Source organism: Astatotilapia calliptera, chromosome 11 (genome assembly GCF_900246225.1).
Source record: "Astatotilapia calliptera chromosome 11, fAstCal1.2, whole genome shotgun sequence".
NCBI lineage: Eukaryota > Metazoa > Chordata > Actinopteri > Cichliformes > Cichlidae > Astatotilapia > Astatotilapia calliptera.
In genome coordinates this window covers 22,739,644-22,806,338 of record NC_039312.1, presented here as the reverse complement: position 1 = coordinate 22,806,338, position 66,695 = coordinate 22,739,644, and the positions used below count along the sequence as shown (strand labels likewise).

Sequence of the window (66,695 nt, the reverse complement as noted above, 5' to 3'; positions counted from 1 at the left end):
ACATGTTGAAGCCAGGGTGGGAGCTGTCCTTGATAATGTTTGCTGCTTTGGTGAGGCAGCGGGAGGAATAAATGTCCATCAGGGAGGGGAGAGGGCAGCCGATGATCTTTTGTGCTGTCTTGACCACACTCTGAAGCCTCACTCTATCTGCTTTGGTGCAGCTGCCGTACCATACCGTGATGCAGTAGGTTAGCAGGCTCTCAATGGACGAGCAGTAGAAGGTCAGCAGCAGGTTGGAGTTCAGCTTGTACTTCCTGAGGACTCTCAGGAAGTGCAGCCGCTGTTGGGCCTTCTTGATGACCGCTGAGATGTTTCCTGTCCAGGAGATGTCAGCAGAGATAAGGACACCAAGGAACCGGAAAGTGTGGACCCTCTCCACACACTCCCCGTTGATGTAGAGGGGGCCAAGTCGGTGCTGTGTCTCCTGAAGTCAACAACGAGCTCTTTGGTTTTCTTAGTGTTCAGTGCCAGGTTGTTTTCTGAACACCATGCTGCCAGCTTCAGGACTTCCTCTCTGTACTCTGCCTCTGTACTCTAATGTTTATATTTTTATTATTAAAACAGAATTTATTTAACTTCTTTCTTTTTTTTAACATATTACGTTTGGTGACAACTTGGTAGGTCAGTATCAGCCCCATTTTTTAAATCTCTGTGGGTAAAAGCCCTGACTGTAGAAAACAGATGATACACGGTGGTGTAAGTGTGCCCCCATGTGGCCAAATAAAGAAACAACATTTAGAGATGCTCCCTGAACAAGAACATCAAAAAGTCATTTTAACTAGCCTTATAATTTATATTGGAGTTTACTTAGTTAAACATTAAAAATGCCCCTTTTTGTTTATTTCAACAGTCTCAAGTGCAGACAAGTGTTACGGAAATCTGAAATAAATCAATCTACACAAACAAGCTGTCTTTCTGAGATTTTAAGTCAAACAACTATACCGAGTGCAGGAGATGTTCACGTGGCATTTGACAAAAAGTAATAACAAGCATGGAATAATTTATAGGAATACGTTATCTCCCCACCACGGTCACAGAATACAATCAGGACATAACATGCAAAAGATAACTTGTACAGATGAGTGTATCTTGTAATAGAGAATTATATTTAGACAAAAACATGATACCATGGAGCCTTTCATTCAGTTTTTCAACACAGAGATGAATGTCAGGAGTGATTTGTAACAGCAGCAAGATTGAAAGGGAAAGTTTACGTGTTGGTGGTGAGACCTGCTATGGTGTGTGTTTTTTGTATAGTACCACTAACAAAAAAAATACAGGAGGCAGAAGTGGATGTGGCCAACTGAAAGAACAATATAATGTTGTATTGTATTTTCTTTACTTTACTTTACTCCTTTATTTTAAACTACTTTGACTATTTACTGAGCTCATTCTTTCAATTCTTATTTTGTGTTTTTTTTTTTTCTTTTTGGGGGGAACATTTTATTTTGCTGGATCGAGCTTCATATTTATTCTGCTTATTGGAGCATTGGAGTCATTTAAAAAACAACAACAACAACAACATTAAAATGTACTCCATAAATAACATTAGAAATCCATGAAAAATAAACTATGTAAGTATAATACAAATGAGTTTGAAGGGGACTTGACTACCCACCAATCACAACGCTTCTATACTAAGCCGTTATTAGGAGGTGGGGCTTGGCAGATTGGCTATTCATCCAGAAAATGTGATATTTTCTGTTTTACCTTTGCCTGTAACGCAAATTGAAAGCAGTACTCTAGAATCTAAATTTGTAATATCAGCTTTAAAGCCCCTGTTTTTCTACAGTTATTGGGGGGTTTCTCTTTATGAGACACCTTCTAGAAAATATCTAAGCGCAAAGATTTCTGACATGAACCCGGACCCCATCGGTACTAGCACACTAGGCACAGGCACTTTTGTCATGGTGTCATCCTGTAACTTTCAAAACCGATGTCAGAATAATAAACATACATGTAAAATACACAGCAGTATAATATGTCTTCATATACATCCAGAGATATTCACACAAATCTCTTAAAGCCATCCGTTGGGGCTGTAATCAGTAGATTAAAGCTCCTAAGACAACCAGAACCTCATTTGTCTGTACGCATGCCTAGAGGGAACAAATTCAGGTAGAAAAACATGAATAAACAACCGATTTCTGCACTCGAATCTGTGCAGAATCCCCCGATATACGCTGAGCAGAATTATTTTAATCATTATTAATTAAAATTTATTCTCTACCAACATAATTAGTTAATTAATTATGTTGGTGAACATGTGACCCACCTGCCAAACTTTAATACAAAAGCAGTAAATTTAGTTGAGCTTAATGAGTAATATCACAAGCTAACCACCTCCTAATATAGTTTTAAGTCTCTTTTTATATAACTTAATACATTTTCTTAGATATGTAGCTGTACCACGAGGGGGCTTCAGCCAACACTGGACTAGAGTGCTGTTAACACCAGTGGATGAGAGGACAAATAGGACCATTTGCTCAGATTTTACGCACTGCCACGTCATTTATTTTCCATTTATTGCATTGTTGCTAAAGCAAGTTTCAGCATTAACAAAATATATACGCATCGATAAATCAATCATTACAGCCAAATAAGTGAGTAAGACTGAACCTTTTGTTCCAGGCCAGTTTGAAATCCATGTTTTATTTATATAAGCCTGGAAAAAATGAAGGCTGGATTTTTTGTTTCCGAGCCAGACAGAGTGTGTTTCATGTTGATGAGCCTGCTATGAAGTCAGAGACTGTGTTTCATGTTGCCAAGTTGGCCCAAATGAATTTGAATTTTGTGTTTTCCAACTTGCCGATTCAGACACTGATCCTTGTTTTTAACTTGTGAAATCAGAGTTGTTTTGTTGCTCCTTTAACATAAAGTGAGGCTTATTTAGTGCCTCACTCTGAACCTGCTCATAGTGTACCACAGTCTCAACTTCTTCACAATGTGAATCTGAATCTGCTCCTTATGTGCCTCAAAGTGAAACTCCTCATTATGTGCCTCAAACTGAAATGGCTCACTGTGTCCCTCAGAGTGAAACTCCTTCCAAAATAGCTGTGCTAGAGACTGGTTAGCTTCCCTAAACTAACCTCTTCAAAGACCGCTCGAAGCAACAGTCTGGAGGCTGTTCCTTTGCAGTTGACTAGTTTGATCTTCTAGCTCCCTCCATGGCCCAAGTTGGTAATAGTGGAGATGGCTAAGCACGCTGCATCGGTCCCAGTAGGGTGAAGGTGGCCAGGGCCCAGCTTATCCATAGTTTTCACGTGACATCTAAGCTACTGGGACACGCCTTCTCGGAGGTCAAAAACAGTACTGCAGTCCTTTGCCATCCAGCCATCATTTCAACATCTTCGAGTTATACTTAACCAAAATGCCAGATAGTTGCCGTTCTATTGGATGCACGAATCTACATTTATTTACAACTGCCAGAAAATGTGTAGAGTATGGCACCAACATGTGAGCACACCTCTCCTAACCCTGCCTTACAAACCAGTTGCTACCAATCCCTGCTTCTCCATAGCAATGCTGTCAGTGGCAGCTCATTTAAACTGTAGGGATGATTTACCTGACATCGTAAAAAAAAAAACTCTGTCAGCTACTACTATGACACAACAATAATGTGACAAATTAACAGTATAGGAACTTTTCTGGGCCTACGCTGTAAACTTACAGGTTGAGAAAACAGAAGATTTATACTTGGTAGTTTGCTTACGCTTGCTATGTTGCACTCATCTTTGCTTTCATGACGAACCTCCCACACGGTGGTATTATTGTCCATACTGTCCATACTTTTAAAGGTTTCATCCTGGCAGCAGTATACGTTGAGGGATTCTCTAGAGGACACATGTAGATATGCCACTGAACAGGAGCTCTGGGAAAGACGTAATCACTTTCAGGGATTTAAATAAAGCTGCCGGGATCACAAGACCCCAAAATTCGTACTTTTTCTTTATAGCTCCATTTTTCCTCCATGGATGATCTTGGCTCAAGACAGGTGAAACAAACAACACTCATCCTGCAGTACTACCGAGTGTCCACTGTTGGCCTTTATGTCTCAGTCCCTAAAAGTGTATTTCTTCCTACTTAGCCTTTTTTTTAGTGAATTACTAGTGAATTACTTGAAATTGTTAAACAGACATTAAAGCTACTTTCGTTGCACTTCTGCATCCTGAGTTCTGCATTTGGGTCAGCAACCTGACTGTCACACAGCACTACATGATACTAACTGGAAATCATTGCAAAACAATGTCACAAGAACACATGGAACAAAAAATCATTTCCACCATGCAATTACCGAAACATCTTTTGTCTTTTATATAAGAGATATATTATTTCATGACCTGCCAAGGGACTACAGATGCAAATTAGCTTAAGCCAACTCTGGTACAATGCATTGAATGGCTACATTTATGTTAATATCGTAGACGGTCCCTTTTCACATAAAATATAATATCCATCCATCCATCCATCCCTTCACTTCTGCTTATCCTTATCTTAGAGTAGTAGGTAATATTCATGTATAATTTTTTTTAATTATAGGCAAGAGTTAAAAAGAGTTCCATATTATAGCATCAGGAGTTTGTTCATTACTTTTATATTTAACTGGCTTCATTGCTGGCATGTGTGTTTTCATATTGTCATCAAACAGAAAGAAGTTGTATACAAATGGTTTCAATAAGCAAAGGGAATACCAGCAATCTGTTTCAACACTTGGAGTATAATAATCACCGAAGGATGGCTAGTATCAGCAGATTTCTTTCCACAAGCTGCAGATGTTTGATTTGAGTTTTAAACCGGATGCTTTTCCTAACCTAAACCTAAAGAATGAAGTTGGGGTTTTTTGTTGATTTGAGAATAAAGTCTAAATTAATTTTTGGATGTTGAGTCCAAATAACATCAACCAGGATCCAATATGTTGAGAAAAATTGGAAATGTTAAGATTAAAGTTGTTGTTTCAAGTTAGATTACTGCCAATTAGTACACAGCTGCCCCACCCTCCACAAAATATTTGTATAGATGAGTCAGTGTCATGGGACTTCAGAATTGGTTTTGGTGGCGAGGGATTTTTTTTTCTCTTCCTGCACATAAACATAGTTTTATATGTATGAGAACTTCTGTCTGTTCAGGAGGTCAAAAAAACCCCAACAAACTGGGAAGAAAAGGCCACAGTTGTGCAAAGTTGGCAATGAACAGATGCAATGTCGATTATTACACATGTGCACATTACAGTGGAGGTATGCTGTATCAGAAAAATCAGGTTGCAACTGATGATATTTCACAAGAATACATAAGAACGAATACTAAGATACTAAGATTTTCAGGTGATTGTCAAATTTCGAAAAACTAAAATGTGTTTTCATCAATGATTTTAAAAGACAAACTCTTCAATGAACTTTGATGGGTGAAAACCAGAAAAATGTATGATTAAAATTTAACAAAGTTAAAATCCTCAATCCAAAGCTCTACGTGTACGTACATGCAGATGTCTGGTGGGACAGAGGGATAGGGTGAGATAGAGTTGGATGATTTGTTGTGTCGACATCTAAAGGAAGCAGCTGAAACAAAATGAAGAAAACAATGAAAAATTATTTTTAGCTCACCTTCATGCACGTGCAGCAGGTAAGGCTTCACAATACAGACTTCAAGCACAGACAATGATGCAAAACACACAAAGCAACTCAGTGATTTCTGAAGGGCAGAGGATTATTCTGCAGCAATCAAATGAATCACCTGAACTTAACTCAGCAGAGAGTGCTGAAGACAAAACTGGATCCACAAAAAACAGCCTGGCAGAGCATCTTAAAGGAGGAAACCCAACTTTGCTTTTTGCTGATGATGGCGATAATTTGTCCGATTACATGTGAGCCTTTTAAAAATTTTTGTTAAATGCCTTGAATTAAAGCTGAACCACTTTCAGCACATAAACATGGTGGGTGATAAATATGAGGACTTTGAAATGATTGTGTCTGCTCAGAAGAAAGAAAAAATTAAGAACACACACAAACTTGGACAATTTACCATAATTGTGCAAGGTGACAGATGCAATATCACTGGTTGCACATTTGTGCAAAAAGGAGATGTGTTGTTTCAGAAGAACAGGTTGCAACTGATGATATTTCACAAGAAAACACAAGAATGCATACTGAGAGACGCCCTTGAACTAATGAAGTTGATCTTTTCAACATTTCTGACTTTTTTCCCCCAAAAATCAGACTTTGAGGTCAAAGTCACTGGCATCAGATTTGTTTGAGGTTTTTTAGTAAATGTACCTACAGTATGAATTTGAAGTTCCACATCTCTCAAGTTATCATGTTCAAGAGATTTTCAGAAAACCTGATCTCTTACCTTGATCTTGAGGTTTAGGTGACTGAGATTCAAATTCTTCCAGTACTTTTAGTAAATGCACTTATGATATGAATTAGAAAATCCTAGCTGAAATCTTTCTCAATTTACTGTATTCACAAGATTTTCAGAAAATTTGACCAAGGTCAGGGGTCAAACTCATCCGAGATTTGGTTTCAGTTTGAAAATCACCTCATTCTCAAGTTATTGAAGTCACGAACTTTGGTGTCCATGCTGTCTGCCCGCCTGCCTGGCAGGGTAGCAACAATGCCTCGTTAGCCTTTAACAGCTGAGTGATAAAAATTGTTTTTTATTTCTCATTTTGACTATAACGTTGAAATAACTACTGCCAATTAGTGCACGACCTGCTGCACCCTCTACAAAATACCTTGTGTAGATGAGTCTGAGACATTTTGCTTCAGAATCGTTTTTAGTACCAAGGGATTCATTTTTCTCTTTCTGTACATAAACTGCTGTGTGAGAAATACGAGGCCTGTGAAGGATCTATTAAGAAAGAAAGAAAAAACACACAATCCCAGAAGAGTTGGCTGCAATGGTGCAACGTGAAATTGCCGGCAGTGAATGGATGCAATGTTGATGGTTACATTACTGTGTAGTAAAAATGGAGGTGTGTTGTATAAAAAAATGAGGTTGCAGCTAATGGTATTTTACAAGAATGTACAGAGAAACACATACCGAGAAACCCCCGAGGACTGAGACAGTTCACCCTTTTCTCAACACTTTATTCTCAAAATGAATGAAACACTTCAATGTTTCTTTTTTAACATGGTCCTAATACTCTGAAACCAGGGTAAGAAGGGCAAGAAAAAAAAACCCCATTAACGATCAAGTTAAAATGTTCAACTAATCATCAAAGTGATCTGAGGTCATGTCGCCCAGCTCTACCAAATGCACAGATTCACTCATTTCATGACAAAGCACTGATATAATCTATGTAACTTTTAAAGAAAAGTCAGAGCATTAAATCAAATCACAAATCAAATCAAATCACTTTTTATTGTCACATCACATGTGCAGGCACACTGGCACAGCACATGCGAGTGAAATTCTTGTGTGCGAGCCCCACAAGCAACAGAGATGTGCAAACACAACAACACAAACGAGCAAAATACAAGAATGGCTAATCTGAAACTAATAAATATATGTACAATATATAATAGTGTATGCATTTCTGGATGTGTATACTAAATATTTTCCTACGTGTGTGTGTGTGTGTGTGTGTGTGTGTGTGTATACACATTTTTACAAATTAAATAGTAAAAAAATAAAATAAAATAATAATAATAATAATAATAAAATATATAAAATATACAGAGTTGAATATGTGCAAATATGTGCATTATGTCATGTAGATGTATTTGTATGGTTTTCAGTGGCTGAAACATATTAATAAGACAAAAGCTGCTGGATGACAATCTTATTGGACACTGGACGCTGAGCTGCTGTGCAGGAGAAAAAGAATAAGACCACGGAGAAGATCCATGGAAGTAGTGAAGGAGGGTTGGTCAGGCAGAAGAGGATGATGGAGGCAGGGAGAGATGGAGGCAGATGATTCACTTTGGTGACCCCTAAAAAAAGCAGCTGAAAGAAAACAAAGAGGATTATCATCAAGAAAGATGAAGAAAACAATAAAAAAGAATTTGTGTGTGTAGGTTCTCAGTCATCCAGGTCGTGGGAATCTAAGGAGCTTGGAAAGAAAACCGAGTGGACTTCTTTAAGTGTCTTGAAGATGTTTCACCTAGCATTCGAGAAGCTTCTTCAATTCTAAAACCAAATGCTGGAGATTCCCAGGTATTTAAACTCAAGTTCCCAAAAAGTTTATTCTGTTCATCTAAACGTAGTGTTTTCAGCGAGGTTGACTAACCATGACCTCTCTGCCCAATATTAGTCATGTTGGTTTTAGTCGTTATGCAAATGTTATGTTATGTTATGAAAACACTAAATCCAGGTGAACAGGATCAGCTCTTTGGGATTTCCTTACCTGGATGATTCAGCATGCATCAAGACCTAGAGGGAGTTGTCCCTTCAGACGGTTGTTGACCAATTATTGAACATGTGCCAGTCCACAGAGACTCCTGCCTGACCTCATGTGTCAACCAACCCATTAACAGTGCGAACAAGAAGGGGCTCAGAGCAAGGTCAGTGATGTAAGCCCACCCTCACCTTGAAGTCATCTGTCACTCTTGCCTCACCTCTCCTGACTTCCTCAAAGAGTGCCACACTTCCTCTCATGGTACCCATTCGTATGCCGTCTCACAATGAAACTCTGAATTTATTAGAAATAAAAGTGAAAATAAATGGAAAATGCTCTCTCATTTGCTATAAAAGACCATTTACCACACGACACATGAGCACATCATAACACAACTCATCTCTTCCTCTAAATAAGGTACAACTACATTTATGGGCATGCCAGGATGAACCAATGGCACTGAGAAAGAGGAGGGGTTAAATCTCTCGCATTAATAAATACCCCGAGCTGCTCTCTTACCCTAGAAGAGAAGGACCCCTGTTGGCTTTGTAGTGTTTTAATCCTCAGAAAAAAATCCACAAAGACCTGCAAACATGACCAGAAAATTCTTTGTTTGTGGAAACTGGAAGATGAACGGCAGCAAGAAAAGCATCGGGGAGCTCATCCAGACCCTGAACACTGCAAAGCTGGACCCCAATGTCGGTATGTGTCTTCTTTTTTTTTCTTTTTTTTTTCCATTCAACCCTTTATTTCATTTTTAAATGAAAATCACAGAAAACGTATTTGTCTTCTGATATTATTTCTCCATTTGAAGGTTCACCATTTAGACACTTGTTGCACTATTTTCAGTTAATTTAAGCTTTTCTCCTTGTATTCATGTCACAACTCCATGGTCAAAATTACTCTTTAGTTCAACGGGGAAAAAAATCACAGACACATTTAATGCCAGGAGCATCTGCAAAAGTTCAGGAGTACTTTGAGGTCATTTTAAACCTCATTAAAAATGTGAGGAAAGATGAGGAAAGCTCTGGAGAATTTTTCATCAGTCCAGCCAGCAGCTGTCTGCTGAGGAAACGCAAAGTACACTGAAGTCAGGCTGGTTGTTAAGGTGTTGCTCTTTCATGAGCAGACCACAAGTTTTTAAACAACAATGAATGAATCAGTTATTGAAACCAACAACTGATTCATTCGTTTTGCTCTTCAGAGTTCACTAAAAGTTTTTGTGCTATAAATATACTCACCTTTTAAAACTGGGTTATTTTTTCAAAGAAAAGTGTGTACTATCTTATCATTAACACAATACAAGGAAACAAAGATAAACTACTTATGGTTATTTATCAGATATTTGAAACAATTGATATCAAAGGCTACAAGGCTTTACGTGGAAATGATTTATTAAGCGTTAGTCCATGGGCGTTTCTCACGATGCATTCTTGTGAAATATCATTAGCTGCAACTTGAGTCAATGGCACAACACACCTCCACAAACATGTAACGGTCGATATTTCATCAATCCATTGTCAGCTGTTTCACCTTGCACAATTGTGGCCAGCTCTTCCCAGTGAGTGTATATTCGGAAGTTTTCAATCTGTACATACAGTTTTCTGCAGCATCTTGTAGGAAAACTTCCTTTAAGAAAAGCCGCTGAGAGGCTAAGTTGGGCTTTTTACTGTGACTCATTCAACAAAGTGGATTCTTCCTTAGATGGATGATGATTTTATTCAAACAAACAGGAAAGAAACCAAACATTTCATTCCAATCAGTCAGTGATGCATGAGTGATGAGAATAGGATCAACAGAAAATATCTGAGGACTACTCATCCTCTCTCTTTCCATGCCACCTGAGGCGTGACCAGGTAATTAAGGTGAAGCAATTACTGTTTGTTGAAGTTGCCCATAGTGACAAATGTGAGTCAAAACAATAACCAGAAATACATACTTTAGCTGCTACATACCTATAACAAGTTGTGTTTATGTGCTAAAAATAAGAAAAAATCCCTGTTTATTAAAACCAGTTCTGTGGTTCGATGTCACTAAGTCATCTACACGAGACATTTTGTGTAGCCTGAATTTAAAAGCTTTGCTTTAAATGAAAAAGTGTTTGTGTAAAAGCAGAAAAGGAAAAGCACTCACTTTTAATATTGTCGTGTGAAAAGCCGAAGACCAGAAATGAACTTTTTCAATAATACCACATCAAAGGTGGAAACTAATAACAATTTATAATGATAATGATGGAACAGCAAACTTCTAAACAAACATCTAAAAGCAAAGACTCCTGATCCAGTATGAAACCAGCCGCTGACAGTTTTGTTATGGTGTTATCACGTAACATCTAAAATAACATATCTGATTTTTTTCTATGTGAGATTGAAACCTGTCTGTGATCATCGTCAGTGTTTAGTTGCTCCAATGAAATGCAAATGGGATCCCTGTATCACAGCCTTTACTGAAACTTCTCACACTCACAAACTCACTTAAATTTGACTATTAACTGACTTGAATGAAATCTAAGATATGACAGTAGCGCGTGAAAAAAATCTTCCCAGACATTATCATCCATATTCATTATTCATGCCCTTGTTGACAGGTTTATGATCAAGGTCAACCATAGGGTCAGAAATAATGGCTATTATGCCAGTGTTGCAGTAAGAAGCAATTACTTGACATATATGACATAAAAACATGTTTCACTGCCAAAATAAAACTTAACCTGTATACATAGGTCAACACAAATGGGTCTATAGGTCAAATGCTTAACATAACAATTCCCACTTTACTTATAAAAGCACTTTCATTATATTCCAATGTTATAAGCCATTAAAAAACAACAATACATCCCAAAGCAAATGCACAGGCTTCAGTCCCTCTTCACTGTGTACAAGCCTATACTAATGGAGGGAAACTGATAAGAAGAGAAGTCAAGGTCTGGTATGGAGAAGGCACTTCCATGTCACAGGGATGCATGGTATATACTGACTGGTCAGTATTTAAAGACTTAAATGATTTAACTGAAGCAGTATACCCATGTTAAAAAATACTCCAATAAAAGTTGAAGTACAGAAGCAACTTTTTTAGTCAAGTAAAAGTGAAAAGGTACAGGCTCTGAAATGTACTCAAGTAGATTCAGTAGATTTCCTTAGTATGCACGCAGTGATCAGCTGACCTACAGGTCTTTGTGGATTTACACAACTGAATTCAACAAGATGTAAGCATACAAACTACCCAGCATTTTCATGCAACATTTGAATAACAGAGTGAGCATAGCTTAGTTTGTTTTGCAGGAATATCAACTATGTGATTAAAATTACGACATCGCATGAAAGCTTTAATTCTGCACTTTATCAAGTGCAACTGAACAATCCTTACCTTCTTCCTCTCCTATTCATCCGTCTTCCTAAATCTTTCTCCATCTCTGAGTGAAGTTAGCTCTCTCTCTTTTCTCTCCCTGTGAAATACAGCAGCTGGTCGTTTAGCAACACTGTGGGACGAACTGCACACAAACAGTTATTGCAGACCAACGTCAAGAGTGACGTCGTTTAGTTTAGTTTTTCTTCGGCTGCCTTTTCCTAATCAGATGTCAAGAGATGCAGCTTTATGTTGAGCCATCACAACCACATTACTAATGACCACTGTTTCTCTGAAGAACCAAAAGGAAGTGTCAAACTCCAGCTAGTTCACGGTCGTAAATATTGTAATATTTAGTTTTAATATTTACTGTGTTTGTGCCCTGATAAATAAATGGACTACATATCTGTAACCTAAGTATTGTGTTTTCTCTCTCTCTCTCTTTAAATAGAGGTGGTGTGTGCTGCTCCAGCCATCTATCTGGAACTAACAAGGTCCAAACTGGATCCCAAGTTCAGCGTGGCTGCTCAGAACTGCTACATAGTTCCCAGTGGTGGCTTCACTGGAGAGATCAGGTACACAGTGCACTTTATTCTGCTTAAGGGTTATTTGGTATCATGGTGCTAGCTATGGGTGCTAAAAGTCTGTATCCAAATTCTGGATCTTAGGAAAAGCAGAGCATCACAGCATGATGTTTCCTTTTATACATTTTAGCTCCATTTACACAAATATAATAACGGTAAATAAACTGGTTCTTATATAGTGCTCTTCTACGCTACCTGAGCACTAAAAGCACTTTATTCACCCACTCATGCAGCACTTTTTCTATGTGAGTGCTTTCTATCGAACATTCACACACATTCTGATTCATCAGAGAGAAACTTGGGCTTAATATCAGGGGTATTAGCAGATTGAAACACCAACCTTTCAATTAGTAGATGACCTGCTCTACCTACAGCCAACCAAGGTATGGGTTAGGACTTAAATACCTTGTGACTCACAATTCAACACTGTATGCATTTATATATGACCACGATGGTGACGGCTAACATGTTCAAATCCACTTCCAAGTGGGACTTTATCATGTTTTGCTCAATCTCTTATCCTTGAAACTCAACCTTGTGAAAATCACTATCCTCACAAAGTTAGGACAACCATCCATCACAGTCAAATACAACTAATGACTGGGTCATAATACTGTTTATCAATGAAAAAAAGAAAATAATCAGTTTATCTTCATGGGAATGCTTCTGGTCTTCCAGCCCTGCAATGATCAAGGACTGTGGTATGGACTGGGTGGTCCTGGGACACTCTACAAGGCGCCACATCTTTGGAGAGAGTAATGAGGTAACTACAGATAAATTTATCCTGTTCATTTAGTTTTTCACCTGCAAATGTAAAGAACTGAATTCCTCAAAACAAGTAAAACACACAAAACATGTTTCATTGCCTCCTGTGCTGTTAGTTCATTGGCCAGAAGGTAGCTCACGCTCAGGAGAACGATCTCGGTGTGATCGTCTGCATCGGAGAGACGCGGGAAGAGAAGGAGAAAGGCATCACAGATCAGGTCATCTTTGCTCAGATGAAAGCCATCGCAGGTATGCAGCTCCTCACACTGTCACTGGGTTTTTATGTGCACATGAGAGCTGGAATGTTGAATTGTTATAGGCAAGTTTTATCAATTTGGTTCACAATAAAATTCAAAATAAAATGTATTTTTATTGCCACCAAATCACAACAACGGTTGCCTAAAGGCACTTTATACTGTAATGTCAAGACCCTACAATAATATAAAGATCGCATGTCTCTTTAACAGACAACGTAAAGGACTGGAACAAGGTCGTGCTGGCCTATGAGGCTGGGTGGGCCATTGGCACTGGGAACGCTGCCTCTCCTCAACACGTAAATATTACAAATCACTGAATATTTAACATATTGTGTTTACCGTTTCTAACATAATGTCTCCTGTGTGATATATCAGGTGCAGCAGATTCATGCCAAAGTGAGGGAGTGGCTGAAGAACAACGTGTCTGAGGCGGTAGCCAACTCTGTAAGGATCATCTACGGAGGTCAGTGCTGTGCTGGGTAGCTGTTTTGCTTTGAGTCCCACGTTGATCTCTTCTCACACATCGCTTCTTCTTCTCAGGTTCAGTGAGAGGTGATACCTGCAGAGAACTTGCCGCCCAGAAGGACATTGATGGTTTCATTGTGGGCAAAGGCTCCCTGAAGCCAGAGTTCATTGACATCATCAACGCTAAGGCATAAAATGTGGACAACTGCAGTGTGATTGGATTAGAGTCCAACTCCATTCAGACGGTTCAGTTCTGCATCCCTCTCTCTCAGCACTTAGTCCTCTTTCCCTTTTTCATTTAAAGTATTTGTGATGATGACATTCCCTCCTTTTCCTTTATTATTTAAAAACATTTTTTATTTGATTATATATTTTGTCACAAAGACATGGGATAGGGGTGGAAAGCTGTAAGGAAACATAATAAATATAAATGATTTAAATACTATTTCAGTGTCTTGTCTCATTTTTAAATCCTTTCATAACAGTATTCATTTTAGTCTCAGACTGGTTCAGACTAGTTGCCTTGTACCTGACCATTTTCAGAGGAATGCTTTTTTTTATTTTTGAAGTTGAAGCTCAGATATAAAAACAGCAGCTAAGTCAAGGAAGGAACCAGTGTTACTGCTAATTTTATCAGCAGTCACATTGTCAATAAACACTACAGAGATATACATATATACACACATATATATATATACATATATGTGTGTATATATATATATATATATATATATACACATATATGTGTGTATATATATATATATATATATATGTGGAGAAGGATCGTTGAGTGCGAGAGGAACTGACCTGAAAAATGGGATCATGGCCAAGCTTGAAACCTGGATCCCCCGTAGCCGGTTACCAAGATTACGTGAAGTACCCTCAGAAGGTCTGCTAGATGATGTTAATGCAGCACTACAGGCAATACCTACAACCACGATTACCGACACTAACAAGCTGATCTACAATACGGCAGCAGTGATCAGTGAGATGCTTGGCTACAAGTTGAACAGCCACAAGGGGCAGTACCCTCCATGGAGAAGGAGGCTAGAGGGCAAGATCAAAGTAGCACGGAGGGAGGTTAGCCAACTAACGGAGTTGCAGAAAGGTGCGACAAATAAGGTGCCTAAGAAATACAGCAAGCTGTCCATACCTGAGGCCTTGGAAACTGCCAAGCAAAGACTCACAGCCTTGGCCAGCCGCTTGAGGAGGTACACCAGAGAGATAGAAGGCAGGAGAATAAACCAGCTGTTCTCCACAGAACCAGCAAAGGTGTACTCTCAGTGGCAAGGGAACAATAATAAGAGAACAGCACCACCAAGGCTGGAGACGGAGCAATACTGGAAGAGCATATGGGAGAAGGATGCAACCCATAACGGCAATGCTCAGTGGCTAGTGGATCTGAGGGCAGACCACAGCGACCTCCCTGAACAGGGTCCAGTAACCATCATAGTGGCAGATATCCAAGAAAGGGTCTCCAGTATGAAGAGTTGGACAGCACCAGGGCCCGACATGGTTCACGCCTACTGGCTGAAGAAGCTGACTGCACTCCACGAGCGTCTGGCAGCACAAATGAACCAGCTGCTAGTTAACGAGAGACACCCGGAATGGCTAACTGAAGGCCGGACGGTCCTGATCCCCAAGGACCCCAAGAAGGGACCGGTCCCTTCCAACTACCGACCAATAACCTGCCTCAGTACTACATGGAAGCTCCTGTCAGGCATCATATCGGCTAAGATGAACAGGCACATGGGTCAATACATGAGCGGGACACAGAAAGGAATTGGCAAGAATACCAGAGGCGCAAAACACCAGCTACTGGTAGACAGAACAGTCAGCCGAGACTGCAAGACCAGACTGACCAACCTGTGCACTGCCTGGATTGATTACAAGAAGGCCTATGACTCAATGCCCCACAGCTGGATACTGGAATGCCTAGAATTGTACAAGATCAATGGGACCCTAAGAGCCTTCATCAGGAACTCAATGGGGATGTGGCGTACAACACTAGAGGCCAACTCCAAGCCCATAGCACAAGTCACCATCAAGTGCGGGATCTACCAAGGAGATGCTCTGTCCCCACTGCTGTTCTGCATAGGCCTGAACCCCCTCAGTGAGATCATTAACAAGACTGGCTACGGATACCGACTACGGAACGGAGCAGTTGTCAGCCACCTCCTGTACATGGATGACATCAAGCTGTATGCCAAGAGTGAACGAGACATCGATTCACTGATCCACACTACCAGGCTATACAGCAATGACATTGGAATGTCGTTCGGACTGGAGAAGTGTAGTCGGATGGTAACAAAGAGAGGGAAGGTAGTCAGAACTGAGGGGATTGAACTACCAGAAGGCAACATTGCAGACATAGAGGACAGTTACAAGTACCTGGGGATCCCGCAGGCAAATGGGAACCATGAAGAGGCCGCTAGAAAGGCTGCAACCACCAAGTACCTGCAGAGGGTCAGGCAAGTCCTGAGGAGTCAGCTGAATGGTAAGAACAAGATCCGGGCCATCAACACGTACGCCCTGCCCGTGATCAGGCACCCTGCTGGGGTGATAGGCTGGCCAAAGGAGGAGATAGAAGCCACTGACATAAAGACAAGAAAGCTCCTGACCATGCATGGAGGGTTTCACCCCAAGTCCAGCACCCTGAGGCTGTACGCTAAGCGGAAGGAAGGGGGCCGGGGACTGGTGAGTGTCAGCACCACAGTCCAGGATGAGACAAGGAACATCCAAGAATACATTGGGAACATGGCCCCAACTGACCGAGTGCTCAGTGAATACCTCAGGCAGCAGAAACCCAAGAAAGAGGAGGGAGACGAGGAACCATCATGGAAGGACAGGCCCCTGCACGGTATGTACCACCGGCAGATAGAGGAGGTGGCTGATATCCAGAAATCCTACCAGTGGCTGGACAAAGCTGGACTGAAAGACAGCACAGAGGCACTAATCATGGCAGCACAAGAACAAGCTCTGAGTACAAGATCCATAGAGGCTGGGGTCTATCACACCAGGAAAGACCCCAGGTGCAGGCTGTGTAAAGATGCCCCAGAGACAATCCAGCACATAACAGCAGGGTGCAAGATGCTAGCAGGCAAGGCATACATGGAACGCCATAACCAAGTGGCCGGCATAGTGTACAGGAACATCTGTGCCGAGTATAACCTAGAAGTCCCGAGGTCAAAATGGGAGATGCCCCCAAGGGTGGTGGAGAATGACCGAGCTAAGATCCTGTGGGACTTCCAGATACAGACGGACAAAATGGTGGTGGCTAACCAACCGGACATAGTGGTGGTAGACAAACAGAAGAAGACGGCCGTAGTGATCGATGTAGCGGTTCCGAATGACAGCAATATCAGGAAGAAGGAACACGAGAAGCTGGAGAAATACCAAGGGCTCAGAGAAGAGCTCGAGAGGATGTGGAGGGTGAAGGTAACGGTGGTCCCCGTGGTAATCGGAGCACTAGGTGCCGTGACTCCCAAGCTAGGCGAGTGGCTCCAGCAGATCCCGGGAATAACATCGGAGATCTCTGTCCAGAAGAGCGCAGTCCTGGGAACAGCTAAGATACTGCGCAGGACCCTCAAGCTCCCAGGCCTCTGGTAGAGGACCCGAGCTTGAAGGATAAACCGCCCGCAGGGGCGTGCTGGGTGTTTTTTTTTTTTTATATATATATATATATATATATATATATATATATATATATATATATATATATATATATATATATACACATATATACACACACACTCATATATATCTCCTTAGGTGTTTATCATATAATCCAATGACTTGTACATGTGAAATGCAACAAAAGGAATAAGGCTAATCATAGTTTATCAGCACTCATGAGTGTTAGATAAGGTAAACATGCAGATTAGATGTTAAATGGGAACTATAGCACAGTTTGCAAAGATTTTACAGTGTACAAAACATGTAGGTGTGGAAGGAAATGAGTGCAGTTTATCGGTGAACAGGAAATCAGACTACTGCATGCACTGCAGTGAACCTGAATATGCAAAATGTATTGCTACAGTGTCAGGCTTGTTGCACTTTGGAATACAGACCTCGCTCAAACCGTGTTGGTTAACAAAAATATTAATAAAATAACACTTTTTATAAGTAAATGTGGATTCATCGGTAGGAAAGGGAATTATTAAGGAACTGAAGATTGCTTTTACTGTGGAAGGTCTTCTTGGAGACACGGTGTTCCAAACATATGGCCATATGGCACTCCAGTGCAGTAAGTGGTGGTGGTGGTGCACATAAACCAAGAAGAAGAAGAAGAAGGGGGCAGTTAAAGGTTAGGATGCCAACACTATACTGACACTAGTGATGGCCCGCTTGAAGCTGACGCTCCGGAGCGTGTGTCGAAAAAAAACAACACACTGGTTCAGAAGCACTGTGTCGAGGCTTGCTTCGTTTGGCAAAAGTCACGTGACCAGTGACGTCCGAAGCTTCATTACGCACGTAACTGCTTCGGTACCTGATTCAAACGGATATAAGGAAGTGAATCATCCACGGGATTCGTGGAGTGTGTTGATGGTGACAGATAGCGACGAGGTTATCATTCCACTGACAGATATGGAGCCAGCGAGGAAGAGAGGACGTTCTGGCGTGTGGGAATATTTTGAGTTGATTTTGCTCAATTCATTTTATCTGCCGAAGTGAAAAACTTGAAATGTCCAAAATCATGTTTTCATAATGTAAATATCATTACAGCATATGACTTTAGGAACACTTCCATGTGAATTAAAGCTAATGAAGACTACAAAAATGTATTTGACACTATACGTACATTACATTGCTACACAGTTTAGAAAATCATTTTGTTTATTGTTTTTAGGTGATAGTCTGCAGGACCCAGGAATACCTGCATATCTACCAACTTGCAGTGTGGTTCCTGCACTCCACAGCCTCTTCTGTTCCATGCAAGTGGATTTTCTCCAGGGCAGGAGAAACTATTTCTAAGAAAAGAAACAGACTCAGCCAGCGCACAGTAACACTAATCCTCTTTTTAAATGTAAATAACAAAAGGGCTACCTTACATTGATCATGTTTTTACTTTGCAAGTTCTTGATTAGGGGTGGGTTTTGATTATCGCTTTTCTGATTACAATCCATGCTAAATTGAATAAAGTGATATTGATTCATTAAAATCCCGTGTCGATTTGTAAATTAACGTTATTATGCCTGAAACGCCAGCATCTCAGGTTAAACCTCACAACATGTCGTCAAACACCATACAGCTAAAACAGTAACTGGGAGCAGGTTTACGGATTCTGCATACAAACGTGAACACAGAGCGCGGACCCGACACGTCAGAATCAGATTTTGGTGTGTCGTCGGGTCCGCGCTGTGTTTGCCTCTTTTTTTTTCGCTGGCTTCTGCAGCTGCAGGTTTCATAACTCTCTGTTTACATCTCTAATTAAGTCTCACATGTGTCAGCTTTCTTTTAATAGATACGAAATTATGGATATATACTGATACATGACCAGAATTGTAATATTTCTGACTGAGGCAAAACTTTCCAGATTCCAATCAAATTGAATCGGATCCTGTATCGAATCAAAATGATTCTACAAATCAGCTTCCTAAGCATTTTCCCTTTCCAGTTCACAATCAATCCCACCCCTAAGTCAAAAATATGTATAGGACAATTGGCCTAATCTAATATTTTGTATGAACCTGTCCAGCTGTCCAGTGATTAAACGACAAGTAGATGGAGGCAGGACTTCACAGCAGGGGCATACTCCATAATGTGCTGTGCATTCTCATATGTATATTATATATATTGCTCACTTATTGTATTTACCAACATCAAGGAGTTATGAGCAAAGAAAGGCCACACCATAGTGCATGTTTAAATAGGGAAAGTTTATTGATCAAAATGTATTACGCAAATACGCATTACATTTTTTTCAGCCCCCCCAATCGAGAAAACAAAACCAATTACATGTTCAAAGCAACGGAACGGTGGCCCAATATCAGAGAGAACTCCACTCTTGAGTGAGCACTGATAATTGAGCAGTCCGTTTTATTTTGCAGATTCAAGCTGCTCTTCAAAATTTTCACCACCAGATGTCACCGGAGAGGACTGTGTTGAAAAGCTTCGAGTAATGAACCGTTTTTCAATACAAGCTCCAGTGCTTCGGAAAGCTTCATTTGGCCATCACTAACTGACACAGTGACAAAATCATATTATTGTGTAACAGTTTTCCTGTTTCTTGATTCGATTTTCTTGATATAAGTTTAATTAAGATTTTAAAGCTGCCAAGCAGCCAGAAAAGAAAAAGACCACAAAGAAGATTCACGGATGTAAAGAGGGAGGACATACAGGAACAGCTTTGCTTTACACAGAGAAGGGGGGGGGGGGGGCTTCTCTTTATGAGAAACCTTCTAGACAACTTTCTAAGAGCTAAGAATCCTGTTCTCAACCTACCCATTGTAATCACTACAACACCAGGCACAGACACTGTTGTTATGGTGGTATAAAGCGCCACTGACTTCCACCAATCAAGAAGTAGTCACGCAGGGGGTGGGACTTGTATCACTATGGCCAATCAAACGACAGGCACAGATCACTTGTACACAAAAGTGATTTTCAACTTGCTGGCCAGAAGGACATTGATGGTTTCATTGTGGGAAAAGGCTCCCCGAAGCCAGTGTTTATCAGCATAATCAACGCCAAGGCCAATGCGAGCGGTTTAGAGTTCGAGTCCATTCAGATGGTCCAGTTCTTCATCCCCAGCTCTCAACACTTAGTCCTCTTCCCCTTTTTCATTCAAAATATTTGTGTGAAGATGTCATTCCCTTCTTCTCCTTTATTATTATTTTTATTTTATTTTTTTTACTTGGTTATATTTTGTCCCAAAGAAAAGGGACAGGAGTGGAAAGCTGTAAGGAAACAAAATAAATTTAAAATGGTTTAGAGACTATTTCTGTGTCTTGTCTCATTTTTATAACCTTTTATAAGAGTTGTAATTTCATTACTACTGTAATTTTAGTCTCACACTAAAATGTAACTAGAATAGTTGCTTCAGGACCTTGGACCTGATCATTTTCAGAGGAATTCTTTTTGGTTTTTGAAGCCTCTTTAACACTGGCCTACAACATTAAACAGTGACATTAAACAGATCACGTAGTTTTACGAGAGCAGTCAGATAAGAGTTAGGCTCACATTAGCTATAGATTTTATTCCTGCAGGGCTACTGAAGAATACGCATGTTCACTTTAAGTTTTCAGTGAAGCGTGTTATTTTATCGATATTTTTTGCTGGACAACGCTGTTTGAGCGTAAATAAGTGTAATCCGAAATGAAATTAAAGTGAAAGAGAAACTAGTTATGGGACTCAGTAATAACTCTACAGACAACTTTAAGCTGCTTTTTATGAAAGATCAGATGTCAATTTAGCTTTCTTTAAACACGTAAGAGGGCCTCTCTTTATGAGAAACCTGCTAGACAAATATCAAAGAGCAAAGATTCCTGTCATTGAGTTGAAATCTATTGGTACTAGGACGCCAGGCACAGACACTGTTGTTATGGTGGTATAAAGCGCCAGTGACTTTCACCAATCACGAAGTCTTCTCGAAGTGGGTGGGACTTGTGTCACTATGGCCAATCAAAAGGCGGGCGGTTACTACTCACAGGCACAGATCACTCGTACACAAAGGAGATTTTAAACAGTGACATTAAACAGTCTTAAAAATCACGTAGTTTTACAAGAGAAGTCAGATAAGAGTTCAAGAGCTAAGAGGCTCACAATATAGATTTTATTCCACCAGAGCTACCGAAGAACGCATATGTTTACCTTATGTTGCATATTTTTGTGTGTTATTTTATTAATACTATTTGCTGGACAACGCTGCTTGAGCCCGTCTGTATCTTTTAAGTATAACACAAATTGAAGTATGAGAGTAAAATAGGCTCTAGATGAGGTACGAGTTCTTCTACTTAGCCATGAATAGACTTACAGAGCTTCTTTTACACACGTGAGTGAGGGCTTCTCTTTATGAGAAACCTACTAGACAAATATCTAAGAGCAAAGATTCCTGATACGACATCGAGACCTATCGGTACTAGAACACCAGGCACAGACACTGTTGTTACGGTGTGATTCTGTAGGTGCAAAATACGATGTCAGAAATAATGGAAATATTTAAAAATATTCATTTATAATATATTTAAATACATGTACAGCCAATGTATCAACTGAAACCCTTTGAAAGTTATACTTTAAAAGTATAAAAAGGGCATTTTTAGCGCAGTGCATGCCGGATATGCAAATACTTTAAAACTGCCCCGAGTGTTCACCAATCACAACGTTTTTTGAACAAGCCGTCAATGAGTGGGTGGGCGGGATTGGTGTCGTCACAGCCAATCAAATGGTTGACCGTCATGACTGAGTAACAGAAGCGAGATACTTATGATTGGAAAAAATAAGGTACCGTAGGTCTGATCATTTAGAGGATTCAGGTGAAATAAAGGCTAATACTATTCATATCAATGCTGAAATTTGATCGAAACAAGACTACTTAAATGTAATAACTGCCTCTTTCGGATGCTCCCTTTAGATGTCGCTAAAGCGTACCATCTGCATTCATCTCACCGTATTTCGACCACCCACCCTACATCACACTAACCTTGTGCATGTCCTCATTCACTACATCCATGAACTTCCTCTGTTGTTAACGAGTATCTTAAACGAGTAGATAAACAGAAAATCCCTACATGTTTTTTTGCAACTGTTTATTTATATTTTTGTTAGCTGTAGTTGTGTTACATATTGGTAAGGTGCATCGTTTCCCGATATTCCTGCACAGCCCTAAATACATATACTTAAGAAGAGCTAACATTAAAACTATTTAAGGAATAAAAACGAACACACTCTGGAAACTAACTCAGAAAAACATGAAAAAATAAATAAGAAAAAATAACATCTTTTCTTTAATTAGAAGGAGTGAAAATAACACAAGGCTGTCGATTGCTTCACTTCATATCTGTTGTCCTCACTAACGGGTTCATCCAGGGAAAAGCTACTTTTCCCGCACGGCACTTGAACGCAGCATGACATTCTCCTCTTCCTCTTCCTCAAAATGAGGCAGAAACGCGTTTTACGGGCGTACCAGCGTGAACCAATGGCGCTGAGGGGGAGGAGGGGTTAGACCTTCACGCTAATAAATACCCCGAGCTGCTCATTAACGTCCGCTCTCTTACCCCAGACTAGAAGGACCCCCAGTGGACTTTCAGTACCGTTTCACTCTTTGGCTAACGTCCCCCCAAAATCGCAAACATGACCAGAAAATTCTTCGTTGGTGGAAACTGGAAGATGAACGGCGACAAGAAAAGCCTCGGGGAGCTCATCCAGACCATGAACGGAGGCAAGGTGGACTCAAATGTCGGTATGTGGCTTCTTCTGACACCATCACCCTTCTTGAATGGGGTTCAGTATTTTTGGCCACTTGTCTCCATATTTTCAGTTATTTTAAGCCTATCTCTGTGTATTCGTATCACAGCTGAATGATCCTCCGCGGTCAAAATGTCAGTTTCATTCAAAATATAAAAAAAAAATCAATGACAGCGTTGGCGCCGGAGGTTCTGTCTGTTTCAGGCCGTGTTTAATAAAGTCGGGATTAGCGTGAGGTCGTTTTAAACCGAGCTAAATCGTGACCAGCGGCTGGCAGACGTGCCGGAGCTCAGGCGAGGGAAGCTCGGATGGCTTTTTCCATTCATGTCGTGGTGGGTGTGCGTTTGCAGCGGCACGTAGACCATCAGAGCAGATCTGCCTCTGCTGTGGATGTGCGGGGTGCATTCAAGTCAGGCTGGTCGTTAATGGGGTTGCTCTTTCGTCAGCATATTGAGCCGAGTTATTCAGCAGCTTAAGCTTTAAACAGCGCAAAAGTCAAAAACAAGTAAAAAAACGGATGCACTCATTTTATTTCAGCTCTATACTCGTGTGAGTGTGTAGTCAGTTTTTTCCCAACTTGCCCTGAATGCAGCAGAAGACATTGCCCTGTTGCTGTCTGCTTCCTGCAGATGAACCAGACAGAGGCAGCAGCTGCTGTTTCATTAAGACACTGAGCTCTGCTTATATTTCCCTTATTTAAGTGTATGACACTCTGAAGACAGCCTGTGTCTGCTGTCACAGGCCCGTTTATCTCCTCCTGTGTGTTTGTTATGCAACTGCAATGCTGTGTGCACTCACAGGCCTGAGTGCTCAGGACTGAAGTCTGCTCAGACTATCCTTGGACCTTGCTCCCTTTAATGAATCCACCCCATTTTTAGAGCTGAAGTGAAAATGAAGACGAGTTTTTTTTCCCCGTGCTTTTGCCTCTAAAGTCAGAGTTCACCTGTTTCATCCTCAGACCGACCTGTTGGATATTGGATATATTGGATAAACTCTGGATCTTCTGTTTGACCCTTTGAACTGGGGTGCATGGGTTGTCTCTGACCTCTGCTGAATGCAGCCATGGCAGGTGACCTTTTGGAGGCTGAACTCAGACCTTTACTGCAGGGAGACCTGACTGACCTTTGCCAAACTAATAATAACGGGCAGTGTTTAATATAGACTCCATAACCCCAAAGATATAGTTACAATGTGAATGTCAGTGTCTTAACTTTACTGTACTCTTCTTGACTGCTGCAGACTGTACCTCATATTGAACCAGTGCTTCCTGTGGTTTTTATTTTATTTATTTTTTTAGTTCCCAGTCATTCACTTTGAATTTTGCTCACTGGCCCATTAAGCTCTCAGATTATTGATTTTTAAAGATGGATTCAGTTCAGCCTCTTAGTTGCAGTAGTGCTGTGTGGAAAAAAATGTGTTCTTGTGTTTGGCATGGCTCAGATTAGCTGAACTGTAGACGCGCATATATAAAAACACGTCAAACTAATCACTGAGGATGCTTTGATAGTCTAATTACCACTGTTGCTTTTTTCTGTGCCTTTTCCTCATCACAAAAGGCCCATTAATAGCCACTGCCTCTCTGAGGTACCACAAGGAGGTTTCAAACTCTGCTTGATGGATGTCAGGTGGTCATAAATATTCTAATATTGGGTTTTAAGAGTAACTGGATTAACTAAGTGTAACCTAAGTGTTTTTCTTTTTCCTCCTTTAACAGAGGTGGTGTGCGGCGCTCCATCGATCTACTTGGACTTTGTCAGGTCCAAACTGGACTCCAAGTTCGGTGTGGCCGCTCAGAACTGCTACAAAGTTCCCAAGGGCGCCTTCACTGGGGAGATCAGGTATTTAATTCAGGTTATTTTTCCTAATTCCTGATTTCACACTCTCAAAATACAGTTAGGAATCTTACAAGGAGTTCTAGTGTCCCTACCTTAAAATTTAAAGCACTTTAAGCCAACTGTTGCTGTGCTTTGTTGCTATATAAATAAATTAATCCAGGGGTGATTTTAGGGGAATCCCAGAGTGTTGCCAAAGTGACCCCCCCCCCACCTCTTTTTCACTCTTAACTGGGTTGATTCATTTAACAGTAGAGCACGTGTCAAGGTGAGGACAATCAAATCAATCTAGAATAATGTTCTGAGAGTTACCTCCTACAAATTAACATCAAAGTTTCTTATCCACACTTCCTACAGGGTTGCTGTCAGACAATATTTTCATTAAGTCTAATATTTGTCCATTCATCAAAACTAACTTTACATCCTGCCCCTATCAGTTGTTTTATATTTAACAAGTACATGGGGGCTTCTCTTTATGAGAAACCTACGAGAGAAATATCTAAGAGCAAAGAGTCCTGCCTGATGACACAAGCCTCTCAGCACTAGGACACCAGGCACAGACACTGTTGTAACGGTGTGCTCCTGTAGTTCCAAACATGACGTCAGAAATAAACAAAACATATAAAAATAAACTGCTTATGTGTATGAGTGTATACATATATATGTGTATATACTTATACAGTCAAAATGCCGACTAAAAGCACTTGATGGTTATACTTTGGTAAAACTGCACTTATTCAACCAATCACAATGTTTCTTTACAAGGAGTGGGTGGGGCCTAGACTGGTAAAGCCAAACAAGACAGATTGCAGTTTTTCTAATGGGCAGCAGAGGGCGACTCTTCCTGAAGTCTGAGAAAGTGATGCTTCCTTTGGGACCTCAAACATTTTCCTAATGAATTATTGGTCTTGTTCACTAATTTTAAGTCTTATCTCACTTTTGTAAATTATAGCCACATTGACATGGAATTGGATGATGAAACAGGGTGCAGTTTAGGACGGGCCTACTTTGAAATTGACAAGTGACTACAATAGGAGCGTGTGGCCTCTCCCTGATTTCAGAACCACAAAGTCCAAGATGGCTACAGCCAAAAATGCTAAAGTTGAGTCTTCTGAATGTGACATCAAGGTGGCTGTTTCCATCTCTTGTATATACAAACTGTGTCACACTCAGGCAGGGAGGGAGAAAACGTTTATTACAATGGAATTTGTGGAATTCTGATTTATGTTCACTGTGTGATAATCTCGTCTTCCAGCCCTGCGATGATCAAGGACTGCGGTGTGAACTGGGTGATCTTGGGACACTCCGAGAGGCGCCACGTCTTTGGAGAGAATGATGAGGTAACATGGATAGATTTTTTTTTTTTATTATTATTATTATTTCTTTTTAATGGCAGTCATTTCGATTTTTAAAAAACGTTAAATATTCATCATTGTCTCCTTTGTTGTTAGCTGATTGGTCAGAAGACTGCTCATGCTCTGGAGAACGGCCTTGGCGTGATCGCCTGCATCGGCGAGAAGCTGGATGAGAGGGAGGGAGGCATCACTGAGAAGGTCGTCTTTGCTCAGACCAAGGTCATCGCAGGTAAGCAGCTCACAGGTTTTATGCCAACCTGAGTTCAAATGTTGTAACAGACATTCTTGTACATGCTTGTGCAAGCAAGAGTGTGGTGGATATCCGAACTCTTGTGAAATATAAATCTTATCACACGTCTCTTTCACAGACAATGTAAAGGACTGGAGCAAGGTCGTGCTCGCCTACGAGCCTGTGTGGGCCATTGGCACTGGGAAAACCGCCTCCCCACAGCAGGTAAATATTAGAAATCACTGAATATTTAACTTGCTGTGCTTACAGTCTGCAACACAATGTCACCTGTGTAATATCTCAGGCACAGGAAGTTCATGAGAAACTGAGGGAGTGGCTGAAGACCAACGTCTCTGAGGCCGTTGCCAACTCTGTGAGGATCATCTACGGAGGTCAGTGCTGTGCTGGGTAGCTGTTTTCCTTTGAGTCCCACATCGATCTCTTCTCAAGCGTCATTTCTTCTCCTCAGGTTCTGTCACCGGTGCTACCTGCAAAGAACTTGCCTCCCAGAAGGATGTTGATGGTTTCCTTGTAGGCGGAGCCTCCCTGAAGCCAGAGTTCATCGACATCATCAACGCTAAGGCATAAAATGCGGGCAGTTGCAATGCGACTGGATTAGAGTCCAACTCCAGACGGTCCAGTTCTTCATCCCTCGTTCTCAGCACTTAGTCCTTTTCCCCTTTTTTTTTTTTTTTTTTTTTTTTCATTCAAAGCATTTGTGATGATGTCATTCCCTCATTTTCCTTTTTTTGGGGGGGCGGGGGGTTGTATTCTGTCACAAAGAAAAGGGACAGGCTGACACACACTGTACTGCACTGATAACAGTCAAGTCCACTGAGAACAGTCTGTGCAAACTAGAAGCAACTCAGTGCTCAAGCTGTAAAGGCTGACGATTACACCTTGAGGTGGACGGGCAGTCCACACTTTAAGTAAAAGTTCATGAACTTTTTTTCTGTGTAAAACTGTGTGACAGCTCATGTCGATCAACTCTGTCTTTTTACTGGCGTCTCTTGTGTAATTATGATTGGGGGTTTTTTTTGTTTTTTTTTTTTCTGTGGCTTTTACCTCCCTCTAGTTGTGCGTGACCCATTCTCTCATTGGTTGTCCTGCCAAAAGTAAAGTGTCAGTTATGTTCATCACATTGTGTGTCACAGCTGATGGGAATAAGGGTAGGAAAGCTGTAAGGAAACATAATAAATGGTTTAGAGACTCTTCCAGTGCCTCGTCTCTTTCATCACATGCACTTGAGGCTGCTGTGTGTCCATATACACAGTGGTAATCCCAGTGGTATTCTCAAAATGGAGAGGGAGTATCATGTTACAGGAGTGAGGTCCTGTTAGCACAATGCCATGCAGAGAAGAAGTGCAGTGCTATTTTTAATCCCAGCGCTGAGCTAAAACAGACATGGCAGTGAAAGGTTTATGAATCGGGGAAATTAAAGCCAGTTACAAGTTTGTGTAGAGAAATTATTGTTTTTAGACTGTTTACAATTAATAAAAGCAAAAGCACATGGACCACTTCAGTCATGACAACTTGTTTACTGTAAGAAGGCTTCAATAAAACCACTAATCGCTCTCAGGAGGCCTTCATGAGGTCATTTTTGGTCCCAGTTTTTATGCTACTCTAAAATACTCAACACTTATACTCTGTGCAAGACTCGATACATATGTGGCCAGGGCAGATCTCCCCTGAGACATACAGAAGTTGTGTTGTAAATGGTCAGTTAGGTCTATAAATTTCTGAACATTTTTTATATATATATATCTATATATATAGAGAGATAGATATATATATCTAGCAGCTGGATAGCGTAGTGGTTAGACTACACACCTTTGGAACAGAGGATCGCAAGTTCGATTCCTGCCTGGGGCGTCTGTATCCAGTAAGGGTCCTAAGGCTAGACCCCCTATGCTAAGCAAGCCTACCGCAGACATGAGCGAGACAGATAAATATGAAGGCATGCCGGCTCGGACGTCGCCCGGATCAACAAGGTCCGCGTCAGGTGTTGAGGAACCAGGGCACCCTGACGAAAAGTGGGCTACTGGAACAAGAAGGCATCGGTGGGCAAGAGACGAAAACAGGGCGTTGTTGGAATGCTACTACGCAAGTAACCCCGGCGGAAGGGGCTACATGAATAGGATGAGGGACCTATGGATTCTTCGATACCCAACATCCACAATGACGGCGAAACAATTAGTAGCTCAGTGTTCCAACATTCGAAAGAAGGGACTGCTCTCACAGCTAGAGATTGACGAGGTACAACACAAATGCTACGGCAAGGAGGAGTCAGGACGCCAGGTCAGGGGGCGATATCACCCCCACCCGAGATTGGGTACATAGCCCCAAGTGCGATAGGAGAAGGATCGTTGAGTGCGAGAGGAACTGACCTGAAAAATAGGATCATGGCCAAGCTTGAAACCTGGATCCCCCGTAGCCGGTTACCAAGATTACGTGAAGTACCCTCAGAAGGTCTGCTAGATGATGTTAATGCAGCACTACGGGCAATACCTACAACCACGATTACCGACACTAACAAGCTGATCTACAATACGGCAGCAGTGATCAGTGAGATGCTTGGCTACAAGTTGAACAGCCACAAGGGGCAGTACCCTCCATGGAGAAGGAGGCTAGAGGGCAAGATCAAAGTAGCACAGAGGGAGGTTAGCCAACTAACGGAGTTGCAGAAAGGTGCGACAAATAAGGTGCCTAAGAAATACAGCAAGCTGTCCATACCTGAGGCCTTGGAAACTGCCAAGCAAAGACTCACAGCCTTGGCCAGCCGCTTGAGGAGGTACACCAGAGAGATAGAAGGCAGGAGAATAAACCAGCTGTTCTCCACAGAACCAGCAAAGGTGTACTCTCAGTGGCAAGGGAACAATAATAAGAGAACAGCACCACCAAGGCTGGAGACGGAGCAATACTGGAAGAGCATATGGGAGAAGGATGCAACCCATAACGGCAATGCTCAGTGGCTAGAGGATCTGAGGGCAGACCACAGCGACCTCCCTGAACAGGGTCCAGTAACCATCACAGTGGCAGATATCCAAGAAAGGGTCTCCAGTATGAAGAGTTGGACAGCACCAGGGCCCGACATGGTTCACGCCTACTGGCTGAAGAAGCTGACTGCACTCCACGAGCGTCTGGCAGCACAAATGAACCAGCTGCTAGTTAACGAGAGACACCCGGAATGGCTAACTGAAGGCTGGACGGTCCTGATCCCCAAGGACCCCAAGAAGGGACCGGTCCCCTCCAACTACCGACCAATAACCTGCCTCAGTACTACATGGAAGTTCCTGTCAGGCATCATATCGGCTAAGATGAACAGGCACATGGGTCAATACATGAGCGGGACACAGAAAGGAATTGGCAAGAATACCAGAGGCGCATAACACCAGCTACTGGTAGACAGAACAGTCAGCCGAGACTGCAAGACCAGACTGACCAACCTGTGCACTGCCTGGATTGATTACAAGAAGGCCTATGACTCAATGCCCCACAGCTGGATACTGGAATGCCTAGAATTGTACAAGATCAATGGGACCCTAAGAGCCTTCATCAGGAACTCAATGGGGATGTGGCGTACAACACTAGAGGCCAACTCCAAGCCCATAGCACAAGTCACCATCAAGTGCGGGATCTACCAAGGAGATGCTCTGTCCCCACTGCTGTTCTGCATAGGCCTGAACCCCCTCAGTGAGATCATTAACAAGACTGGCTACGGATACCGACTACGGAACGGAGCAGTTGTCAGCCACCTCCTGTACATGGATGACATCAAGCTGTATGCCAAGAGTGAATGAGACATCGATTCACTGATCCACACTACCAGGCTATACAGCAATGACATTGGAATGTCGTTCGGACTGGAGAAGTGTAGTCGGATGGTAACAAAGAGAGGGAAGGTAGTCAGAACTGAGGGGATTGAACTACCAGAAGGCAACATTGCAGACATAGAGGACAGTTACAAGTACTTGGGGATCCCGCAGGCGAATGGGAACCATGAAGAGGCCACTAGAAAAGCTGCAACCACCAAGTACCTGCAGAGGGTCAGGCAAGTCCTGAGGAGTCAGCTGAATGGTAAGAACAAGATCCGGGCCATCAACACGTACGCCCTGCCCGTGATCAGGTACCCTGCTGGGGTAATAGGCTGGCCAAAGGAGGAGATAGAAGCCACTGACATAAAGACAAGAAAGCTCCTTACCATGCATGGAGGGTTTCACCCCAAGTCCAGCACCCTGAGGCTGTACGCTAAGCGGAAGGAAGGGGGCCGGGGACTGGTAGTGTCAGCACCACAGTCCAGGATGAGACAACGAACATCCAAGAATACATTGGGAAGATGGCCCCAACTGACCGAGTGCTCAGTGAATACCTCAGGCAGCAAAAACCCAAGAAAGAGGAGGGAGACGAGGAACCATCATGGAAGGACAGGCCCCTGCACGGTATGTACCACCGGCAGATAGAGGAGGTGGCTGATATCCAGAAATCCTACCAGTGGCTGGACAAAGGTGGACTGAAAGACAGCACAGAGGCACTAATCATGGCAGCACAAGAACAAGCTCTGAGTACAAGATCCATAGAGGCTGGGGTCTATCACACCAGGCAAGACCCCAGGTGCAGGCTGTGTAAAGATGCCCCAGAGACAATCCAGCACATAACAGCAGGGTGCAAGATGCTAGCAGGCAAGGCATACATGGAACGCCATAACCAAGTGGCCGGCATAGTGTACAGGAACATCTGTGCCGAGTATAACCTGGAAGTCCCGAGGTCAAAATGGGAGATGCCCCCAAGGGTGGTGGAGAATGACCGAGCTAAGATCCTGTGGGACTTCCAGATACAGACGGACAAAATGGTGGTGGCTAACCAACCGGACATAGTGGTGGTAGACAAACAGAAGAAGACGGCCGTAGTGATCGATGTAGCGGTTCCGAATGACAGCAATATCAGGAAGAAGGAACACGAGAAGCTGGAGAAATACCAAGGGCTCAGAGAAGAGCTCGAGAGGATGTGGAGGGTGAAGGTAACGGTGGTCCCCGTGGTAATCGGAGCACTAGGTGCGGTGACTCCCAAGCTAGGCGAGTGGCTCCAGCAGATCCCGGGAATAACATCGGAGATCTCTGTCCAGAAGAGCGCAGTCCTGGGAACAGCTAAGATACTGCGCAGGACCCTCAAGCTCCCAGGCCTCTGGTAGAGGACCCGAGCTTGAAGGATAAACCGCCCGCAGGGGCGTGCTGGGTGTTTTTTTTAATATATATATACATACAAAGTACTTCTGTCTCTGATTATAAAAGGGTGGTGTACAATCAACATGTGATTGCTTTCAACACAATCATAGGTCTCTTATCCTATTCAGTAAGAACAAGTTCTGGGCTATCAAAACCTACGCCCTCCCCATGATCAGGTACCCTGCTGGGATAATAAGTTGGCCAAAGGAGGAGATGGAAGCCACTGACATCGAGACCAGGAAGACCACCTTACCATGCATGGAGGGTTTCACCCCAAGTCCAGCATTCTGAGGCTGTATGCTAAGCAGAAGGAAGGCGGCTGGGGGAGTGTCAGTACCACAGTCCAGGATGAGACAAAAAACATCCATGAATACATCAGGAAGACAGCCCCAACTGACCATGTGCTCAGTGAATGCCTCAGGCAGCAGAAACCCAAAAAATAGGAGGAACCATCATGGAAGGATAAGTAAGCTCCTGCACGGTATGTACCACCGGCAGATAGAGGAAGTGGCTGACATCCAGGTCCTACCAGTGGTTGGACAAAGTAGATGTGTGATTGTCAACAATCAAGAGATGCCCTCATGAAAGGAAATGCAAAAGGTTTACAAGAAGGTGAAAAACACTTGTTACACTCAAGAACAAGAAGGTCAGATTTGACTTTAAAAGAGCCTGCACAAGCCTGAAAAATGCATAGATGAAACCAGCTTTTGGCAGAACGATGTGAAGAAAAAAGTATGGATAAAGCAAAGAAATAGGTCATCAAGCATACCGAAAGGAATGGCTGCCAGTGGAACCAGGCCACTGATTTTTATTGATGAATTCTTAGGGCGAGAGGCAGGGTACACCCTGGACAGGCCACTAGTCTGTCGCAGGGCTAACACATAGACTATTCACACCTATGGGCAATTTAGTGTATCCAGTTAACCAAACCCCACTAACTGCATGTCTTTGGACTGTGGGAGGAAGCTGAAGTACCTGCAGAGAACCTACACAGACACGGGCACAACACACAGAAAGACCCTGGCCTGATGGTGCAATTGAAGTCAGGACATTCTTGCTGTGAGGCAACAGTGCTAACCACTGTGCCACCATGCTGCCCTTATAATAACTATAATTTCCACAATTTCTCCTTTAATCCTGGGACTCCTTTCCCTCCTGCCTCCTCTCTTTGTTGTGGTTGCTGTTTTGTTGACATGTATGTACCCAAGCTCTTTACACTTCTTCCCTCACAAGCTTTTCCCAGAGTTGGGGCAATGAGTTCAGGGGTTTGTTGACATATGGGTCCTTATATGGAGGCAATGATTGTTATTTCCTAACTGAAAACTTCAAAAACTGAGTTGAAAAAGTTGCTGGAATGAACAGGAGAAATCAACTGAACAGGCTTACAGCTGATATCCTGCTGTGAGCAATATCGGGGCCAGGCCTGAACAGGAAGGGCTTTGAAGCTGGGATGATGAAGTGAATGTATGTGAGAGTGTGTGTGTGTTTTGTCAGCAGACAAGAATAAACAGCCAAGAAAAAACCCCATACAGGATCATATACAATATTTTAAATAGAACTTGTCTGAAAAAATGAAGTAGGCTAAAAATACATAAATCTAAAAAGCTACACGGCATACCCTGATATAACAGCTGAGAAACAAACTCACTGATATCTGTCAGTCTCTAAAGGGTTATAAAACCTTTTATAAGACTTATCTACAAATTAAGAAAACCTGGAACAGCAGTGAAGCTTCCCAGGAGTGATCAATCTATCAAAATTACTCCAAGAGTACATCAATGACTCATCCAGGAGGTCACAAAAGAACCCAGAACATCTAAAGAACTGCAGGCTTCACTTGCCTCAGTCAGAGGATCAGAGTTCATGATTTAACAACAAGAAAGAGGCTGGGCAAAAATGGCGCACATGGGAGAGCGCTAACCAAAAAGATCACACATTTGCCAAAAAAACATCTTGATGATCTCCAAGACTTTTGGGAAACTGTTCTGTGGACTGATGAGACAAAAGCTGAGCTTTGTAGAGGGTTTGAGTCCTGTTACATCTGACATAAAATTAAAACAGCATTTCATAAAAAGAACATCACACCGACACTCAAACATGATGGTTTTAGTGGGGCTGCTTTGCTGCTTCGGGACCTGGATGATTTGCTGTAATTGAGGGAACCGTGAATTCTGCTCTCTACCAGAATATCAGGCTTTCTTTTCTGTGCTGAAGTTCAAGCACACTGGTGTTCTGAAGAAGGACATATTTTTTATTAGCATTGATATTAAAAAAATGTAAGTGTCACAAATATTCAAAAAAGAGGAAAATTCTTTTTAACAGCACTGTTTATAATATTTAAATAGAACAGAAATCATAGTAAAGAATATTTTTTTATTTTATCATCAAGGCGTAACGTTTATTCTTGTCCTCCACGCCAGAAGGTGGCGCTGTTTTCTCGTGTTGCACATTTCTCACCTCACTAGTTTCATGTCCGTGTTTACAATCCAAGCGTGACGTTCACGGACCCGCACAAATACGTGTTCAGGAGCCACCGAGAGCTGGCAGCCTCCCGTCTAAATGTCCAGGATGCATTCACTGAAAGCTTTTCTGAGCGAGAGGCTGATGGTGGCCGCGGAGGAGATATTTGGAGCGGTTGAAAAGACAATAGCCGAATACAAAGAGGAGCTCTGTCGTTCAAAAGATCTGGAAATCAGCCGTCTCAGATTGGAGCTGAAGCTTCTCAAGGCAGGTAGGTTTGAATTAAACCCGCTTTATAGCCAAACCCGTGCAGCTTTTCCTTATAATGTCTGTATATTGAGTTAAAAATGAATAACTCCGGCGTCTTTTGTCTTTTGCTCAGAGCCTCCATCAGACAAATGTCTTGCAGCCCAGCTGCTGCAGCAAACCTATCACCGCCACCGTCCTTCTCCTCCTCCTCCTCTTCAGTCAGACCCTGCAGTGGATGCTTCTGAGCCTGAGGCCGAGCCTGAGCAGTGCGAGGAAGAGGAGGAGGATGGAGGCAGCAGCCTGGGGCAGATGGATGAGGAGCATCCAGAGACTTCAGAGGTCAAAAAGGAGGAGCAGCAGAAGAGCCACAGGGACTTCTGGATGGGTCACGATGCTGACCAGCTCGAAGCCCTCGAGTCAGACATCAAAGACTTCATCTCCTCTCCTTCCAGTCTGAAAGCCAGTCTGCAGGACCAAGCCTTACATTTCCACCATTACCACCATCACCACCACCTCCACGGCAACGAGGAGGGCAAAGACAAACCCTACAGCTGCTCCGTCTGTGAAAAACGCTTCAGTAACTGCTCCCACCTGGCAGCTCACATCAGGACTCACACGGGAGAGAGGCCGTACAGGTGTGAAATATGCAGCAAGACCTTCATCACGACGAGCGCTCTGAACAGACACCAGACGATCCACACCGAGGGGAAACGCTTTGTGTGTAACTGCTGTGGCAAATCCTTCAAATGGATGGAGTCTCTCGGCAGACACGTTAGAAGTGTGCACAAGAGGGAGAATGTGGTTCAGGATCCATGAATGTGTAAAATTATAATCACGTAGTATTTACCTCTAAAGAAAAACACACGATGAGCTCGAACAGGGAATGTAAAGTGTGAAATGTTAGTTGTGGATTATGTTGGCAAATGTGCATGGATTTCATTATGCCTTGTGTGCATAAACTGTAGCAGCAGTAGATGATGTGAAAATAAACTTTTATAAACTGCTTATAACCTTAGATCGATCCTTTCAGAATAAAATATTGATTAAAAACCTGTTTTGTTTTTATGTCTTGTGTTCTCTGCTTTCCACGGTCAGTTCACGTGAAGGTCTGGCTCAAAACAGGACTTTGGGGGACAATTAGTCCACATGTGTGTTACCTTAACTAAAATAATTTTTACTTTAAAATGCTTAAAATATTTTTACCACAGTTCTTCTGAAACTCCTAAAGGGGAAATGCCCAAAACCTGTTTTCTATATGGGAAAAATCCTGACATATTCTTCCTTTTAGCTGAATGGGATGTGTGAGTCTTTTTGCTGCAGGAATATAAAAAGCAGAAGGAAAAAAGTTACACTTCACTCCACTAGGTGGAGCTTTTCCTTCATAGTTTCCCATCAATCTTAAGTATTTGGCAGGGTTCATATCGCCTCCTGTCCAATATACTCCATGTGGATTTATTTTCTGTGAGCTGGTGAACTCGCATATTAAAAATATGAAGGTAGTCTAGTCACCACATAATATAGGCCTCTGCACCATAAATGCATGCACAAGAAGCAGTGCTGAGGAAACTCTTCTGATTTTTAAACTACAAATACCAAAAGTATTTGTTGTAAAGAATGAGCCATAATTATACATTATTGAATTCATGTATTCACTGAGTTATTTTAGGGACCAAGAGGGATTATCTATGAGCCCATTATGGTTTAAACAGGGATGTTTATGGTTTCTTTAATGTTTCTCTTTGTGTTTATCATCAATAACAGATATTTTACGTGATTTAATGTATTTCATTTATATGTTTGAATCATTTTGATGCAAAAACAAGTTAATCCCACTCATCTCCATCATCACTTTGGGATTCAGTGTTTCCACAGCAGTAAATCTTGCTACTCCAGACGTGTTAGCCATCGTTCACTGTAACATCAACATAGTTGTAGTTTCTCTGAATATTGCACGGCGTAACTTGGGGTGAATTTGAAGTGTCTAGTCCTGGGACGACTGCGGCATTGTCTTAACACACAACTGAATACTCCAGACTAGCAAACTGGTCTAAAACTGCTTTTGATGAGCAGCACCTGGCTTTTGCATACCCTCTAAATTCCCATGGAAACATTAATAACACACTTTACTCTTCACCTGACTGCATATATGAAACAATCTGCTAAAAAGAATCAGATTAAATTCTACTGAAAGCAGTATTAAGGTCACATTATTTATTCTTCATGGAGGCTTGATTTATGCCTCACAAATAACTGAATTAGGCCTGTTTCCTGTCATACATGTGATGCTAGTTAAGCTGAAGACAGCCCAGTAAGTCATGACAGTACTGTGACTTGTACATTTACACCCTCCTTCTGTCTGGAGGACAACTTTGTGTCATTTGTACTTCGTGTACTTGGCTCCTGGTGAGAGACTAAAATGAGAAGTGGTATGAACTAATTAAAACTTGGCTGCTGGGAGGTGGGTTGGTAGCACACTGTCCTGGCTGATGGTGTGTGTAGTAATCTCCAAACTCATGGGCAGACTTGGCAGATATGCCTCTGACTGTAAAATGATATGTTTTCTCCTGCTGACTAAAAGTTTGTAGATCTTGACTGTATTTTGCACCTCATGCTCAAAGTTATACAACTCTGAGCTCCTACCAGGTTTTAAAAAGAGATTATGGCTCACGTTGACTTTATCGCTTTGGTTTAAAGGCACATTTGGACATTCAAGTACTCAAAGTTATACCAAATTATTGTCGTCCTATCATCCATCCATCCATCCATAGCCACTTTCTTAGGTCTGGGTCTGAATAGTGGGGGCAGCCAACTCAATTCTTCCAAGGAGACAACAAGGCTTCCCAAGCCTGCTGAAGGATCTAATCTCTCTGATGTATTCTGGTTTTTCCCCAAGGTCCTCTCCCAGTAGGAAAGGCCTGAAAAACCTCACCTGGGAGGCACCCAGTAGGCATCCTAGTCAGATGGATAACTAGGATCCAGATATCCCTCCACCATGTCATGATGAAGGGGTCTGTGCGCCTGTGTAATGCCAGGAGATATATTGTGAGGGCCAATTTACCGCTGGAAGGGTCTCCCAAGCAAAACTGCTTCTGAGTGAGGGGTCAGACAAGAGCTATTCAGAAAACCCCTATAAAGGGAAGAACAAGGGATCTGTTAATCCTCCCCAGGGTAGAGTTGCCTTGGTCCCACCCTGTAGCCAGAAAGAGTAACATGCACCCAGTCCCTCATAAGCCCACCATGTACAGGAGGGGCAGTCTGATCCCCAGTCGCCAAAACCTGTTATAAGGACACTGAACACTGTCACCTCTTTGGTGGGGGCATGTATACAAGTAGTTTCTGTGAGCCAGAAGCTCAAGCATCAGACTGATTTAAGTCACTGATTGATCTGTGTGATGCCAAAGAGAGGATACCTTTAACTCCTTAACTCATAGTGTATCATATTTGATACATTGAAAAACGGGAATAAATATCTCACCACATTTTTAGGCAATAAATTGCAAAAGAAAAAGAAATAAAAGGCCAGATGTAACAAATATGTAACAAATTAATTTATATGTTAATCTATATATCTTTTTTTTAAGTCAGGAGGTTCAATAAATGTTGAATTAAAAAAAGAAAGAATTATTTGATAGTTCAGGCTTTAAACAGTTAATATGGCAAAAATGTAGCTCAGTGAAAAGCATCACCTGTGATTTTTTTAAAAACATAATAAACCAAAATATAAGCTGCATAAAAAGGACAGCTACAACAAATTTAAATTTCTGAGAAACTGGAACAACATGCTTTGAATTTTTACTCAAAATAAGGGAAACGGTTTCCTCAGTGTGGCGTGCAGGCACAGAGCGCAGCACACAGGGTGTTCAACTCTAATTAGTATTTCAGGGTCTGGACAGGGGTGTAACATTTAGGAGACCACAGAACTTTTTGCTATGTTTGATCTTTAAAAAAATAGTTTGAAATAACGGTTTGATTCACCAGGAAACACAAAGACGTTTTTCACCAGCTCCTCACTCCATTTTTTGGCATCATGTGGCCATTATCTATACTCAGGGGTTACATTGGGACTTGTTGTTGCGAGCAGCTGTGACGCAGCATTTTCGCCTCCTAAAAAGTTTTCAGTGGGAGATACATTTAGTCACTTCTTCAGTCGTTTCTCGCACTGGAAATGCTACGTCCTGGATGACTGAGCATGCATCAAGACAGCATCTTGGCCTGTTTGTCAGCGTACACATGCAGCAGCAGCAGGGTCGAGTATTTTGTGTTATGTGAAGCTGATATACGTGTTAATCAGCCCATTTCACGGTGTAGGTAATAAAGCTAAGTTCAGGTGTGCAGCAGTAACTGCCCTGTGACCTCTAAACATGAAACATGCAGTGCTTGCAAGCGAGCTGTGTTTGAAGATGTGTTTGTGTTTAGTTTATTTTTATTTCTTGCCTCTCATCCAGACCTGGTTTGGACCCAGCAAGTGCAAAGCCAGACCAGGCCTTTTTGGACAGGAATGTGCCAAGTTTGGTTTGGTAGATGTGTTAATTGTACGCAGTTTGAGGTCAGGATTGGTTTCTTAATATGACTTGATTTGTCTTCCTACTTTTAACTTACTGCAGTTGCCTTGGAATAAAAGCTCTGCTATAAGTAAATTACTGTCAGGGGCTTACTTTAACCGAGATATAGCCCTCAGAGTTTATCAGAATCAGAATCAGAATCAGAATACTTTATTCATCCCGAGGGAAATTAGGGGTTACAGCAGGCAGCACGTTTAATCTTTAAATCAGACATTTCCACCAAGTTACTTTGGGAGTTTTGCATGTAATTGGTTTTGTTAGTGTGTTTGTCCGTTTGTTTGTTTGTTAGCAGTCTAGTGTCCACAGTCTCAAGTATATCGTTTGAAATTTTGTGTGATTGTAGGTACCAATGACAGCTCGAGCTGATTTAACATGAGTGGAAATTGGGTCAATGTCATATCAAATGTGAAAATCAGTGAAAATTTTATATTACCCCCAATTTTTTAGGTGAAATAAAAAGAAACTTCAATTCTAGACCAGTTTAGAAGTTCCAGCCTCAGTTTCCAGAGTCAGTAAGTCAGTCTCTCCAGTGGAGTTCTTCACTGGGTTAGTTTTGGACTAGGCTCTATTCAAGTCTGGGAATTTGGCTGACAGACTTCAATATATAGACAGGTTTAATAAGTCAGTAAATTAATCTAAATGCTGCGTTTCTAAGTTCAGATTTAGGTTGATTTAAAATGCTTCCAGATTGTAAATGTGGAAATAGCTCAGCAGGCACACTTCACGTCTCATAATAATGTCGAACAACATTATTTTATCGTACTCTCACTTATTGGAGAGAGACCCGCTGAGAGCTCTCATGCACACACAGGTGCTCCTTTCAGTAAACCACTTACAACAACGAGGAGACAATTAAAATAATGACACAATAACGACTTCTGGAGTTTCTACTACAAATCATTTTTATAAAGGACTTGGATTTAGGGAAAGATGCTATGGGACAATTTTCATGAAGTGTGAATACAAAAATGTCTCAACAGCGCAGATGACCTTGTTTTGTGACATCGCACCTCTGGTGTTTGGTAGAACCTCTCAGAAAGTACTTACCTTAAACTCTGTGCTCATATTAAATGTTTCAGGTACAGTCATGAAAAAGAAAGTACTCCCAATTTCAATTTTTAAATGTTATGTGTTAAGATGTAATTGAAAATAATAATCACCTTTAGCAGCAATAACGTGAAGTTAAAGCTTTCTTTATGAATTTATCAGTCTCTCACGTCGCTGTGGGGAAATTTTGGCTCAGTCTTCAGTTCAGTGTGGGTTCATTTGTTTATTCACAGCATTTCAGTCGCCTCTATTCTTTTCTTTTTCAGTCATTGTGTTGTACATTTGCTGCTTTTGCATTGGATCATCATCCTGTTGCACAACCCAATTTCAACCAAGCTTTAGCTGTCGAACACAGATATATTTGACTCAAGAACACTTTGGTATACAGAGGAGCTCATGGTTGACTTAACGACTGCAAGGTACCCCCAGGTCCTGTGGCTGCGAAACAAACCCAAATCCCCCTGTATGTGTATCACACATATTCATCTGAAAACTATCCAACCACTATTTGACAAAAGAAAAGATGGCTTTTATGTGTGCTTTGTTTTATAATTTCACTTGACAGATCTCTGCTGAACATCATTACTTTCTTTCTTCAGATGTTTTTCCTGCATTCCTTTTTGTTTTTTGAGCGTGACCACTGCAGTCCTTCAGCCGCTCCTGAAACCTACAAACATGAACGAACGTGTGCTCATTTGGACCCACTGTGAAATAATTTATCACCATCAAAAGCTTTCTGTCCACTTCTTGCTCTGTGCTGGCATCTTATTCATCTACAAATGCATTTGGTAAACCCGTGCTTTTAAAATGTGTTGAATTTCATAAATATTTCAAATCAGACTACTCTGTCTTTAATAACAATGTGCCCTTCACATCATGTTCAAACCCAGCGCTGCATTTGCTCCAACACACGCACTACCACATGCTGATCCTCACAGTGACTGAGTTTTTTTTTTTATCCCTTTCTGCGCCTTTGACTCACCAACGCACCACTGCTTCCATTTCTATTCGAATAGGCACTCTAAAACTCAGCTCTCTCATTTGTCCAGTCACCTTTGCCATTCTTTTTATTTGTTTTAAACCTGACTTTAAAAGACTCGCATGGCGGTGATGGCACCCAGACATATGTAGTCACCCCTGCCTTCTTGAGCTGGTTGCTATGGTTTGTGTTCAGCTATGGCTAGTAGTAAAATAAAAGGTGTAATAAATGTTCAATCCCCCTGCTTTGGATGATCTGTCCTCAAAGAATCATTGCAGACCATATGTACACATTCTTGCAAGTTTCACACATGTCTGCATTGCTGGCTTGGAGATAACATAATGCAGCGTGTGTAAATATTCAATGAAATACAATCTGAGTTTCAAGTAATCATGCTGCTTTTTCAAATGAGAAATCGGTGCCCCTTCCTTTTTTTTTTTCTTTTTCTGTTTCTCTTCACATCCTTTGCGTGCAGCCGCACCCAATCCTACATTTCAGCCAGACATCTCACATTTGAAATGACTTATAACACCAGCCAATTACAGTCTGTGTTTTGGGGTCTGGCTCATCACTCCCTGCAAATATGATACACATAGAAATGTTGGAGCGATGAGCTAAACATCCCTTTGAAGGACACAGGTGGATGTCGGGGTGGTGGAATGGTTGAAACAGCAGGCAGTGATGCAGGGAAATTCTGCAGCTTAAATAGAATGACAAACCGAGAGGGTGTTTTTCAGCTTGGACTGCTTGCCTAAGCTAGCTCGTAGGTTTGCCATCATTTGTGTCAGTGCACATGTCGACGTCAGAGAGCGAGGTGGCACGGAGGATGGTTGTTATACTGTGGAAGCATTTGCAGTGCATTATTTGTGCCATACTTGTCTGTTATCTGTTTCACATTCTAAAGAAGCACCTGCACTGGTGCCCCAGCTATCAAAGGGAGAGAGGTGACGTACACCCAGGACTGTTGCCCTTACCAGGGTTCAGGGAAATCTAATGAAAATCTTCACTGGATCAGATTCTGATAACATCATTGCTTGTCCAGCTGTAGTTCCCTGTGTCTGATGTAGAAGTTTTTAATCGAACTGGATTGCAAATCTCATTTGGAAGTGTGTCCCATATCCAACTATTAACATTAACTTTTCATGGATATTTTGACCGCAGGAGAAACCTAAGCTCTCAGAGAAATCTTGCACAACATCGGAAAACTATGCAAACTGAAAACACAGAAGAGCCTCACCCGAGTACAACTCCAAGAGGCAAAATATGTGGCTAGGATCACTAAAGCAAAACGTTTTATCAACCCTCTTCATAAAATGGTAGTTTAACTTTTACTAAAGAAAATCATATTTCTGTTTCGATGCTGAAATGGTGAAGATGTTGTCAAACCGATGTGCAGTGGAAGGAGGCAGAGGCCTCTCTGGTCCAATTCTCACTCTGATCACCCGCCTGTTGTCTACAACTGCTTAAAGATGCTCAGCAACGCCTCAAGATCATCCACTGGGATCATCTTCTCTGGGCTGCAGTGAGCAAGAGGTCAGGGGAGATTGATTGTCTGGGTGAGAGAAGGTGAAAAAGCCACAGACTCAGTTCTCCGCCAGCAATTGTGCCACTTTGCAGTTTGCCTGTCATTGCCGCAGGCTGGGACGACACTCCAATAGATGAATGAGATGTTGGGGGATTTGTTCAAGTAGAAGTTTCACTGACCAGGGTGAGTGTCTCTCCCAGTAGATTTCAGAATCACTATGAGAGTGTTGACGCTTCAGGGCTATGAAAGGTACGACTAACAGAGGAGCCACAGTACGAGACTGAAACAGTAAAAGTGGACAATGAAATGGAGAGTTAGCAGGTGTGATCATGTGATCAGCAGCGGGGAAAAACACGACAGCTCCAAAGGGACAAGAAAGATGACTGTGGTGCAGATATTTTAGAGGAAGAAGCAAAGCGTGTTATAAAACTCTCTCTTAGGCAAAACAGCTGAATGAAAACGGAACATGTGGAGAAGAAGATATTTTTGCTGGAGGAAAATTTGGAACAGGAACTAAACCAAATTAGTCACTGCGAGTTCAAATCCAAACATATGACACTGAAACTTCACATAGTCTGTGGCACCATTTGAACGTTAGTGCATCATATTTGGCTCTTCGTCTGTTCCAGGTCTCGCTTCTCAGATTCTTGAATACTGATGAAGAGCTTATATTTTAAAACATGTGTTTCTACTATTATGAACTTTATTTTGAATAAATCTGAAATAGTATGCAGCAACCCTGACATTGTGCCCATCCACTTAAATACATGGAAAGAGCTTCCAAGGGCTCATAAATGATTATAGCACGTAGAACATGCATAAACTTCTTTGAGTGTTAAATCTGGCCCTGTTATTTTTGTGTGTTAAGTGTGTTGATCTGTGACCTTATACAGTAATTTACTGTAAACAAAATTAAAGCAAATTAGTATCATGTTATGTATTGCTGTACTTATGCAATTACAGCAAGATGTGAGATGATATAGAGAGCTAAAAATTATTAAACTGATAGCCAAACGAAATGGATAAATCGGTGAAACTGGTCATTAAACATAATGAAATGAATGGCAGTTACATTGAGTAGAGTGTAACTGCAAGGTTATGAATGGTTGAAACACTAATCTAATAAAGACGGTTTAACAAATGGTGACCTGAAAGTTCTCCGGGTTAACTGGATTTATTTAAGCAGGAAAGGTACTGGTTTCTGAGTCCATCTGCTGAGGCTGGAAAACATGACAGTCACCTGAGGCAAACTCCTGGGAATTCTTTCCTACTTCTGAGATGAAAGTAGCAAAAACCAAAATTATTTTTGGGGCAACTTTTGGCTGGCTACAGATGGGAATCAATCCCTACAGACTCCTTTGTTAAAATGTCCAACTTTATAGTATTAAAAAGCATCTTTACAGCCTGGTACAAAAAAGGTTTTGTGTTCATGGGTAGTTTCTCTATGGAAGCTTCCACCACTTAAAGGCAAAAATTAATCAATACATAAATTGCCATCTATAAGTCAAATTTTCTAGTTGGGTATCTCTAAATTTCTACTTACTAACTCAAACATCTGAGAAAAGAACTAAAAATGTAAAAAAATAACTAGAAATCTTGAGTTATTAAGCCAAGTTTTGAGATAACTTTACATTTTAGTTTAGATTTTTCAGTCAGGAAGCTCCAAGAATGTTTTATTTTTAGTGGTGAGAATAAACTTCCATTTTCCCTATTTCTTAAAAAAAAATCTATGAGTGGGGAAATTTTTTCATAACTCATTCACCTGGATCCAGGGGCGTGACCGTTTTGATTGACAGGTGTTCCCATCTGAGCCTGTTAGACCTCACGCATGAGTTTGAGTCAATACACTGGACTTTTTCATAATGTGTGAACTGTTGAATCTTTACTGGATTATCTTACTGACATTATGTCTTGTTGTGTGATGCAGATCACTTGAGAGGTTTCCGGGTCAGTTTTGGTGAGTGAAATTCTAGCATTTTAGCTAACTGTTTCCTAGCACCCATTCACTTTATGAACATAGCTTGCTAACCAAGCTAAATAGGGTTAGGTGAATAACTTAGCACGTCTCCCTTTCATCTGTCACTTCTGGATTCAAAGTCACTACATAGATGTAGTCACGGTGACTACATCTATGTTTTATACTGTCTAAGGACATTACCCATTGGTTTGAAACATCAACCTTAGCCATTTAGCTGACGCCATGTTGCTTCTTGGGGGCCAGTATGTGGACAAAACGTTTGAGTGCTAAGCTGTCAGTTGTTTATCAAACTGTATCAGATGCAGATACCTACTAATTACTTATTAGCAGGTATCTAAATACACTAAGAAAACTTTACTCACCTGACTTCTTGCCAGCGGTCTGGCTGCCCTCCTCTGACCTCTGGGTGAAAATGCCCTGTTGATGCCAAAGAGCGGCTACAATTTTCTCATTGTGTTAGAAAATCTCAATAGATTTGCATTTTCTGAAATTCTCATGCACCAGCAGCCACACCACGCACAAAGTCATTGAAATCACCTTTCTTCCTCATTCTGATGCTCAGTTTGAACTTCAGCAGGTTGTCTTGACCATGTTTAGAAGCCCAAATCCTCTGAGCTGCTGCCACATGATCAGCTGATTAGATATTTGCAGTAACAAGCAGTAAAATAATATTTCTTTGTTTTCTGTCCACTTATAAAAAGAGGCAAATGCCAGCCACATAGAATCCCTCAAACAACCTCATATGTCTTTCATCTATACCTTTCCCTACGTCCTCATCCATCTTGGGAAAGGACTGATGAAGTGCTAATAATAACCCCCAGATGCGATGTCACCGGGGGGGAAATCAGGTTTGTCCTGCTAGAAATCACTTTACATTACACTGACACACTTATTCAAGGTGACTTTAAATGGCCCACAACCTACATACCAACTCAACAGAATGGCCTGTACAATATATATATTTCATCATAAGGCCATCAGTCAGTGCCACAACAGTACGAGGAGCTTTTATTGCACAAAAGGGAGGCAGATTTGAGGCCTCTGAGGATCCACGTTAGACAGAGCACATCAGTAAAAATATTAAAGGCTGCGATAACGTGAAGTTTGTTTGAGCAGCTCCGTGCGCCAGCAGAGAGTCTGCCTGACGTAAAAAGGACGTATTCACTGATCCGTATCCGTTTTGAAGGAGATTCCTCTGGCAGGACGCGGTGAGAACACACACAGCCCCCAGCCTTCAGCAGTGTCCGTAAATCACACTCTCACAGCTCCTCCTTTCTTTTCATTTCTGTCTTTATATCTTTTTTTTTCTCCCTACTCTTCATTTTTACAGTGCAGTAAGGAATGCTCACTCTACAGGGTGGCTGGTGTTCACTGGAGCGACTCAACTCCCATGTCTCACACTCATCCCATGTGTCTCCTATTAGCCACACTCACCAAGAGAGGGAGGGAGTGAGCGATGAAGAGAAAGAAGGGGAGCAAGAAAGAGAGAGGGGGGGGCATATCAAGAATTTGATATGCTTTGTGCATGAGTGACTTGTATAAAACAAAGACAGGGGAAATACTCTGAATGTAAGAGCTGGAGCAGAGGTGGGGTTTGAGGGGGGGCACAGTGCACACACACACGAGCACTCGAGAAACTAGCAAAAAAAAAAGATTATAATTTATTTCCAGATTTTTTTGCCTTCCTTTGCATCTTGTTTCACAAGTTAAATTGAACGTAAAAAATAAAAACTGACTGCCATACCATGAAAATGTAAAAAAATAATACAAATAATATGTGCTGTATATATAATTATATCATTATCAACAAACGGACAACATTAATCATTATAACAATGCTATTGATCGTAAACATAACAGAACACTAAAATGCTGGTCTCATGCATATTGAACGCCCCTCAGATACAAAGGAGGGGGTAATTACTAAAAATAGAACCAAAAGTTCCACCAGTTCAGAATAAGCGCCTATAGCTACATGCAATGACATAAAAGGGACTCATGTACACATTCCTTCTGGCATCAAGTATTTTACATATACTGTACTTCACTATTGCTGCCCCCGTCTAATATACTGTACAGAGCACAATACAAAACAACATTATGCAGGAAAGCGCTGGAGTCTGGTGCCGTTCGCGGGGACTCTGTGCAAGGTTTTCACGCCCTCCTCCCTCTTTTGTTAATCCTTCAAAATCTTCTCGTTTCCTTCTGCGATTTCCCTGTCCACGAGTCCGACCTCTGTTCGGAGTCTTCAGTGCTTTTTTTGTTTCGCTGTATGTGTTCTCTTCTTGCGCACACTCTCCCTTGGTTTTTCTCCATGCTGCTGTTTGTTGGTGCCCCTCCCTCACAGGGTCTTGTCGCTCTCTTTCTTCAGGTGACTAAAAAGTGAGAGGAGGAATCGAATGAGTGCATTAACCTAAGGTATTGGACGGAGGTTTGATTTCATCTCGGCACAAGTGTGTCGGAAAACGCTTCAAAGACTCGTCCCCGTGATTAAAACTTCCTTTCGGTCTTCATCTACAAAAATAACATCAGTGATGTTTGTAGAGTCAGCCTGATCAAGTCTTGTTTAGAGGCAGATCAAAATGTAGCATGCAGATTTCTGCTACTGAACACATCCAAACAACGTGTGAGGCCAAACGTCAGATTTAGGGACATTTTTACTGATTTTGGTCTTCCTATGCCCCAACACACAACCAACTACAGTGATGATCAAAAGAAAGTACACTCTCTTTAACTTCTAAGACTTTACATATCAAGACATTACTAAATTTGAGTAGGAAAACAACATGGCATATTAGGCCATATATTGTTCCAGAAATCTTGCGGTTTATCCAGGTGCAGCTTTGCAGCCAACTCTTCCAAACAAGCCATACTTGTTCTTTTTCTAATTGTGCTGTCGTGAACTTTAACATTTAACTTGCTCACTTTGGCCTATAGAGTCTGAGATGTTTTTTTTACGTTTCTCTGACTCTGGGGTGAATTTGTTGCACTTCAAATTGGCCTTATAACCCTTCCCAGACTAACAGACTAAGATCACTGCTCATTCTTTCCTTCTTGGCTTTGTGTTAACACAAACCTGAATGCTTCAAACCAGCAATCTGCTAAAACTTCTGCTTTTATTGACAGCCACACTCATTGATCGTCAATTAATCAAGTGAATTTGATTAGCAGTTCCAAGCTGCTACTTAACCGCTTTTGCTATGGAAGCCATAAGAAAGCTTCTGGTGAATTTTATTACGTCCTGATGTATCCTTTAAATTGAGGATGCAGTTTCTTTTTACCAGGACTGTGTATTAATGAATGCGACCAGGGAACAACAGATAAAAAACTAAATATAAATATAAAGAGAGAAATGCTAGTATATTCAGGAAGATTGCTTCCTGCATTCAGAATTTATTTGTTTAAGGTGATAAAATGCAAGACAGTCTCTTAAAAAATGAAGGATAAAAGAAACAGCTTTATTTTTATTGCAAACTGACATATGGAGTTAATTCTAATTGTTTTCCACCCATAGGAGTCTTCAAAGCTTGAACAGTACTTTGACAAAGCCTAGTCGTAGATTTAAAGATTCCTACCAGTGGAACAGACTAATAAGGGCTGGTGGCTCCACGGAAAATTATCAGCATTGTAACAGTTTTTAACCCGGTTTGTGTTCAGTAAATCAGAAATACCAAGAAAACCTGTAAAATTAAAATAAGGTAACACAGACTTTGCAGCATTTTGTTACCACCCAAAGGTCCTTTCTAAATCCAAAAAAAAAAAATGTAAAGGAATTTTAATCATTTCTTAAAAGATAGTACTCTGTAGTATTTTTTTCTGTTAATTTTAAATATACAGAAGATAAAGCTTAAAGGCTCAGCAATGGATTAGTCTGTAAAACAGTGCCTCAGTAACAGTAGTGGTCATTATATCAGAACATATTTATCAGCGCATATTTGGATGAATAAAAAGCTTCTGGCTTCCTATATGTTCAAAGACTCGGTTTCCATTTGTCTTATATGACAGCCACCCAGCTGTGTTCAGGGTCTGACTGTTGGTCAAGCCAAAAAAGGATACCACCACCCAAGGCAGTGCTGGGTGTCACACAGCACTGTAATTAAATTATATTTACCCGCAGTGAAGAAAAGTAGCACATTATTGTATTAAAGTCAGTAATCACACTTTCCCTAATCAACCCGATACTCATCGAACAATTATGTTCCATCTGTTTTTCAATTTTCTGCATCATTTTTTCCGATTTAAAAAAAAGTTAATCAACATTTGCTTTTCCTGCTCAGTTGTGCTACACAGTTCGTGTGGAAGGAGAAAACAGTATGTGGTCTATGAGGACTGGAGATAATGAGCTACTTTAATTTTACTTAAAGAACATGAACATGACGGTAAAGTGCAAAATGCACCCGGGCCAGGAACAACTATAAACTCCAGCTAACACAACATCACTTCACCAGCATCTATCAAAGAGACCAGGCTACAAAAAGCTAGCAGCCAAGAACTCAAAACCCACAATGTTGGTAAAATAGAGTGTATGCTGACCCCAAACCAAGCAGCCTGACCTTCATGAGGAAATGAAAACAGAGAAGGGCAGCCAGGCCTGTAGCATTGCTGTCGTACCTGATTCTACAGCTGAATCACTGTGACCTCAACATTTTCCTGTGAAGTGCATTTAAGGATGGTTTGTATTAATATTTGTCGTAATTAGGATAGAGCCTAAAGTTTATACTGTTAAGTGGTTATTGTGTTACAAATCATCTGAAAAAATTGAATAGTTAGAGTCAAACACTGGCAGCTGCAGTGGATGCACAGCCTCTGTACCTGTAATACTCATCCTGGGTGAGGGAGTGGTGGTGATGATGATGGATCCACTGCTGTTCCAGGGCCAGTCTCTGGATCTGCAGCTCTGCGCTCTGGGCCTGCTGCATGGCCTGGAGCTGATGGGCTGCAGACATAGGGCCGGTGAGGGAGGAAGGCTGGGGCAAGTCACGGAAAGGAGCACCTGTCACCAAAACAGAGAGGAAAGAGCAGCCGCAGCAGCAAGTGGGAAAGGGAGAAAGAAAAACAGGGATCATTCATCGCCGCCAGTGTCAAAATGTTTCTTCTTTAGCTTTCAACACGGTGTTTTTAGAGAAGAAAACTGAACTAGTACATGGACGAGGAGCCTTCTCCTCACCGAACAGCTGTTGGCGGAGCACCTCGCTGTCAGTGAGGGGGTGTGCCAGGATAGGGGTGCCTAGTGTGGCTCCTGGGTAAGGGAGGCGTGCCAATGGAGACCCCGATGCCAACGGGTCCATCAGGGGGTGAACCCCGCCCGCCGCTGGATGCCAGTGATGTAATAGGAAATACAGGAGATTATTGTTGCTGCATTATAGCGCTGTTTGTTAACACTTAAAAGCTTTAGATTAAGTCAGAGCAGCTGTCACTACTGATACTGTGACATTAGGCTCATTTATTCAATAAAGGGGTAAAAACGTGAACTTAAGAGCCTTACAAACATTGACAAGTACAAATAAAGTTTGATTTTCTTTAGAGTTCGTACTTTAGTAATAATATAATCTGTCGTATGACATTCTGGCACCGCCCATAAAGACTCATTAATATTGATTTAAATCCCCCCTTTAAGGTCATCTATATTCAAAAGCACTACCCCATGTGTCTGTGATAAGCTCTGGATCTCTTTTTATAGAATTGGGCAAGTTCACAAGGAGCCAAATCTGGCTAGATCTGGTGGTGGGCTGGTGGTGGTGTTGCCAAGAAAACAATATGTTTTCATTAAGCTGTGTACCTGCATACGATGTTACGCATAATCGAGGCTGTTTCAGCCAAATGTTTTCCCTCAGATGCCTCAGGATGTTACAACAGAATTCACCCACAGTAATTAATTCAAATGATCAGCATGCTCCTGGTTGCGCACCTTTGAGCTTCGACATAGCAGGTTTTCCCACTGAAAACAGCTGCTAGGTCTTCACGTTTTAGCCACAAACTCGGCTTTTAATCACTAGGGGCGATCCTCGACATGAAAGTCGGGTCGGTTTGACACAAAAGTAGATGTTTGCTCCTTGCAAAGGTTCGAGTTCACAGAGCACACAGTGCAAACGGTCAAATCAAGACTTCCTAGGAACTTTCCAACTATAGAAGCAGTGCTAGAGGCAGTTCACACAGAGACGACCTTAAAGAGGAGAATAGCCAAACTTGGTTATATATTTTGATTTCTTTTTATGAGAAAAGTCCTGAAACTTCATGATCACAGCCAGATATAAACTTGTCAGTGTGCATTCCAAATGTCAATATGTACAATTTGGATTTAAAGATGGGTGAGCTGCTCCTTGTTGTTCCCAAACAGAGATCTGAGTGCACAATCATCTCTTTACTTCTCTTGATAAAACAAATGTCTTTGAATAACAATGGTCAGATGTTTCAGAGAAAACTATGCAATCACAGAAAAGCTGTGTTCAGCGCTGAGCTAAACTAATACAAAAAGTAATTATACTGGAGTTAAAGGATAAGGCTTTTGTTTATCCAATGAGCAGAACCATCAGTGTGTTCGGTCAACACTTTTCAGCGCCGTGCCCATTTTAGATGTACTCGTACAATAAAGAGGGAAATCTTTTAAAATAGGTCACAAATATAATTTTTAGTTTTTCTTAAAAACGCGCATTTGTTCTGGGCTAGACACATTTACTGCAAGGGAAAAAACCCCAAAAAACTACCACCGGAAAACCTCTGGCTTTCTTCTTTATTGGTGTCTGTGCTTTACAGAACATCACCAGCTTTATCCTTTCCTGTAACAAGTTCTGTAAGATAAACTTTTGACTCCAGGAATTTTCTGAGCTACACGTCTGTGAAATCTGAAGATTGATGAGTTGGTATAGACAATTGCATAGTTAGTAGCAGTGGGTACCTGTGTCTTGCTGGTGCAGGTGAAGATGTGAGTGGATGTGTGAATGCTGGTGATGATGAGGCGTCACATTTAGCATCTGAAGACGCCCCAGATTCTCTCCTCCACCTCCTCCACCTGTACTGGCTCCACTTCCCCCTCCCCCTCCTCCGCTTCCTCCTCCTCCGCCTCCAACACTTCCTCCCCTTTCTCTCTCCCTCTCTCTTTCTCGCTCTCTGTCCCCAAAGGCCGGCAGAGCTGCTCTGTCCCTCTCCCTCTCCCGCTCTCTTTCTCCACTCCGTTCTCGCTCGTAAGAGGCAGGAGAGCGAGTGGGAGTGGGGTAGGTCTCAGGGGCAGCGGCCGGGGCAGGGGCTGGTGGCTGATGAGAGGACAGGGAGCCGAGAAAGGAAGAATGGGGGACAGGGTGGTGAAGTGAGGTAGCGTTGGAGGTCGGTGGGGCAGGTTGAGGAGGAGCCGGGGGAGGAGCGGCAGAGGCAGCTGGGGGAGCCGGGGGAGCAGATGAAGGGTGAGAGGGGAGTGTGGGTGGGAGCAGAGATGAAGGGGGTGGATTCAACAGGGACTGTGGAGCAGGAGGGTTGGGAGGTCGAGTTACAGGGGCCAGAGTTGGGTTCTGGAGGTGAGGTGGGCCAAGTGGAGCTGGTGGAGGCGGAGTGCCATAGATTGATACCTCATTACTGCCCGCTGCACTGCCTCCAAGGAGCAGAGAGTGTGCATGCGCATGGGCACTGGCGTGAGCATGTGAATGTGAATGAGCAAGAACTGCAGGATCAGGTATAGACCCTGGTGGGTAAACCCGCTCATCACTCTTAAACTCAAATCCTGGCTTTATCCGATCTCGGTGTGCAGCCATTGCATGAGGAAAGCCGACACCTCCCAATCCTGCACCCCCAATCCCTCCAGGTACTGGGCCCCCTGCCATTCCCGGGTGACCACCAACACCTGGACCACCTTCCAGGCTGCCACCATACAAAAATCCCAAGATGGCTGCTGCAGTAGCTGCATCAGTGGGCAAGTGGTGTGGGTGAGCTAAAGCATGATTCTGAAACTGAGGAAGAAAGAATGAGGGGTGGACGTGGGGATGACCATGATGAACTTGTGGGTGGTGTGCCGGGGCACGACTTGCCACCCCAAGTGGAGACATAGCGTGGGGGCGAGCATATTCACTCAGAGTTCTCAGCGCTGGGGTGTCAGGGCCTAAATATGGTCCTCCTAAACCTATTCCCAGGGCCCCCTGAGGGCCGCCAACCACTGCTGGTGACCCACCCATGGATGGTAAGAGGAGGGAGTGGGGGATAGAGTGGGAGAGAGTAGGGTGGAGATGGTGTGTCGGAGGAAGGTGAGCATGAGGATGTGAGTGATGATGTTGTGGATGAGGAGGAGGATGGGGGTTGCCCGAGGAACAAGCGGAAGAAGACGAAGGGTCGAGGATGATCGAGGTTGAGGAAGGAAAGAAGAGTGAGGAGCCCTGGCGACCTCCTCCAGCAGCGCTGGCATCCTTTTGCTGCTGAAGAGGAAATAGGAGAAGACAGTAAATCACATGTGCTTTGGTCTGCTTTACTCCCCTCCCATTAAACTGACCAATTTAAACGACATCAAATCCATTACATCTGACATGATTATCACCCTGAAATGTGCACACCTGTAGATGCCGATCGAGCTCCCTCTCACGCTCGCGCTCCCTCTCTCGTTCCCTTTCTTTCTCTCGCAGGTCTCGGGCTCTCTGCTCCACCTCCCTGCGGGCCCTTTCAATCATCTCATTCCTCTTCTTCCACAGTTTGGAGCCATCCAGGGGGACAAAGAGGACATCGCTGCGGGCGCAGGAGTTCCCACTGCCGCGGTCGAGGACCTTGTGAAACCTAGAGTCACGAGAGACACCGATGTAGTACATCATTATTACAATCATCAGGAGTCAGCAGCACCATCGTAACAATTATCGCTGCTGTTAATTACAGGGAGTGTACACATTTACAATCTCAATTAGGCTGACTTTACCGTGCTGACTGGCTGGCGTGGATAGGAATGTCTACAGGTTTTGGTTCAGGCGAGGGGCTTCTCATCACAGGTTGTGGGCTTTCACTTTCTTCCCTGTCTTCTATTGGTTCTTCCTTAATGACCGGTGTAGGAGGCGGGCCTGAATCCGAATGTCCGTCTCCACCAGGGAGCGAAGAACTGGAGGCAGGTGTGGAGATGCCATTGTTGTTGCTGCTGGCCGAGTTACTAAGGGGTGGAGGTCCCTTTGAGACATTCTGAGGCGAGAGTGACTGTGGATTGGTATTGCTGCTGTTGGGTGCGCTACTGTTGCTGCTGCTGCTGCTGCTGCTGGCCATAGTACTGCTGTTGTTTCCGTTAGAGTGGTAAGATCCACTGAAAGGAGGGTGGTTGTTCAAAGTGCTATGATAAGAGGAAGGGCGGCATCCAGGCGAACAGCTAGATGACACACCTGTCGCTGGAAGCGGCATGCTGGCTGCAGAGGAGGAGCCAGGGGGAAAAGATGAGAAAGCTCCCATCTGATTGGTAGATGGGCTGGGTAAAGGAGAAAGGGGTGTCGGAGGAGTCTGGGCAGAAGACTGGTAGTGTGGAGGACGTACATTGGGTGCCATTCCTGAGGGGGGTGGTTGGGTGTGGGAGGCTTGAGGTGGGGGTAGAGGGGGCTGAGGGGGTGGAGGGGGATAAGGAGCATTCAAAGGGTGTCCGTGATGGCTAGAAGAGGAAGAAGGAGAGAGTGCAGGGGGTTGACTTGGGCCTCCACGGTTTTGGTATAGAGAAGTGTCTCGCAGATTTGAGTCTCTCTCTCTGTCTCTAGGCCCAGATTGGTAGTGGGGATGAGGTGGGTGGGGGTGCTGCGTTCCCCCGGGCCCTGAATACTCTCGTCCCAGGTTAGGAGTTACTCCAGGGGAGTTTAGGTACTCCCGATTTGTACCAGTGGAAGGAGGTGCACCAGCAGGGAAGTCTTTTCCTCCGGTGGGTGGATACTCCCTGTGAAAGTGATCCGCCCCAGAGGAGGGCGTTTGTGCCTGGTCGATGGGAGGAGGTAAGTCCCGGTTCGATGAGTTTGGGGGATGTGGGTGGGGGTGTGGCGGCAGGGAAGGATGAGTAGTGTGACTGGGATTGTTTTGGGGAGATGCAGGTGGGTCACGGTTCAGCATGGGGGTGACAGGTAGCCCGCTGGTTGAACTTGGGGGGTTTCCCTGTGGGATGGAGTTGTTGTTAGGGTTACTGCTCCCCACAACGTCTCTCGTCTGGCCCCCAAACTCACCCCATCTGCTCCCATCTTTGTCTCTGGGATGCCCCCCACTGGCTCCACTGGGGCCAAAGTCTCTACTCTGGTTTTGGTTTGGCAGATTAAACTCCCTTCCTCCTTCACGCTCCCTTTCACGCTCCCTGTCTCTGAAAGCCGGAGCAAAGTCTCTTCTTTCTGGCCCCAAGTTAGGTCCATCTCTCCCAGAACCTTGGAATTCCCTGTTCTGACTGACTGACAGCGCTCCAAAGTCTCTGCCTTGGATGCTATTGGGCCCACCCATCCCACCACAAGGACTGTTACTATTTGCCCCGCTGCTATTGTTACTACTGTTGCCAATCGGAGCGGAGAACTCCCGGTTGATCTCCCTCCCCCCACACTCCCCCCTCACTCCCCTCTCCCTCTCTCCTGCACCCCCCCTCTCTCTGTCTCCTCCCCCTCCAGCATACCTGGGAAGGTACTCCCTGTGAGGGTGGGGGTGAGGGTGGGGGAGGTAAGAGGGGTGGGAAGAGGAGTGGCGAGAGGATGGAGGGTTGTAAACGGAGGGAAGTTGCTGCTGCTGAACTGGGGGCTGGTGCTGTGGTTGGTGTGGGTGGTGGTTGCCAGGGTAACGGGTGTAGCCCCAGCTAGCCTGGCAACCAGTTGCCGTGCCACCCTGCCAGCCGGTGGAGCTGTAGTGGTGAGGGTGGGAGGAGGGTTGGGTCTGAGGCTGAGACTGGGACTGAGGCTGGGGACCAGTCTGTGGCAACAGAGAAGGTGGAGTGGACTGAGACTTGTCCAGAAGTTTGTCTCCTTTTTCCATTTTGTCTCTTTCTGCCTTAACCTCAGTAGGCATGTTTTGTGCCCCAAGCTCCAAAGGCTTCAGGGCAGGTGGAGGAGGAAGTGGAGGGGGCAGGGAATGGGGAATGTTGGGGCTGTTATGGGAATAATCTCCTCCGGAGATAGTTGTCTTGGTCACGCACTGTGTGCTGGCTTTGCAAGTCATTCTGCTGCTTAGCGCAGCATCAACGCTGGTCGGTCCACTGTACTCAACTTTACACATCAGCTTAGAGTCCAGGGAGAAATATGACTTTCTCCCACTATTGCTGTCATTTGATGAATCTCCTGCTCCACGGAGAGAGGGAGTCAGTCCAGAGGAAGAGCACGGAGTGGAGGGGGGCTTAAGAGATGGACAGTCCTCAATTCTTGCATCCACATCTCGCTTTTCTCCATCTCCACAGGGCTCCTCACCCCTCCCCTCCCGCAGCACTCTCCTATCCTCTCCTGTCACCTTCCCTGCGCCCCCCTCTTTACCTTTCTCCCGGTCTCCTTGCTTTGGTGAATCGGGGCCATCAGAGTCAGAGTCCAGGCTGCCCAAAGGGGAAGCGGAAAGACTTGGGGATGAGGAACGATTGTCCTGGTCTATATCTCTCCCGCTGCTCAGACTGCTACTGCTATTGGCCAGGCTCCCTACAACTGAACTCCTGCTGCCCTGAGATTGGCCATCTTCATTGTCACTCTCACGGGATTGGCTGGCAACTGAGGTTGGAGGTGGGACAGTGGAAGGAGCTGAGCTGTCAGTCGAGTGTGTTGATGTTGGAGGAATTGGAGTAGGGGCTGAATCCTAACAAGAAAAGATGATTTGAGGGTGAGGTAAAAAGTTAAACTGTAATATCTGCTATCTACATGATGGCAGAAAATAATAATATATATCTATTTGAGGCGTCCCCTTTTAGGTGATTCATTTAAATCAAAGCTTTGTATTAGGTCTTTATATAACAAGTTGATGAAATGTAACACAAACCTGAACTTTCTGCCTCTTTGGAGGAGACACAAGTTCCTCCCCCTCACTCTCTGATGAATCATGCCCTTGTGATCTGCGACTGAAGCGATTTCCAGCCAATTCCTCACCAGCACCTCTTTGCTAAAACAACACAAGACTTTTAATTCTGTAGTGACGCTTTTGAATCCCTAATAGGCCTAGGTCTGTTTTTAGAACAAAGCTTCGCTTGCATGCACTCACGCTCTCTCACACACACACACACACACACACACACACACACACACACACACACACAAGAGTGTCAAACATGAAACATCAAAGATTTCAAAGTGCTACGGTGTAAAACACAGACTCTAACAATTCTGACACTGCTAGGGGTACATCTATGGCAATCACAGGGATGACTCATTCACTGACAACACATTCACACACAAAAATTCAAGAAACACAGGAAGGCCTTTATTGTTCATTATGTACACGTACACGTTAATATATGGCCCAAACAGTGACAGGAGAAAGGAGATAATAAGATAGGCGGGGTCTAACCGTCTGTCTGTCGTTGCGTTCAGGGCGAGAGGGGCTGGGGTGCGGGCGTCTGCCCCTTCTTTCCTCACTTGCCCCCCGCCGTCGCCCACTGCGCATGGGCATCTGCGAAGCAAAGTGCAGCGAAAGAAGGAAATGTGGCATGTGGGGAAAGTGTTAAAACTGGACAATTATACAGGAACATCGCAGTATGCACGGAGAAATAAAGAAGTGATTGTAGCAAACACAGAGTTAAATCAGGCTGAAGGGAAGTCAACCTCGTTCAATCCAAGGTGGAATTTAACAAGGACGACAAGATGTAGTGAATAAAAGAGGAGGAAATAGAGAGGAGGAACAGGAGGATACAGGGAAGAAGGGAGGGAGGTAAAAGAAAAAAATCAAATTTACATGTGGAATCTGTTTTTTAGACGGCCTTTCGCAACCAAATAAATAATTTATATCTCAGTTACACTGGCCATTTTGAAATTTGATCACATATTGAACTAATTATAATGTGGAAGCAGTAATCAAGAGTTAGGCAGGTACACAATCGCTGACATCATCATGGAAAGCAGACATAGGCCTTATGCATACCGATTCTTTGTGTGTCCTTGTTTTCATTATTTCTTCTTTACAACGTCCATTTTACAACACAAGCCATTGCAGAGACTGAACTGGTTCCAGCTGCTTACTGACTGGGCTGTACTACACGAGGAGAGCTACCAAAACCTGTGAAGAAGCATAAACAAAAACATGGAAAACCTAATGAGAACACAAGGCTTTGAGTAACATGAGTTCATGAAATGATGGCAAGATTTGGTATCATCATTGAGCGCAGGGTTCAGGAATTTGTGACATTGTTGAAAACATCTGAGTTTACAACTGCAAAAGCCCAGTTACCACATTTAAATTCCCAGCATGCTTCACACTGTATCAGCACAACTGCTTTCCACTGGACTCAAAACAGCCTCTGCACCCTTGTTTTCACCACAGCAGCCCAAAACCTTAACAGCACAATAGGTTAACCCACCCTGACTGATAATACATGCAGAGCAGAAAAGGTGCTGATTGGTAGACTTCACTTCGGATCGCAGTCTGCAGAAGAACTCCAGCAAAACATCTTGGGAATATGCGGCCACACCCCCCCTCCTCCCTCCTTCCACCTTCACAACAACAGCCCGAACCCACAGACACTTGTGGTTAACCCACATGACCTGGTTATGGCCAGCAGAATCACATGCTTATTTATCCAGCCAAGCCAACCATTAGGGAAAACACACACTATCAAGATCTTTTATCCATTTGATCGACAACATAGCCAGACTACTTCGCAGGGGCCCGACTAATCCATCCATTCATGTACCACTATGATGAAAAAATGGCTCATGTATATTGAATGAGGATATAAATAGTGCACACCGCTGGATGAAAAGAAAGAAAAAAAGAGTAGTTAGCAGAGCTGTGGCGTGGAGTCTGTAAATACGCTTGTATGTGTGTTTATTTAAAGCAAGTAAAGCCCGTAGCAGCCTCACTACACATGGCTATGCATTAATTAGTGCATGCTGCAGTGACTGATTCAGTTTTATGAGTAAAATCTTCATCACTGTACACACTCTCCACACATATTTAGAGGCGATGCAGTGCGTGCTGTGTGCATGTACAGTCCCCTTATTCACACACACACAACGAAGTTCATGACACTGAAGTAGAAGCATTCAGAGCCTGCCTGGTGGGTTTCTGTACAGACACACACACACACACACACACACACACACACACACACAATGCATCTCAGTTACAGGTGGCAGCTACTGGCCTGTCTGTGGTCCACTGGCAAGTCCTCAGTTGTGGTCGGAAAACAACTGCATTTACACCACAAGTTCCCCTCCTAACGCACATGCACACACATGCATGCACACAGCACGTATATTATCAACAAATTGGCCACTGCATGTGATGCAAAGCAGCAGCATGCAGTTGCTCTGCTTACATCACCAGCGAGCGGGGCACTGCAACGACTCTTTCTTCTTTCTTGCTGCTAATGTTATTGATACACATGCAGAGGAGACCGGCCAAAGCTGCTCTATGGTCTGCCTTCACAGACCATCCACGACGGGGGGAAGAGACGTGTTCAGCAGCACATACATGTTCCCCAGTCAGAATGGATGCCTGTGCAGTGCTGTTTCCAGACGCTCCACATATCTTCCTTTTAAAAAAAAAAAAAAAAAAAAAGGAAAGATGATATGGAATGGCGAATCATGGCATTTCGCACCGGCTCTCCCTTTTCCTCGCTGGAATGTGGGTGCGCGTCGTGCGCTCAGTTCACATTAATTCACCGGGACATAATTTAGCCATAACGCAGGATGATCATTAATGCACAAAGAAGGGGAGAAAAAATGGGAGGGAGAGCACAAGCGTGGCCAGCAGGAATAGCTCCAAACACACAAGTATAAGCATCCATTTTCCTTCTCCTTACCTATAATATCCAGCGATGCGTGCTCCCACTCCTCTCACTCTCTCTTTTCCTTTCTCTCCCTGTTTTGTCGTTTTATGTTGCACGCTGACACGTACACCTCAGAGCCCGGTCGTCTGTCAACAGAGACTCGTGCTGGCTCATATTGCAACGGGCTCCGATCATAACAATAATGCAGAGGAAATCTCTTGCTATTCGTTGTAGGAAAAATACAGGGGTGCCAACTGAAGACTGTACAAATTGATGCGTACCATCGCCTCTTCCCCACCCCCTTTCGCCCCCTTTTCTCTTTTGCCCCCCACCCCTCTCCCACCCTACCTACTCCCCCCTCTTCCTCTAAGACGACTTGCACTTTTTTTTTAATGCCCCTCTCTTCTGTTCTTACAGTCACAAATTTTTTCAGCGGAGGGGTGAGCCAGAGAGAGGGATGCACGTTGGGTGAGAGAAAGGGAGAGAGGAGAGGGCGTGATTTGCATAAGGAGAGAGAGAGAGAGAAGAGGGGAGGGGGAGGCTGGCGAAGGAGAAGGAGGAGGGAGAAGGAGGGAGTAGTGAGGCAGGGAGAAGGAGGAAGAGAGGCGCAGAGAGAGGGCCAAAACTCTGAAGAGGGAGGGGATCAAGAGGGAGGGTCTCTATGTCTCTGTTGCCTAGTCCCTCCAGAGTCACCTTTACTGTATGGAAAGGCTCGCAGTGAATAACTGTGGTTTTATCTGGCAGTGAAACAGAAAGAGGAGGAGAAGAAAAACAACGAGAACAAATACTGTTTGTTCTCAGAGGTTCTGCTGAAGGTGGACTAAAGAGAAAACAGGAAACTGGGCATTTTAATGTCAGTGTGTGCGAGTTAACAAAGAAGGCTCGTGCGAATTAATTAGGCAATTAATAAACGATCAATTAAATCTCTGTCGTGTTGTGTGTCCGCCAGGCTGTCCAGCAGCTCCTGTCTGTCTGGGGAAAGCTTGCAGCGGTGTGTCCAGTCAAGCGGCTCTGCAGACCTCCTCCTCCTCTTCCCCTCTCCGCTCCCGTCCCTCTCTCTCCCCTTCACTCAGCCCCCTGTCCCGTCTCCTATTGTGTGGTAACTATGGAAACCCGGCCGGAGACTGTGCGCGGTGCGCCTGCGCAGCTCCAGCGTTCCTTCATCATCATCACTAGCAACCGGGGCGAGACAGGAACCGAGCCCCGCTCGCGCTCCCTCTGCTGCCCGGCGCGTGCAGCTGATACCTGACCTGCAGTCACACCTGTGCAGCTGTCAGAGCCAGGTGTGAAGCTATGTAACCAATTTAAACTAATTTAATAATTACATGTTCTGTATTTCAATTTATTTTTGTTCCTTATAGAAGACCCACATTGACTTAGATAAAGTGAAGGTGCACACACTCAAACTGCATGAATGTGGCAGATTATTTTACAATATTCTGCTTTATTTTTGCTATTTTACTTTGTAAAGCCACTTTACTGCATTATATTCCGCTTTTAAGACAAGACATGCTTTATTTCTCCCTAACCTGCAACAAAACTGAAATAGGCAGGCTAAATTTATAAAGCAATGTATAAATTGATAAATCAATAAAAAAAATACAAAACGACAAAACACGGTAAAAACTAAAAGGAGTAGACAAGTTTAATTGTAATACAGTTCCAATTGTAATCATTTAAAATCCAAATAAAATCCAACAAAAATTAAAATAGTACAATGTAAACAAGTGTTACATAGTAATACTACAATTATTGTTATTAAATAAAAGCTGAGTATATAACAATAAAATGGCTTCATTCAGTGAAATATCTCAAATTCAGTAAACAAACTAAAACATAATTAAAATAGCTTACATGATGTTTTATTGTATTTCATTTACATTTTATCCTGTTGAACTCAAATTCCACACACTTCATTATTAACCTCATTTATTTCAATTTATTTTATTTTATTTGGTTTATTTCTTTTGAGTATACTTAAAAGAAAAAAAAGAGCTTATTGAGATTGTTCCTTCATATGTCATTGAGAAATATATTAATTCTACTGTATTAAAGTGTTAAGCTGGTACATCTAATGTATATCTTAGGGTATTACGGGCCGTGTGTTGGAGGGGTTGTTTAGTTTTCCTATTACGATGTTTTTTTCTAAGTGGTCTGCACATTTATTATACCTTTATCAAAAGATTGGTATATTAATAGACTACTTTACATAATTTACACGTTTATTAGCCCACGCTTCAACTGTCTCCACTCCTACATCCACTTTACATTAATCTATCCACTATATGTATAGCTGTCTTTGTGTGTGTACTGTCTCTTCTCCTAATATAAACTTCTTTGTATTAGATTATATAAAGTCATTACCTTCTGTGATACTTGCTGCAATAACATTGTTTAAAACAGTTTCTAAAGACTATTTTTTATGCAGTATAAAAGATTAATAATATTAAAATGAAAAAAAGCTGCTGCACTGCTGCCTGTGGATGTAACATTTGAGCCACTTTTCACTCGGCAACAGGTCTTTTTAAATATTCCCAATAATACCTGTGCTTTTCCTGTAGTATCAAAATGATCTGCTATGACACAGACTGTTGACGAAAACAGCAGGTGTTTGCCTCTGACAGCTGGTTATATTTAACGATGCGATTCTAATGAATTTCTGTGCATCACAGAAGTCTGTTTAAGTCGCAATGTGTAAAGAAGTCAAGACAGCTACACAACTTTAACATTTTTTGTTGTTGTGCATGAACTGTGAAACCAAACTGTCAAACTGGAGAGACTCTTTGACCCAAACACACACAGATTAAATTAATTAAAGTTGCTTTAACTTAAAAGACAAACGCTGCGCAATGACGGCAGGATAGAGCATGAAAAAAAGAGACTAACAAGATAAGTCTTAAAACACACAGGGTCACTAAAAGGAAACATTACAGCAACTATGACCTGACAAAGGCACAGGGCTTTTCTCATTACTACTTTGTGCCTCCTTGTCTTCTGTGTCCTCCTGACTGTGACCCAGAAATCCATTCCCAAATTGCATCTATAGGACAGAGGAGGCAGCAGGAGGAGCTAAAATCGAGGATGCACAGGTGTTTCCCTGCAAAAGTGTTTTTACCTGCATGAAAGAGGCACGGAACAGGCTTGAAATATTCAAACCATTATAGGAAGTCTTTACGTATGAACAACTCATTCTTCTTATCCAGAAGTTGTTTCAGTCACAAAGACCACGAAACAAACAAACAAACCCCTATAGAAAAAAAACATTTGTGCTAAAAGATTCCCTTATTTCACCACAGGTTTGAAATTATAATCATAAACCCTGTAAGATAATATTTCAGAGCTACATGGGTTTCTAGTTTTGCTCCATAACCGATTATATTTACCTCTCAAAAAGAAGCACAGTGAGGCTTCTCTTCAAAACAAACACACCCAGATCTTTGGTTAGAGTTAACATATATCCATCTCTTTATTAAGCTTCACTTTGAACAGACAAAGTAGCAGACGCAACTTTGCAGCAAGCTGTTAAACAGGAGGAGGAGGAAGAGGAGGAAACAACAGGGCACAAAAAAGATCAAAACACTTCTGCAGCAAGTGAAAAGGAGAGAGTCAGGGGGCTCAGGAAAATGAGAGAAACTAACAAGCCCGTGAAGGGGAGTGTGACTCAGTAGTTCAGTAGATTTTTTTTTCCTCCACCAGGCTTTGTTAGGATTCGTGGAGGCTGGCTGTAGGCAATCATCTCTATCACTCACTGAAGTGTTAGATCGATATATTGTAGCTATAATGTGAAAACTAATTCGTTTTGATGCTTTTAAGTTCATCTTTGTGTGTTTAGTGCTTTGCTGATACACGTAAACTTCTCACCACATAGAACTAATCAGGGAAATATGACACTATTTATATGTATGCGTGGGGTTTTTTTTGTTCTCTCTCATTTTGTCTGCTGAGAACACTGGCACCCCACTCCCTAAATGGCGCTGGGGTTGCGGAAGTTGTGTCCAGCAAAGCGAGCCTGATCGCCCAGCTCTTCCTCAATCCTGAGAGGAAGAGGAGGTGAAATGCAGAGCAGGAAGGTGAATGTGAAAGAAGATGACAACAGATAAAAGAATGAAGACAAGAGGAGAAATATCAAAATAGTGCAAGCGCTATACAGGAATCCATTTGCATACCATGTACATACATTTATGCAATGTAAGCTACAGATACCCACCTCATGAGCTGATTGTATTTGGCCAGGCGTTCAGATCGACAGGGAGCTCCAGTTTTGATCTGAATGAAGAAAAAAAACACTAACAGCTACAGACGTGGCTGAACTTTTATCATTAATTCAACAAATCTCCACATGTCTGATCGCCTGTCAACGTTTAGCTGATCTCTTCCTACTTGGGAGGTGGACTGCTGGAGTCTCCAGTAAGTGCAGTGCTGAGGATAAAGTTGTTTCGATCTGCAGTCCTCACAATTTGATTATTACTTGTTTTCAGCTTTAGACTGCCTGCATATGAAGCATTTAGGGAACAACGTAACCGGGTTACACTCCCCTCAAGCAGGTTCTGCACATTTAGTACTAATACTCTGTACCGAGGCAATAACTAACTGGCATTTTGATATTTAATACATATATTATTCTGTGTATAATGTTACAAATTCTGACTACTATTCTTAAAATTATATTTTTAGACAAAAGTGTTGAGAAAAACAAGCTGCAAATTATTAGCATTATGAAGATCTTATGACCAAATGTTTTGTATGTTTATCTCCTAAAGTTTGCGTTTCGTCCCGTCTCTGCTCTCTTCTTTTCCCTCTCACACCCAACTGGGAACGGTGGTTGGCTGCCTCTACCCTGAGCCTGGTTCTGCCAGGGAGTTCTTTCTTCCCACTGTTGCCAAGTGGGCTGGCTGACTGTTAAGGTTTCTTTCTAACAATTTAGGGTCTTTACCTTCCAATATAAAGCACCTTGAACTAAACTGAATTGACTGTATTGATATTTCACTGTTGTTATCAATGCACTGATTAGTTAACTTATTAATTTCAGGACTTCAGTTGTTTTGTTTTTAGAAGTACAGTAAAAAGTTAATGAATATTGAGCTGCTTCATTTCCACATCTGTTTATTACCTCATGCTCTTATTTGCACTGCTTTATCATGTATAATACATATTATTATACATAATTACAATAATCATACATAATTTCCTTAGGGATTAATAAAGTATGCTGATGCTGATTCTGATTATTGCTGCTTTGTATGGTCCCAAAGTGTGATGCTGCACTGTTATGTTGCTGTTATGTTGCTTATGCACCGGGACCCAAGGAAAACTTAGAGCATGAAACGTGATCAGTAATAAGCAGTTAAGCTAGCAGAGGGATATGAGCTGTCAGACTGTTGCATGTGTTACCTGTCCAGTGCAGAGACCAACCACCAGGTCAGCTATAAAAGTGTCCTCTGTCTCTCCTGAGCGGTGGCTCACCATCACGCCCCAGCCGTTCTCCTGTGCCAGCTTGCACCTGGAAAACCAGAGAGGAAATTAGTATAACTGCAATCCGTGTGTGTGCCCACAGATTTTGGCTTGAAACACATAAAGTCAACTCACGCTTTGATGGCCTCTGTAACAGACCCAATCTGGTTGACTTTGAGGAGCAGACAGTTGCAGGCTTTTTCCTCCACAGCTCGTTGTATTCTTCGTGGGTTGGTGACTGTCAGATCATCTCCAACAACCTGCACAGCGAGTGAAGTGAAGGGCACGGGGATTAGTATCACGTGTACTTATTCAGGGGGCATTAACCTTTGTTGTATCTCTAAGTGTGTAAATGAAGTTCTGGTCCACATAGAATACAGCAGTATTGGAGGGGAGAGGAGGGGTACGTGCTTTAATGTGTATGGATATTGATAGAAACTTGCTTTTTACGGCTTGGCTCATTCTGCTAAATAAAAACAGGATGACTTTACTTCTGCACCATTAATTTTGACTGTTCTTTGTTTAATGGAAGGAGGAGGAATACGAGATTACCTGTTGAAGAAGAGCTGCGCTGATCTACTTCCACATAATAATGGCATAATTTGTAATATCTTACCTGGATACCCACTGAGGCTGTGAACTGAGACCAAGCGGGCCAGTCATCCTGGTCAAAAGGATCTTCAATAGACACCACTAGAGGGAAGGACACATGGGTAAGATCATTTTCCTCCATGACTCAAATATCACAACACTGTAGGAGAAACACAAGGCTAGCTGAAATCACTAGTAGCTGTTCTAATGCCTTTAGATCTACTGCTATTAATTACAGATGCAAACATGCACACAGCCCACAAATAGTATGCACACCATTTACAGGGTAAAGACCCACATCAGAGCAGTACCCCGCTTGCCAAATTTGCAATGTAGCACATAATTAAATCTTCCTTAACAGCTTCATGTGTCAGGAGGCGAGACCAGGCTCTTTCTGCCGCCCCTTTTCTCTTTTTCTTTGACTATTTCTTTCTAAAATGTGACAAAAGAAATATGGTGGGAGGAAAAAAAACATATGGAGTCGACTGCGATAGCCCTGATGCTTTGATTCAAGCTGACGGAGGCTTAGAGAAATCAATAACACCCCCCCCCCTTTTTTTTTTTTAATGACTAAGAGGTGCCCACATTGTGCTCTCTGGAGAACATGTGTACTCACACACCACATTACACACCTGGGTAGTTATTAATGAATCCCTGGTAGATGGCGGCCAGCTCATCTGCGGTGATGTTGCGGGCAGCATTTGGTGGCGACTTAAAGTCCAGGTCATATTTGCCCTCACTGAAGAACTCTGAAGCAGCAACATCCATTCCTATCACCACCTTATCTGTGAAGCCCGCCTTCTCTATGGCTGTCTTTATCAGCTCCAGAGCTGACAGGAAGAAACAGGAGCGATATGTTAGATTAGGCTGAAGGAAATTGTTTTCAGGTGGTCGCCGTGCTTACCTTCACTGTTCTCTTGTATGTTAGGGGCAAACCCCCCTTCATCACCCACATTTGTAGCATCCTGACCATATTTCTCCTTTATGACACTTCTCAGTGTCTGGTAGAGCTCCGCCCCCACACGCAGAGCATCACGGAAAGACTCGGCACCCACTGGAAGAACCATGAATTCCTGCATGGCCAGCCTGTTCCCAGCGTGAGAGCCTCCATTAATCACATTAAAAGCCTAAAAGAATGTCAGATGGATGTGGGTTTTTTTATGGTTGGTCATTTATGTTTGGAGAAAAATTAATTTTTT

The 66,695-nt window shown here is 42.7% G+C and overlaps 5 protein-coding genes and 4 non-coding genes across 11 annotated transcripts in view; 3 read left to right on the top strand and 6 right to left on the bottom strand.

Moving 5' to 3' along the window:
* Positions 1 to 8,870: 8,870 nt before the first annotated feature.
* LOC113031948 (triosephosphate isomerase B-like) lies at positions 8,871 to 14,196 on the top strand. Its single transcript, XM_026184510.1, has 7 exons — positions 8,871 to 9,037; positions 12,132 to 12,255; positions 12,943 to 13,027; positions 13,146 to 13,278; positions 13,497 to 13,582; positions 13,662 to 13,749; positions 13,827 to 14,196. Exons 1-7 carry the CDS (start codon positions 8,929 to 8,931, stop codon positions 13,943 to 13,945), a joined length of 744 nt encoding a protein of 247 aa, XP_026040295.1. The 5' UTR covers positions 8,871 to 8,928; the 3' UTR covers positions 13,946 to 14,196.
* A 5,930-nt stretch (positions 14,197 to 20,126) lies between these two features.
* On the bottom strand, positions 20,127 to 20,182 carry LOC113032880 (U7 small nuclear RNA). The gene has a single exon (XR_003273952.1). It is a non-coding gene; the product is annotated as a U7 small nuclear RNA (small nuclear RNA).
* A 1,002-nt stretch (positions 20,183 to 21,184) lies between these two features.
* Positions 21,185 to 21,240, bottom strand: LOC113032890 (U7 small nuclear RNA). Its single transcript, XR_003273962.1, has one exon. It is a non-coding gene; the product is annotated as a U7 small nuclear RNA (small nuclear RNA).
* Positions 21,241 to 21,750: 510 nt separating this feature from the next.
* Positions 21,751 to 21,806, bottom strand: LOC113032889 (U7 small nuclear RNA). Its single transcript, XR_003273961.1, has one exon. It is a non-coding gene; the product is annotated as a U7 small nuclear RNA (small nuclear RNA).
* Positions 21,807 to 22,946: 1,140 nt separating this feature from the next.
* Positions 22,947 to 27,279, top strand: LOC113032398 (triosephosphate isomerase B). The gene is made up of 7 exons (XM_026185307.1): positions 22,947 to 23,154; positions 24,874 to 24,997; positions 26,247 to 26,331; positions 26,443 to 26,575; positions 26,715 to 26,800; positions 26,880 to 26,967; positions 27,045 to 27,279. The coding sequence occupies exons 1-7, from the start codon at positions 23,046 to 23,048 to the stop codon at positions 27,161 to 27,163; spliced, it is 744 nt and encodes a 247-aa protein (XP_026041092.1). The 5' UTR covers positions 22,947 to 23,045; the 3' UTR covers positions 27,164 to 27,279.
* LOC113032881 (U7 small nuclear RNA) lies at positions 25,453 to 25,508 on the bottom strand. Its single transcript, XR_003273953.1, has one exon. It is a non-coding gene; the product is annotated as a U7 small nuclear RNA (small nuclear RNA).
* Positions 27,280 to 34,236: 6,957 nt separating the features above from the next.
* LOC113032271 (zinc finger protein 391-like) lies at positions 34,237 to 35,521 on the top strand. Its single transcript, XM_026185086.1, has 2 exons — positions 34,237 to 34,528; positions 34,640 to 35,521. The coding sequence occupies exons 1-2, from the start codon at positions 34,357 to 34,359 to the stop codon at positions 35,320 to 35,322; spliced, it is 855 nt and encodes a 284-aa protein (XP_026040871.1). The 5' UTR covers positions 34,237 to 34,356; the 3' UTR covers positions 35,323 to 35,521.
* Positions 35,522 to 46,239: 10,718 nt separating this feature from the next.
* Positions 46,240 to 59,755, bottom strand: atn1 (atrophin 1). Of its 2 annotated transcripts, none has more exons than XM_026185210.1 (10): positions 59,488 to 59,755; positions 57,606 to 57,740; positions 57,036 to 57,137; positions 56,511 to 56,630; positions 53,482 to 56,330; positions 53,129 to 53,345; positions 51,493 to 52,993; positions 49,741 to 49,908; positions 49,410 to 49,590; positions 46,240 to 46,972 (listed from the first exon to the last, which is right to left on the bottom strand). In XM_026185210.1, exons 2-10 carry the CDS (start codon positions 57,630 to 57,632, stop codon positions 46,939 to 46,941), a joined length of 5,199 nt encoding a protein of 1,732 aa, XP_026040995.1. In that variant the 5' UTR covers positions 57,633 to 57,740; positions 59,488 to 59,755; the 3' UTR covers positions 46,240 to 46,938. The 2 variants fall into 2 exon arrangements, with proteins under 2 accessions (XP_026040995.1, XP_026040996.1); XM_026185211.1 differs by having other exon boundaries at positions 49,765 to 49,908.
* A 3,140-nt stretch (positions 59,756 to 62,895) lies between these two features.
* LOC113031474 (gamma-enolase) overlaps positions 62,896 to 66,695 on the bottom strand; it is a 7,605-nt gene continuing 3,805 nt past the window's right edge. For both annotated transcript variants that reach the window (XM_026183587.1, XM_026183589.1), the window contains exons 7-13: positions 66,401 to 66,623; positions 66,129 to 66,326; positions 65,522 to 65,598; positions 65,041 to 65,165; positions 64,846 to 64,954; positions 63,662 to 63,720; positions 62,896 to 63,488 (exon numbers count right to left, since the gene is read on the bottom strand). In XM_026183587.1, the coding sequence (XP_026039372.1) occupies positions 63,419 to 63,488; positions 63,662 to 63,720; positions 64,846 to 64,954; positions 65,041 to 65,165; positions 65,522 to 65,598; positions 66,129 to 66,326; positions 66,401 to 66,623 (861 nt within the window). In that variant the 3' untranslated portion in view covers positions 62,896 to 63,418. The remainder of the gene's footprint in view (positions 63,489 to 63,661; positions 63,721 to 64,845; positions 64,955 to 65,040; positions 65,166 to 65,521; positions 65,599 to 66,128; positions 66,327 to 66,400; positions 66,624 to 66,695) is intronic.

Excerpts from the sequence above, each read along its gene's own strand:
- LOC113031948 (XM_026184510.1), top strand. The coding sequence starts at position 8,929 with ATGACCAGAAAATTCTTTGTTTGTGGAAACTGGAAGATGAACGGCAGC. Across the intron at positions 13,279-13,496 it reads TCAGATGAAAGCCATCGCAG|ACAACGTAAAGGACTGGAAC; the intron begins GTATGCAGCTCC and ends TCTCTTTAACAG. Across the intron at positions 13,750-13,826 it reads TGTAAGGATCATCTACGGAG|GTTCAGTGAGAGGTGATACC; the intron begins GTCAGTGCTGTG and ends TCTTCTTCTCAG.
- LOC113032398 (XM_026185307.1), top strand. The coding sequence starts at position 23,046 with ATGACCAGAAAATTCTTCGTTGGTGGAAACTGGAAGATGAACGGCGAC. Across the intron at positions 23,155-24,873 it reads CAAGGTGGACTCAAATGTCG|AGGTGGTGTGCGGCGCTCCA; the intron begins GTATGTGGCTTC and ends CTCCTTTAACAG. Across the intron at positions 26,968-27,044 it reads TGTGAGGATCATCTACGGAG|GTTCTGTCACCGGTGCTACC; the intron begins GTCAGTGCTGTG and ends TCTTCTCCTCAG.
- LOC113032271 (XM_026185086.1), top strand. The coding sequence starts at position 34,357 with ATGTCCAGGATGCATTCACTGAAAGCTTTTCTGAGCGAGAGGCTGATG. Across the intron at positions 34,529-34,639 it reads GCTGAAGCTTCTCAAGGCAG|AGCCTCCATCAGACAAATGT; the intron begins GTAGGTTTGAAT and ends TCTTTTGCTCAG.
- atn1 (XM_026185210.1), bottom strand. The coding sequence starts at position 57,632 with ATGAAAACAAGGACACACAAAGAATCG. Across the intron at positions 56,331-56,510 it reads CAAAGAGGCAGAAAGTTCAG|GATTCAGCCCCTACTCCAAT; the intron begins GTTTGTGTTACA and ends TTTTCTTGTTAG. Across the intron at positions 49,909-51,492 it reads CCTGCACCAGCAAGACACAG|CGGCGGGCGGGGTTCACCCC; the intron begins GTACCCACTGCT and ends ACTGGCATCCAG.